General features: G+C 43.6%; 2 protein-coding genes across 7 annotated transcripts; both read right to left on the reverse strand.

The window, feature by feature from the left end:
• Positions 1-1,220: 1,220 nt before the first annotated feature.
• Myh1 (myosin heavy chain 1) lies at positions 1,221-23,943 on the reverse strand. Of its 4 annotated transcripts, none has more exons than XM_038329055.1 (38): positions 23,740-23,943; positions 23,501-23,644; positions 23,235-23,391; positions 22,138-22,165; positions 21,245-21,359; positions 21,060-21,152; positions 20,884-20,947; positions 20,134-20,232; positions 19,942-20,045; positions 19,685-19,823; positions 19,360-19,478; positions 19,120-19,269; positions 18,184-18,354; positions 16,732-17,034; positions 16,552-16,626; positions 15,308-15,395; positions 15,104-15,221; positions 14,744-14,867; positions 14,520-14,656; positions 14,167-14,422; positions 12,263-12,505; positions 11,996-12,172; positions 11,066-11,211; positions 10,897-10,987; positions 10,420-10,809; positions 9,764-9,890; positions 8,082-8,200; positions 7,689-7,885; positions 6,374-6,557; positions 5,962-6,127; positions 5,750-5,874; positions 5,008-5,316; positions 4,721-4,924; positions 4,297-4,422; positions 4,039-4,209; positions 3,451-3,555; positions 3,238-3,333; positions 1,221-1,373 (listed from the first exon to the last, which is right to left on the reverse strand). In XM_038329055.1, the coding sequence occupies exons 1-38, from the start codon at positions 23,941-23,943 to the stop codon at positions 1,221-1,223; spliced, it is 5,817 nt and encodes a 1,938-aa protein (XP_038184983.1). The 4 variants fall into 4 exon arrangements, with proteins under 4 accessions (XP_038184983.1, XP_038184982.1, XP_038184984.1 ...); XM_038329054.1 differs by having other exon boundaries at positions 16,552-16,628; positions 16,722-17,034; XM_038329056.1 differs by having other exon boundaries at positions 16,552-16,601; positions 16,719-17,034.
• A 4,604-nt stretch (positions 23,944-28,547) lies between these two features.
• Positions 28,548-52,732, reverse strand: LOC119813677 (myosin-2). 3 transcript variants are annotated; one of them, XM_038329083.1, is made up of 38 exons: positions 52,529-52,732; positions 52,281-52,424; positions 50,792-50,948; positions 49,695-49,722; positions 49,499-49,613; positions 49,308-49,400; positions 48,895-48,958; positions 48,681-48,779; positions 47,908-48,011; positions 47,307-47,445; positions 46,858-46,976; positions 46,620-46,769; positions 45,376-45,546; positions 44,988-45,287; positions 44,302-44,379; positions 42,920-43,007; positions 42,712-42,829; positions 40,824-40,947; positions 40,600-40,736; positions 39,064-39,319; positions 37,369-37,611; positions 37,102-37,278; positions 36,877-37,022; positions 36,705-36,795; positions 36,228-36,617; positions 35,568-35,694; positions 34,526-34,644; positions 34,193-34,389; positions 33,308-33,491; positions 33,062-33,227; positions 32,836-32,960; positions 32,370-32,678; positions 32,083-32,286; positions 31,403-31,528; positions 31,145-31,315; positions 30,959-31,063; positions 30,757-30,852; positions 28,548-28,700 (listed from the first exon to the last, which is right to left on the reverse strand). In XM_038329083.1, the coding sequence occupies exons 1-38, from the start codon at positions 52,730-52,732 to the stop codon at positions 28,548-28,550; spliced, it is 5,817 nt and encodes a 1,938-aa protein (XP_038185011.1). The 3 variants fall into 3 exon arrangements, with proteins under 3 accessions (XP_038185011.1, XP_038185010.1, XP_038185009.1); XM_038329082.1 differs by having other exon boundaries at positions 44,982-45,287; XM_038329081.1 differs by having other exon boundaries at positions 44,302-44,381; positions 44,978-45,287.
• Positions 52,733-70,331: the final 17,599 nt, after the last annotated feature.

Below are 70,331 nucleotides of genomic sequence, written 5' to 3' on the forward strand. Positions count from 1 at the left end.
TTATTTATTGTGATTTTGTTTGTTGCAGTACAGTAAATGTCAGAGGTGCTTTGGGCCTCAACATCTAGGATTTCTAAGTCACTATGTGCACATCACATAATGAGCTGTTAATGATCAGTGAAGGGCTATGTGCTGACCAGATTTCCCACATCTGTACAGCATATTATATGTATTTTGTGGTGCTGAGGTTCTAGAAAGTTTAGAGTGTCCAACATGCATTTAAGGTGTATTTTAAAACAAACTTATGGCAATTAAAATATTTAGAGTCAAAGGTTGATACCTTCAAATTGTACAATGCTTTTCAACCATGCTATCATGGGCTTTGTACAATGCCAGACCACAGCTGGAGAAACTAATGACAGATATGTTTCCCATTAAAGAAGCGTGTGTGTGAGTGTGTGTGAGAGAGAGTGTGTGTGTGTGTGTGTGTTAGTGAGAGCAGAAAAGTGACATGCAGTGTATATGTAGCTGTTAAAAATACAGCATATATATGCTAATTGACTCAGTGCTATCAAAGACCAGAGAAGGTCTAATATACCTAAGTTTCCAAAGGATGGAAGAAAATGAGAACCATTCATTCATAATCCCTCCTTGCTATTCTAAAGTGTCGCACTGGGAGCAGGTGCAATAAACGAGTGTCTGAACACCTGTAGATAACAAAGGCCTCACCTCCCTAAATAAAGATGACCATGAAGTGGAGAATCTGTCCTGTCCAGGAATCCTAACCCCAGCTTACTGATCCATGCCATTATTGTGAAGGATTTTCATTTTAACTATTTTTGACAGTAATTAAAGGCATTTTTAAATATTTTTTATCTGATTGTATGTGTGTAATTGCCATTTTAATCTGTTTTTACTCCATCTTTTGAAGCCAGCAGAAGGGCCAAGCAGGGCTCCTGGGCGTGCCATGGCATACCTCTAGGCTCCACCCCCTTCCCGCAGGCACTGGCAGTACATACAGGGCTTTTCCTGGCTGCCCTCTGTCGTGTTTAACCTCAGTGTCTGTGCAGTTTCACTTAAATGTAAGCAAATGGTTTCTCTCTCTTTTTGTCTTCTTCATGTACAGAAAAGACCAACTGACATGCAGACAGAGAACAAAGAGACTCACGAGCTCTTGGCAGATAAATTTTTTATCTCCCAAAATCATCAGTACAAAATAGAGTGACAAAGATCTTCACATTTTGCTCATCTCTTTGGTCACTTTCCTGCATTTGGATGCATTACTCTTCACTTATGACTTTGGTGTGGACCTCTCGGCTCTTCACCCGCAGCTTGTTGACCTGGGACTCGGCAATGTCGGCCCGCTCCTCAGCCTCCTCCAGCTCATGCTGGAGCTTGCGGAACTTGGCCAGGTTGACGTTGGATTGTTCCTCCTGTGAATGGGAGCGCATTTATGAGGGAAGGAAGAGGTTTGCATTTCTAGTCTCTTGTGTCAGTGTGTCTTGGGTTTATTTTTGCTTAAAACCAATTTTCAAAGAAGGCTAAAGAAGTGTGTATTTTTTTTTTCTTCTGTCGACTCCCCTTGTGCTTCTTGAACTTACTGATAAACACAGGTAACGCTGTCTTTGAACTTCTGGAAAAGCTGAAGCTATCATAACTATGCCAGGCTCCCAGGCTTTGTTGTCATTGCTGTTAAGGCTTCTGAGGATGGACCAGAGCCAAACAAGCAATCTCTATGACACCAAACTGAATATAAATTACTGCCACTTGGGTTTTAAATTATCCCTCACTTAATAAAGTTCAGAAATTAAACATGTTTATTATTCTCTAAAATAGTCTGAGTGGTCTCTGATTATGCTTGTAGATACAGCAATGAATTTGGAAAGGCTAGTTTTAATTTAGTCTCCAGTACCCATTCTCTTTTTAAACATCTCATTAAGAACCCTCGCAAAATGTGACATTCAAATTTAGAACATTTATGGAGCTTAGAATCACTTTAAATAGGGAGCTTGGAAAAGCCCCCGCATCTCCCTCTCCCAAAAGAAGAAAGTAAGAGCTGGAGTGAGGGAGAAGCTAAATGGTTTGCTAAGGGGGGGGGGGGGAGTGCGTGTGTGCCAAGCGCACACGTGGGCATATCTGTTCCTTCTTCCTTTGCTGTTCCCCTCCCCCGCCTTTCTCTTCCTCTCAGAGCTAAGAGATCAAGGGGGTAAACAAAAGCCACCAGTGGACAGAGGGCCTCAGGCGCAATGTGTGGGTTCATAGAGCCACAGAGAAGCAAGGGACCCTTGACTCCTTCGGATGCGTCAGAGAAGGGTAAATGCCATGACCAGAGCTGCCATCACCTATTGGCTGAAACAACACTGAGACCCGTGGCCTCCGTTACTAGGAGACGTTTGCTGCCTACTGCATCTCTTCACTGCATGTACAGCAACATCTTGCATTTAATGTAACTGATGTAGAATTCCTGTTTTGTTCTCACCTGGATCATCTGGTCCCCTTAGGTTCCCATTTCAGTAATGCTCCCACCACCCACCTGGCCGCCCACATCACAACTTGATGGACCTCTTATTCCTGCTTTGCTCCCTTATATGTCCGGGAGAAGCCTGCTGGCAAATCCTGCTCTGTCTCCAGAACCAGCTCTGAATCTCATCGCTTCTCTTTGTTGCATTCTTGCCATAATGCAAGTCACTGACCCACCTGAAAACGTTCCCAATGTGTTCCTATACTGACTTGGGTTTCCCATCCATCTTTTCTCTACATTGTAGCAAGGGCAGTCTTTTAAAAAAAATAAAGCAGAGCACATTAAGTTGGATGGGAACACCCCACCCCCGCCTTGTTTCCATGGCCTGGTTGTATTTAAGATGCAGGATTCTTACTAAGGCCCGGAAGACCTTGTGACCTGCCTTCTACCTGGTTCTGTAGACCCAGGTGCCCCATTCTCTTCCTCAATCTTTCTGTTCCTTGGACCAGACTCTTTACATTGCTCCTCCTCGTCTCTAGTATACTACGGGGGACTGCACTTTGGTTGGTTGAGTTTGATGTTCGCAACTGGACTCAGGGCTTTGGAGGTGCCGAGTCCATAGTTTACCAAGGAGCCACACCCCCCTCCTCATTCTCCCTAGGACGTTTTTTCTTTGGCTTATAAAGTGGCATCACCTCCTTAGACCCTTGCTAGGTCATTTCCTTTGGATCCTTCCTTGTTTTTCTCATCTTTCCATTTCATTCATTTAACTGCTTTGGCCTCCTGGTGTCTGTGAGCGAGAGGCTACGCACTCGTGTCAGGGGTTCGGAACTCACCGCTTCCTCGGCTTGTCTCTTGTAGGCTTTCACCTTTGATTGCAGTTTGTCCACAAGGTCCTGGAGCCTGAGAACATTCTTGCGGTCTTCCTCAGTCTAAAAGATGTTAAAGTGTTAAGGTTCTTGAGAGCATCACCTTATTTTCCTGTACCTGCGGGTTTTAATGTTTTGAAGACAGGGGTAGGAACCCAGAGAGGCCCCTCCTTCCCTTACCTGGTAAGTGAGCTCCTTCACTCTTCTCTCGTGTTTGCGCAGACCCTTGATTGCTTCAACATTGCGCTTCTGTTCGTTTTCAACTTCTCCCTCAAGTTCACGGACCTGCACAGAAAAGTGGATTTAAATAACATTTTTTTTTAGATGTGTTGTCTTATTTTGTATGTGAGTGTTGTTTGCCTGTATGTGCAAGTACACCACAGAGGTCAGAAGTGGGCATCAGCAGCCCTGGAATTGGAGTTATAGACAGTTGTAGTCACTATGTGGGTGCTGGGAACTGATCCTGAGCCCTAGGCAGGAGCAGCAAGTGTTCTTGACCACTGAGCCATCTCTCCAGCCCCCAAAGGCAGATTTAAAAAAAAATGTTTCCTATTATCTAAGCAGTCAATGGGTGTCTATTTCTTCAAGTAGCCCAACTGTTTTATTTGCAGTTGTTGATGTCTTAGTCAAAGTGCCCCAACCTAAACTAAAGCAAGGGGATTGTCTGCCCTTCACCTCAGGATGTCCTGCAATGTCTAACAGTCTTAGGTATTGAAAGTCACATTTTGGAGTAGAAAGAGAAGAATACATGTTGACCAGGAAACTCACCCTGGCCTCCAGTTTCTGGATCTGCTTCTTGCCACCCTTCAGCGCCAGCTGCTCAGCCTCGTCTAGACGGTGCTGCAGGTCCTTCACCGTCTGCTCCATGTTCTTCTTCATCCGCTCCAGGTGGGCGCTGGTGTCCTGCTCCTTCTTCAGCTCCTCCGCCATCATGGCGGCCTGGTGAGTGATAAAACGGAGTTAGGTAAGGGCTGACAAGGCCCAGCGGGATTCGGGTTCATCACCTCCGTCTTGCCCTCTGCTCACATCAGTGATGGCTTTCTTGGCCTTCTCTTCTGCGTTGCGGGCTTCCTGGACGATGTCCTCCATCTCTCCCTGGATTTGGGAAATGTCTGTCTCCAGCTTCTTCTTGGTGTTGATGAGGCTGGTGTTCTGGTTAAAATACCAAATGCAGAAATGTTAAATATTGAAGGACAAAGTTAGACTACCTGATGTCCAAATGAACTTATAAACTAATTTTTCAATAGCATCCCTCAGAGGTTTTGTAAATTAACTGAGTTAATAACATATTTTTAAAAGACAGTCAAGGATATCAGATCAGATATATGAAAATGTTACTCCTTTCCAGTTAAACATGTTAAACCTAATTCTTCATAAAACATTTTTAAATAAATTCCTGAATAGTGCTAAGATATGAGCAAGAATTTCCCCTTCATACTAGTATACCCACCTGGGTGTGGAGGAGCTGCACGCGCTCACTGGCATCCAGCAGTTCCTGCTCTGCAATCTTCCTGCTCCTCTCTGTCTGCTCCAGCGTGGCCCGCAGCTCCTCGATCTCAGCCTGCAGCAGGTTGGCTCTGCGCTCAACCATGGCTAGCTGCTCCTTCAGGTCCTCCTGGCCCCGGAGAGCATCATCCAGGTGCAGCTGGGTGTCCTGTGCAATAAACAATCAATGAGACACCGCGTCCTCAGGTCAAGTCACCCCCTTGTCTGGCACCATCTCTCGGTGCCACCAACCTTGAGGATGCCTTGTGTGTTCCTGTAGTTTCTCAGGGCCTCGGCAGCCATGCGGTTGGAGTGGTTCAGCTGGATTTCCATCTCATTGAGGTCTCCCTCCATCTTCTTCTTGATCCTGATGGCATCATTCCTGCTCCTGATCTCCGCGTCCAGCGTGCTCTGCATGGACTCCACGACTCTAATGTGGTTTCTCTTCAGCTGGTCGATCTCCTCGTCCTTCTCGGCAATCTTCCTGTCGATCTCAGACTTGACTTGGTTCAGCTCCAGCTGGATGCGCAGGATCTTTCCCTCCTCATGCTCCAGAGATGCCTTAAGGACAGTGAGAGGCGACATCAGCAGGAGAATGGAAGTGTGCAGTGTCCCAGGAAAGTTAAACTAAGCTTCCTCACTAGTTCCTGTCTGTGTGCTACCATCATAATCCTTACATACATCTTACATAGCTTTGCTTTGTTGCTATGGAAACGTCTGATGTATGGAATTGTTGTTTTTATAGACTTCTATCTCCCTAGGCAGATGATTCCCTTTAAGGGAGGACCCATCACTTATTCATCTTTGTTTGTTGTCTGTTTCTACCACAGGTCTTAATGTGCACTCATGGTGCTTGTATTCATGTTCATTCTTTATCTTCATCCTCAGTGGAGAGAACAAAGAATAATCTTTCCTTTCTTGATTCACCAGTTCTTGCAACCATAGAGCCTAACCCCTCTTATAATTTTTGTAAAATGTACAATAGAATGTCTACCTCTGCTTCCTCTAAAGCGGCCTGAAGCTCAGATTTTTCCTGCTCAATTTGCTTCTTGATTTTTTCCAGTTCATGGATGCGTTTCCCCCCTTCTGCAATCTGTTCAGTGAGATCCGAAATCTCCTCTGTCAGGGAAAAAGCATATAGAAATATATAGAGACGGGAAGCATTCCTTCAAGCCTCTTGTTAAAGAAAACGAGAGATGCACTCACGCTGCAAATTCTTATTTTCCCGTTTCAAGGTTTCGAGATGGTCTAAAGATTCCTCATAAGCGTTCTTCACCTTGAACAGCTCTGTGCTGAGAGAGCGGGACTCCTTTTGGGAGGCTTCAAGCTCAGCGTGGGTTTCCTCGTACTTCTGTTTCCATTCTGCCAGAATCTGAAGAGCAAGGGATGAGAAAACACGCAGCAGATAAAGTTTGAAGGCATGCGTTCTAGAAACATAGTTTGATCCAAGTGATCCTAGATTGAAAAATAATTATGAAGGAGAAGAGCTAGCAAAGCTCACGGGTATTTTCTCACACAATCTCTGCCAATGGACAAGGACAAACCGAGCTGAAGACAGCGCTCAAGTGTCTTGGAAGGCTGATCACATTAAAGACTGTAGAAGGAACGGGAAGCAGACCTTGTCAAAATTTCGCTGCTTCTTGTCCAGGGCAGCGCAGGCCGCGTTGGTCCTCTCCACATCAATCATGAGGTCCTCCACCTCGTTCTGCAGCCTCTGCTTTGTCTTCTCCAGGGAAGCACACTTGGCGTTCACGGCTTCCACATGCTCCTCAGCATCCTGAAGACGCTGAGCCAGCTTCTTCCTGAGAAGTGAAGATGGATAATAGATGGGAATGGTTATCAGTAGAACGATTTCAAAACAGCAGCAAGTAAGTGTTTCCATGGCCAGACGTCCTCAGTCAGTGAAGCTTGCCCTGTCCAGCAGGGTCTATGGGAACTCACTGCTGCTCTCCTGCCACCAGCTGCTAAGGACAACCAAATTTCATCAGCGTTACACTTTGTGGAGCCTGAGCCAAGACTTCACACATCTTCCTTCCTTTGGAGAACTTAGAATCTACCTGGGATTGCTGTTGGCTATGTCTGTATCTCCATTCAGTTTTAATGCTCAGAGGGTAGAGCCTGCATCTTGCTAGTCTTTGTATTCTCCTAGGCAGGCATACATGTTAAGTACTCAACTGTTGGCTATGTTGAATTCAAATGAAACATCCTTGATTTTGGTCTGCATAATTGTATCTCTTCTTTTTTGTCAGCTTTTTGCTGATCCATCACTTAAAAATCTTTCCCCAAATCAATATCAATGTAGCTGTGAGAGTTTATTTCAAAGTCACCGTTAAGCATCCACCAAAACATTAATTTCATCAGTATATAGATTTATACTATTCAGAGAATGGACATCTGACAGCGTCTTAAACTGACTGTTGGGTAAGGTTCTTTCCTAACTAGGTTCTTTCTCATGGAAATTTAGCCTTGAATGTTTGAATTGCATTGACTGTTTATTCCTTTATAAAACAATGCACTTTTTCCCTTATTGCAGCATCTCTGTGCCCCACATTTGGTCTTAACAACAGATTTCTACTTCCTTCTACATCGTATTTTTGCATGTAGAGAGAAAGAGCTACTATCAATCTGGATTATTTTTCTCTTTGCACACATACCTCTAGGTGAATTATTCCATCAGTGGTTGAGAGAGAGAGGAGAAGCACACTGGGGTATATAATTACCTGAATATGTTATTATAATAATTCTATCTGCACCAGTGTAGACAGAATGAGGTCAAAAGTTCCCCCTTTGCAAAATTACTGTTCAGCTTCCTCTTGCCTTGCACCTTTTCTCCTTCTGCCATTCTTTCCATGGACTCCCTAAGCATTTGTATTTCTTGTTTGGATTGTTGTTCATAGGTAAATGCGGCCATGTTAGCCAAGTGAAGCACGTACTTGGCCTCTTCCAGCTCCTCCGTGCGCTGGATGGCGTCAGTCTCATATTTTGTCCTCCACTGGGCCACCTCGCTGTTGGCCTTAGACATGGCCCTCTGCAGCTCAGCCTTGGCCTCCTGTTCCTCCTCATACTGTTCCCGCAGCAGGTCACAGTCATGGCGGGAAGACTGAAGAGCGTGAGCCAGGGCACTCTTGGCCTGAAAAGTAAGAGGTCAGTGATTTCATTTTTTTGAGCTCAAACTAGTGTTTATTCTCTAAGCTCTTAAAGGCCTTCAGCAAGAAGGAAAACACGTGCACGCACACACAAACTGTAAAAGCACATATAAAAGCACAAACAACCAAAGAACTACAAGAACAATGATAGCCATGACAACGAGGATCCATCTGGCTCACCTTTATCTCCTCTTCCAGTTGCCTCTTCAGCTCCTCAATCTGTTGTGTGAACGCCTGTTTGCCCCTGGAGAGCTGGGACACTAGTGAGTCCTTTTCATCTAGCTGGCGTGAATATTCACCTGGAAAGACCAAGGTCCGGAAAACTCAGCCTGACTCTAGATATTAGACTCTTAAAAAAAAAAAAAAAAAACTGGAACAGAGAAAGGGCGTCGAGTCTCGAACAAGGTGAGAAGTGTAATTTTTCTGAAAGCCCGGACATCCACGTCACTACTGATGAGCGAGTCTATGTCAAATGAGAATATGGGAAATTTTGAGCCAAACTCTCAGTTTATGACAATCAACCAAGAAGGTTTTAGGAGATGTTTAAGATCTGATCACAGTTGAAAGAGGTGAAGGCGCATGTAGGAAAAAATGCACAGTGAATATTCACGGCCCCCAGATGGTTTCTGGCTAAGGAGACACAGTGTTTGAAAGTCACCTGAAACAATTGAGTGTGTGCTGGTGGGGAGGGGTGGGTCTGAGGAATGGGAATCTTCATATAGTTGACCCTGTAAGCAGAACGGATGTGTAGAAGAAACTCTGAGAAGTATGTTCAAGTTACAAAAAAGCAAGCGTCATTCTGTCTCCTGAACAAGTTGGTTCTGAACAATGAACAGCTTCCAAACTGAGCGGGGAGGGAAGCCTGTCAGTGCCCTCTGTGAAAATTAGTCATTTGCAAGTCTTTCCTCTTTTGAAATTTATTAAGTAGCATTCACTCTTGAATGTCATTCTGCTGGTAAGAATGAAAACGTGTGCTGAAGAGGGAAAATCCAGGGAGCATCCTAACCTGAGATTCGCTTTTGTTTTACACCGAACATCCTGCCCCACTTAATAACAATAATAACAATAATAGTCTTTGAGTCTCACAAGAGGTGCAGCGTTAGAATGATGTCACAAGAGTGGTTTCCTGACCCTGTCGGCTGCCTGTTACTTTGACAGCCCATGTGACCCATAAAACAAGTTCCATCCTGTTAGCCCTTATTGAGGGAGATAAAATTCCAGTAGGAAGTTGGTCAAATCTAAGCGGTATACATGCAGAGATTTCTTGATCTGGCTGTTTCTCTTTTGCTCCTGATTGGTTTCCCCAATGAACTATATTCATTCCCAGAAATTCATACTTGGACAAAGTACCCCATCATTTCCATGATGTGTCATCTTCAGATTGGGGATTACACTATGCAGGTGAATGAGAAAAATTAATAACAGTCGGCTTGTGACAGGACTTTTGAAAAGTGAAGTTACTGTGGGCATACACTTTGCATTTGATTAATTCTGTTCATTTTGTTTTGAGATCAGGTTTTGATATGTAGCCTTGTCTAGCCTGGAGCTCACAGTGTATGCCAGATTAGCCTTAAACTTAGTATCTTTCTACTTCAACTCCCTGGGGGCACAACTATGAGTACATGCCAAAATGCCCAACTCATATTTGATAACTTTTTGATTACCACCAGAAGCAAAAGCAACCGTACCAACCAGTCTACCTACCTGCCCACTTATCTACTGAACTACCTTTCTTCTGTAAAAGAGCAAGCTTATGCCACTAATCAATAATGAGACGTAATATATGATCTCAAGTAATTCAGTACAGTGTTCAGCAAATTGAAAATGCAAGGTAAGTTTCTGGTTCCAGGGAAACAGCCTACCTGACTCCGTCTGCAGACGCCCTCTCTGGGCCGTCAGCTCGTTGATCAGCCGCTGCTGTTCTTCCTCCTTGGTCTTCAGCTCACTGACTTGGTCTTCCAGGGTGCGGCACATCTTTTCAAGGTTGCCCTGCGTTCAGAGAGTTGGGGGAGGCACTCAGGCAAGTCCGCACACCAAAGGAAACTTGAGTCATTCAGGCATCGCTGCTGATTTGAGAATAAACTGGCATGCAGTGAAATAATAACGAGCCTCGGGTGCCATGGGAAGGATAACAAGACAATGGCCTGAGCACACGGCTGCTACATTGGTCTGTGAACCCAGTGCCTGCTCTACATTCTTAGCTGTGGTGTAAGATAATGATGCCTGATTGGGCTCATTGCATGATTGTGAGGAGCAAATTTTGTTTGAACCTGAAGTAAAAATGAAAAGCCCCACTACTGACATAAAGCATTTTAAAATCTCAGAATGTATAACTGGATAGGTTTTTTTTTTTTTCTGGAAGAGCTCAGATTTTGCTTTATTTTTTGGGTATGGCTATTTTCATTTAGGGTGAGCATACCAGGCTTACTTCCCAGTTTCCTAGTCCCAACTTGTGATTACCCTCCTTCTGTCAGGTCACACCTACCCTACAGAATGGACGTTTATAGCAGGTTCGTACCTTGGATTTGGAAATAACCTCCATGTTACTAGCGAGGTCGTCGATCTCCATCTTCATCTCGCTCTTCTCCTTCTCCAGCTTCTGCTTGACCCGCTGCAGGTTGTCAATCTGCTCCCCAAGCTCAGCCACGCTGTCTGCGTGCTTCTTCCTCAGGGTGGCTGCTGTGGCTTCATGCTGCAGGGTGGCCTCCTCCAGGTCCCTGCGCATCTTCTGGAACTCAGCCTCTCTCTTCTTGTTCATCTCGATCTGGGCAGAAGTGGCTCCGCCAGCTTCCTCCAGCCTCTCGCTGATCTCCTCCAGTTCCCGGGAGAGGTCAGAGCGCTGCTTCTCTGCTTTGGCCCTGGAGGCCCTCTCTGCCTCGATTTCCTCCTCCAGCTCCTCGATGCGGGCCTGGGGGTGGCAGGAAGTACAGACTCAGCTTCTTGGGTCGGTCATGTTTCTCCTGATGAATTAGACTGATGGAAGCCATTGGCTTACCTGCAGCTCCTTGATCTTCTTCTGCAGCTGCATGCCGAGGGCCTGCTCGTCTTCAATCTTGCTCTGCAGATTGCTCATCTCAAACTCTTTCCTACAGGGAAAGCCCTTGTGTCAGCCACAGAGCCATTAATAGTCATTTCCCCCTGGGACATCTATCTTTCCTGCTTACTTTTTAAGTTTTTCATCAAGCTGCTGCTTGTCGTTTTCTACATCCATTGTGGATTCTTGGGCCAATTTGAGGTCCCCCTCTAGCTTTCTCTTCGCCCTCTCTAGGTCCATCCGGATTTTCTTTTCTTGTTCCAGAGAGCCTTCAAGCTAAAGGTTAACAATTCGTGAACGTGGTTCCGAGAACAGCGCGATGTTTGCCCCCAGGTTAAACTTGGTGACATTAATTCCTAGCCTATCAGATGGTCTCTGGCAGTTTTGGGATTTCGGAAGATCTTCCTCATCAGTACTGGCGTTGTGCTGTGTGCTTAGACTTAAGAGTCGGCGTTTGAAAGGTGAGATGTGCTAGTATGTGCCGTGACTACAAGTGAGAAATCATGGTTCCTGTATCTCCCACCTAATCCACTGTGAGCAGAATTTCCCACACATGGCGGGCAGCCCAGGGATGTTTCCACACCATCACCTTGGCTACTGTGCCCTGCAGCCACACATTTCCAATAGGTTCCCTGTTAAATATCAGATCAACATGTACAATCAGCTTATCATCCATACCCATATGCAGTACTCCCTTGTCCCTCTGAGCATGAGGCCTGTGGACATTTTGCTGTGCTTTCTGTCTGCAATGGACCTTCTCCTTTGTGTTCGTGATGCCACAAGGATTACTAGCTCAGCTAAAGACTGTGGTGCTCATTCATGTCTTGATGAAAAAATCCTCAGTGCCTTTGGTTCTTCTCACTAATAGCATCTGCTATTCCCAGTCACTTGTCTTTATTGATTATCCTGTGTGTGCATCTTGGTCTCTATACCAACAATTATGTTCTGAAGTTCTTGTGTGGTGATGAGCTTTGTTAATGCTCACTACATCACGAGGAGACAAGCTCATGCTTGCTCAATTATAAAAACTCTTAAAATGTGTGTGTGGTATTAGACTCACATCATCCACTTGCTGTTCAAGCTTGATTTTGGCTTTGGTCAGAGTGTTGACTTTGTCCTCCTCTGCCTGCAGGTCATCCAGCGTCTGCTGGTGGGCCTCTTGGAGGGCCTTCTTCTCCTTGGTCAGCTTGGCGATGGTTTCGTCCAGGCCCGCCATCTCCTCTGTGAGGTTTTTCACCTTAGGGAGTTAGAAAGAGGTTGTCTCAACAAAAAGGCAGACCAATTGCTCGGTAGAACCTCCATGTGGTGCAGTCACTAGTGCTCATACCTTGTTCTCTGTGGCGTGCTTCTCCTTCTCCACCTTGGCCAGGGTCAGCTCAAGATCGTCGATGTCTTTCTTCAGCTCTGAGCACTCGTCCTCCAGCTTCCTCTTCTTGGCCGTCAGCTCGGCGTTGATCTCCTCCTCGTCCTCTGCTCTCTCGGTCACCTCTTTGATTTTGGCCTCCAGCTGGATTTTGGTTTTGATCAGCTGGTCGCATCGTTCCTCTGCATCAGCCAAGCTGTCTGCTTCCTAAGGGGAGATAATAGACAGTTTTAAGGCTTAAGTTCCCTGGACCTTTTAGATTTTATTAATGTTTTGAAAGCAAGCAAGAAAATTACGTTAGAAGGCATCAGATTTCTTTAATTAGCTTTCTGCCACTGAGCAAAAGTGACTGAGCACTGACTATGAACTTGAATATTAACAAAGAAGTGTAAATCAGGGCTCCTGGTCCTGGTGAAACTATGACGCCATTGTTTTGCTATAACATATGCTTAATGCGTAAGCACAAAATTTCAAATTGGCTTTCTTTGTTTAATCCACATTAAAAATAAGGAACTGAGTATCAAGATCGTTTTAGGAGGACAGTGGGCATCAAAAAAATGACTTAGAAGGAAAGAGTATCCTCCAATGACAATGGAACTTGTATTTTTTAAAAATGGATGGAAGACACGCCTTTAATTCCAGCACTCAGGAGATAGAGACAGGTGGATCTTTGTGAATTCGAGGCCAGCTTGGTCTACAAAAGCTAGTTCCAGGACAGCCAGGCTGTTACACAGAGAAACCCTGTCTCAAAAAACCAAAAATAAATAAAATAAAATATAAAATAAAATGGCTGGGGGAACCAAGGAGACTGGGTCATTGGGACAGGTGATACTTGGAGAAGTATTAACCCTGTTTTTCATAAGAAAAAATAGGATTTGGAATATAAACTCTGTAACTGAATGGATGTATCTCTAGGCTCTGAAATTCATGCAATGGTTACTAAGTGGCTAGTAGATAGAATACTGCTAACATAAATACATATATATATATATATATATATATATATATAAACATATATTTAGCATAGTACAGTGGGATGAAGCTTAGGCACCCTCTTCAATAATATCTATTCTTGATGGTGTGATGAACAACTCCCCATTTGTCTATACAAATTACAGGAGAGATACAAGCCAACCTTGATGCTTGTGATTCATTTCTGTTATGTATTCAGAATACATAGACCCAGTGGGACTAATTGTTTCCCTTCTGAATTTAGAAAACTAAAAAGTGACTTTTTCATGTTTCTGTGCTTGATTATAACAGTAGTTTGGAGGAAATAGGAATAGATTAGAAGGTAGCCCCTGGTCACATATTATTCTTCAAGTCTCTGGATATTTATTGGGTCATCAGGGGGAGACTATCAACCCAATATCTCATATTGTGCATAGAAATGGACGCTATCTATAGAAAGCCTTGCCAAGCTTCAATTCTTTCAGGTAGTCTAAATTTCTAAAAGAAAACTATATAGAAAGTATTTAGAAGACTGTAGGTTAAAAATTTGGACTATTAGTTTGGGGTTGATACATTACTATTGCAAGGTCTTCTCACTATTCACTAATAATATTGTTCTTTTCACATTTGTCAACAGGTAGAATTGTGGGAAAGCAAATATCCCCTTACTTCCCATCCTCTGCTAGGAAAATCAATTAAAAGAAAGGGAAAAATGTTCTGTTTCTACTTCTGGATAACTGAGAATCCTACTGTACTGATTTGCAGTAATGTTGTATGTGGAATGTTCTACAACACTTTAAGGAGTTGTCAATTTAAAAGACCAACAGCCAGTCACTTCATTATGTGTAATTCTGGGTGTTTTCTTGTTCATCACTGAGCAGAGACTTTAGCATCAGGGCGGGCTTTGGGAGACTCACAGCCTGAACTTGGAGCTGCAGGTCATTTTTCTCTTGCATCAGAGCTACCATCTTCTCTTCCAGTTCTTTCCTTTTGGCCTCTGCCTTGGCAAGGTTTTCCTTAGCTTTTTCAAATTCTTCCTTCATGTTGGCCATCTCCTTCTCGGTCTCTGCGCTCTTCAGGAGAGGTTTGATCTTGAAATACAGCTTCATCCAGGGCCAGTGCTTCACATTCATGAAGGCACGGACATTGTACTGGATGCAGAAGATGGACTCTCTATGATAGGAACAAAAACATTTGAAGTTGAATTCTAATGGGAATCAGAATGAAAAGGACTAGAACAATGAACTTTATATGTTTTCCTTTTCCATACCTCCTCTCCACCATCTTCTGGTACTCCACTCTTGCCAAGAACCCTCTGCACATGGCCTGGGTGCGGGTAATCAGCTGGGCCAACTTGTCATCTCTCATCTCCTCTAGGAGCCCCAGAAGACCAGCTTTGAAGAAGACCTGTGTGCAAGCAATGTTGCAGATCAGAAACTTTACACTGAGTTCAAAGGGACAGGAAGACATGAGGCTGGATTTTGAGAGGATTACCTTGGTGTGACCAAACTTATACTGAGTGTGGTCAATGTCGATGGAGCCAAGGAGCTTCTCAGAAGCCTTCTTGCTATCGATGAATTGTCCCTCGGGGATGGCGCTTGCGTTTAACACCTTGTATCTGTTTAAACCAACCAAATAAATGACATAGTTGTTGACACCAAACAAATCTCCCTACCTTAGAAACACCTAACAGAAAACTAAAGAAACCACATTGCCCTTAATCTATTCTTCGTATAGTCAAAGGACATCACAGTGTGTCCCTAAGTAACTTGAATGTGTTACTTTCCTATTTGTTAAAAGAAAAAAGCAATAGCAAAAACATTTAAAGAATTCACAGTGAAAAAAAAATCCAACCTCTGCTTGAAGTCTGCATAGAGGATCCTGCTGGGGAAGCCCTTCCTACAGATGCGGATGCCTTCCAGCACACCGTTACACCTCAGCTGGTGCAGGACCAGTTCGTGCTCCATGGCACCTGGAAAAAGCCACATGTATTTCATGGTCTAGTCTCTAAAGCAAACACGCTGGGACTTGTCTGGGTAGATACTGGAAGTGTCTTACCAGGAGTCTTAGTTTCATTAGGGATGATGCACCGCACAAAGTGGGGGTGGGTGCTCCTCAGGTTGGTCATCAACTTGTTCAGATTCTCCTGTGGAGTCATAGAATATCTTCTTTACTATGTGCTATTTCAGACCCTCATATTTACAGACATAATGACCATGGGCCACCACTTTGGTTCAAATCTACTGAATAGTATCCAGGTTTGAATTTTCCAGAGCCATGTCTTTGACATGCTCTCCTAGGTTACGTTTCGTACACCATGTTTGTACACCAGGATCCTGTTTCCCTATTAGCCGTTAGCTGGCTGTTCAGTGTTGGTGAATTTCCTGGCATATTGTATATTTTTATCACAGCACTGTGAACATACAAAGGTGCTAGATCCATACGTGGAGCGGTGTTACATCCATGCATGGAAGATGTACAGAGATTTTTGGTCTGGTTTGGCTCCTAATACAATTTGCCTCCAAATTTCTTACTTTACTTTCCTAAGCCACCACACAGCTGTGTCACCCTACCAGCTCCCTGGGAACTCAATGCCTCCTTTTTGGAATTGACAGAAACTGATGGTCATATTACTGAGTATCAAAAGTTCACCAACTTTCAGAGAGAGTCTTTCAGAATAACAAGAAAGTCCATTTTTAAGATGTAATTAAGAGTTGAGATTGCCAACTGAATTTTCCTTGATGACTTTTTTTTAAAGTTGTATCTGGTCTCTTATATTCCCTTATATTTTTATATTCCTTTATATTTCTTATATTCTTTTTTCTTATATTCTGACTTAGATTTCTTATAGTCTGTATTTCTTATATTCTGACTCACTCTCCAATTCCTGCCACTGTTCACCTGTCCCCCACTTCAAATCTACTCATTTGAGGCCTCAGTTAGCATATACTTAGGAACCTAAATCATTTGGAAGCTCCCAGAAGTTCAAGCAAAGCTCATGATATGTGCAGTCCTCATATCATTGACCTCATTGCTGACTTCCCAAATTGAGTTTTTCCATCTGATGTTTCTGTAATCCACTCCTGACCCTTACCTTATTTATGGAGGTATTTCTTCAAAGCTATTCTGATCCTTCCTCAAACTCAGGTATACCACTATCAGCTGAGCCACCCCACCCCACCTACATCAGCCACATCCGGTTCCAGAGCTTTTGAAACAGTATCTACTACCCCACCCCTTCATCTACAGCAGCATAAAATCTAACAGCCTAAACCCATTTAGAGAGAAAATGAAGTTTTTACCCTGAAGAGGGCTGACACAGTCTGGAAAGAAGAACCCTTCTTCTTGGCCCCTTTCTTTCCACCGCCACCACCAGACTCTGAGGGGGCAAGGAGCACAAGTGGTCACTCAGAAGCCAAACTTCTCTGCTTAGCATTTCCACATTAAATGAAGATAGTTGGTTGATGACTACCTGCTTCAGCTGCTGCTGCTGCCCCAGAGAAGAGGTAAGCCAGAGTTTTCATTGAAGACTTCTGGTAGAGCCCCACCACAGTCTCATTCAGGGGGTCCTTGTTCTTGTCCAGCCAGCCGGCAATGTTGTAGTCTACAGTGCCCGCATAGTGCACCAGAGAGAAGTGGGCTTCCACCTTGCCTTTGGCAGGCTTGGGCTTCTGGAAGTTGTTGGACTTTCCAAGATGCTGTTCATACAGCTTGTTCTTGAAGGAGGTGTCTGTTGCCTTGGGGAACATGCACTCCTCTTCCAGGATGGAGAAGATGCCCATCGGCTAGAAGAATAAATACAGAAAAAAATGCCACATGAAATCTGTTCACAAAAGTGACAGATGACTTGAATGGCTGAATTCAGTCTTTAGTTCCACAGAGCTAATGAAAACTCATTTGTTTGGTGGAGGTCACTGACTTAATGAAGCTCTTAGCTGTGACAAATAATGCCTATGCTTTTTTGGATTTTGTGTCTTTACCTCAAAAGTCTTGGAGCATAACTTCTCAAAGTGTGCCTTCCTAACTAGCTGCACAAGAGTTACTTGCTAACAGCGAAGACACCACGGCTCATTCAGCATTTGCTGTAAAGTTCTCATGGGGGTGGGAGCAGAGGACACTGTTTTAAGTGCTTGGGGTGAGTCTGGCATAGCTAGAGTTTGAAAGCCTCAGTCGACAGCATCAGAAATTTGTACTTCAGAGGCTAATAATAGTGAATCTAAGGATGCCAGAGAAGTAAATAAAAATACTTTAATAAGTGCTAAACTTTTATACTTAAGGATAGCTTTTGGTGTTAAGGCTTTGATTGTAAGCTCTGGGTAGACATAAAACCGTGGTCCCAGTAGAATATTCTGTCTCAAAAGATGGGACAGAAAGAATGGGGGAGCCTGAAGCTGGGGGATGGGTGTTGTGGAGCACTGTCTTCTGGAACGGACACAGCTGGCCACTGTCCTCATGAACTAAGCAGCTACCTGCCCAACACCTGCAGGAGGTGGGGACTGCTCATCTTTCACCTAGGAATGGGAGGTCTTCACAGGCCCTACCCTGCCCTAAGGAGCTGCAGTGAGTCAGTGGCAGCTGGAGAAGGAGGGGCTTTCTTCTACAGTGATGCCACTGGTAAGTTGCCCATGATGTGGTAAGCAATCTCCTCCCCCCACGATGCTCAGCAGATCTGGGGGTGGGGGGAAGTAGGAGATTGACTTGTTGAGGAGTCCAGAGTTGTGTGCGTGTTGGGGACGGGGAGCAATATGTATCTGTAAAGTTGTCAGAAAATGGACATTTTTTTAAAGGAAAACATTTTGTCTCATTTTTTTTTTTACCAGCATACGTCCCTCATTTCATTCATAGGTAGTAATCTCTGGCCACCACACATGCTAAGATTTTACTGTTTTTCGTTTCCGCACCACACAGCTGTGGTCTGGAAAGGGCGCACGTACCTTCTCGATGAGCTCGATGCAGGCGGCCAGGTCCATCCCGAAGTCGATGAACTCCCACTCGATGCCTTCCTTCTTGTACTCCTCCTGCTCCAGCACGAACATGTGGTGGTTGAAGAACTGCTGCAGCTTCTCGTTGGTGAAGTTGATGCACAGCTGCTCCAGGCTGTTGAACTAAGCAAGTGGAGAAGCAAATGAGCGGTTGATTTCTAATGAAAGCCTCTTCGGGCTCTCCTCAGCTGGGCAGGCTAACTGCTCTCTGGGAATGGTGGGATTTTTGTGCCACCTGTAGCAAACCCCCTTACTCAAATTTCATAAGCTTATCAATGCACTCATAGAAAAAAGTTCTCAAATACGATTTCAGAAGGAGACCAATTAGAAATACAACTGGTAAGTAGAGAGCCAGTCACTTTGACTGACCGGATTGCAGAGCGGTCTTTCTTAGGTAGAAATATTTGAGTTTATTCTGTTGCTTCCATCCACCCTATCTTGTCATTGCAGAAGTTACCTTAGTGTCAAGACATATTTTGTCTCCCTAATTAAGCGGACAGGAATCTCAAGGCCTGTGTTCATTTGCCATCACCTTTCCCAGTGCCAGTTTGATGCTATTGTTGATTAATCATCTTCTCTATCATTTATTGATTGCTGATTGTAAACTGGGGTTTATACTCAGGGCTTCTAACTGACAGAAAGCTCCGCAAAAGGGCGTTACACAGAGGTCCTCAATGAAACTGTGCAAGGACCAGGCTAGTCCCGCCACCACACAGTGAGGCAACGACTCAGCTGGAGTTTGACTCCAAAGTTCACACCCTTCCCCAGATTTCCAGTCCTCTTGCATAAATCAGTTTATACTGTGGTCCTTTACATAGGCATTCCTTAGGTGACCACAGGACAAGACGTGCAAACTTTTCTGCTGCTACAAGGTTTCTGCCAACTTACATCAAAGATCTCAAAGCCAGCAATGTCCAAGACCCCGATGAAGTACTGCCTGGGCTGCTTAGTGTCCAGCTGCTGGTTGATGCGGGTGACCATCCATAGGAACATCTTCTCGTAGACGGCTTTGGCCAGGGCGCCCACTGAGTTGTACACCTTTAGAGACAGAGTAGTTCTCATTGGCATCATTGATGATATCAAGGAGGTCTCGAAGGTGCATGTGTTTCACATAGGGCACGCATTTACCTGCTGCACCGTCTGGCCTTTGGTGACGTACTCATTGCCGACCTTGACCCTGGGGTAGCACAGGGCTTTGAGCAGGTCAGCAGAGTTCAGATTCTGGAGATAGGCAGCCTTGTCAGCAACTGCAGAAATATAATTCAGGGTCCCAACATTACCTTCTCTGGGCCCCCTAATACACAATGGCGGAGTGTTGAGTAGATTCCTTTGTACACTCTATTTGGGGATAAATTTTTGTGTGCCCACGAGAAGCTCAGTTACAAAGGAGACATGAGTTTGGACTATATTTCCTCTGTAAACCCATAGAGAGAGTTTAGTTTGGTTTTGGTACCTTCAGTGCCATCTGGCTCAGCTTGCTCCTCCCGTTGCTTCTGCTTGAACTTCATGTTCCCATAATGCATCACGGCTCCTGTGAGCTTATAGATGGAGACTCTTTCATCAGAAGTGAAGCCCAGAATATCAATGGCACTCTAAGAGGAGCCAAAAGAGGACAAATGTAAGGGCAGAAGGCACCACTTACTTGGCAGAATTTGTAGTTTACCCTAACTAGGCTATTGCTGCTCTGTTCATACATAATGTGTGACTTACATCTGTGGCCATCAGCTCTTCTTGGTCATCAATGCTGGGCACTGTGATCTCCCCCTGACTGACAAAGGCGTAGTCATATGGGTTGGTGGTGATCAGGAGCATTTCTGGGTACATAGGATTCGGGGTACATGTTTAGTATTAGAAAATCTTAATAAAAGCACTAACTTTCATTTATGAATTTAAGGTTCTTACCAATTAGATCTGGCTTCTTGTTAGACATGATCTGATAGAAGATGTGGTAGCTCCTTTCAGCTTTTAGCTGGAAAGTGACTCTAGACTTCTCCAGAAGATCTGTCATAAAGAATCAACACAGATAAGAAGGGGGTTATCAAGTGTCTTAGGGTGGTTGTAGAACTTGAGGCCATCAGCTAAGTCTTAGGACCCCTGGAGATCATAGCTCGGTGGTCATAAGGTCCCACATGTAACATCTCTACAAACACTGAGTTTTCTCTTAACCCCTCTAGAACGAAGGTAAAATGTACTTGCCGAAAGGAATGCTTACTTCTCATAGAGAAGAACCTTGACATTTGGAATATGGTTTAATACTGGAGCTGCTCCTTCCACAAGTCTCCTGGCATTCTACTATAGGAGCTACTAAGGGAAATAGTCAGTGAGGCTCAGGAATGGAAGAGTCACATACATTGAACCCATGGGCAACTCAGACACCCCCGGGTTACTTTGTTCTTTGAGTATTTTGAAAGTGTTCTGAGCCAGGGTATTTCAAATGAGTCCAAGAAGGCCTGGCCGTTCCTACAGACTTGCTAGCTCATGCCTGGGTGGATAAAAGCGCACTGTGGGCTTTGCCGAAGGCTGGCACTCGCTGCAAGCCTATTTGGCAGTAGAGGTGTTTTCTGGGCTCCTTGCTAAGCAGGAGCTGCAGAGTGTTCCTCCAAACCCTCATTTGTTATTCTTGGATTCTAGTTAGAAGGTCCAGTTACTCACATGTTTCAATATCAGCAGAAGCCAGTTTCCCTGTGGTGCCGAAGTGGATCCTGATGAATTTACCCTTGGAAGGGAAAAAGATGATGTTAGCGTCAAAGACTGATGCACTAGAGAGGACTAGATGCAGTGCTTTCGATACGGTTTCTTCTGAAGTCAGAGGAGACTAAGAGACTCACAAAGCGAGAGGAGTTGTCATTCCTCACGGTCTTGGCGTTGCCAAAAGCCTCTAGCAGGGGGTTGGCGCTGATGATTTGATCTTCCAGAGTCCCCTGCAAGGGAAAAATCAGTTCTCACATCTCAGGGCTTTCTTGCCTGAGATAGAAAACAGAGCCTGGACTCTGATGGTGACAATCAGACCCACCTGCATTTTGCCAGAAGTCGCCTCCTCCTTCTTCTTCTCCCCAGTGACTGCAATTGTTGCAAAGTACTGGATGACACGCTTGGTGTTCACAGTTTTTCCGGCCCCAGATTCTCCACTGTTCAATAAAGACCAAGATGTGGAAAATTAAGCTTTGTGGCCGATGAAACTATGTCTGTCGACAGCATTTGCTCGCTCGTGTGTCTGTCTTTTCATCTCTGTCACAGTCCTCCAGGTTAGGTCTTTTCGCCCTGCAAATAACTCATATTGCTTCCCTTAGTTTACACTGACAAAAAAGGGAAATTCATTTATTATTCACTTATTCGTTTATTCACGCGGCTTGGGCACTTAAAATGTTCCAGGTTCTTTGCGAGGTGCTGAGACCCTGTTCTTGAAGAGTCCACCCAGCAGCCCCTCAACAGCCATGCAGCAAACGGAGGGATGAGTAAGAAGCCCCCAGTGATGTGTGTTTTCCTTGGCTGCCTGAGACTGGAGATTGGGCTCCAGTTAGATCTCACAGGTGTTAGAAGTTCCCTAGGGGGGGCCTCAAATAACATGGCTGGGGCTCACCCCCCTCCCCAAAGCTGTACCTTCTTTAGGCTGTATGCTGCTTGCTCTCTGCACTGGGCTGAGCTCTGGCCAAGCTCCAAGAGGGAATCTGACATTCCCTACTTCTGGGATTGCCGCATGACACAAGGCTACACCGGCCAGCAAGATAAATCACAGCGCTACTGTTTTGCGTCTGGACTCAATCTGCTTTCTAGGGCGACTCTGAAACTTATTGTGTCGGTCTCTGTTAGCATTCACTAATCTTCTCTTTGGGTTTCTCATTTTCCCAGTGAGGACAAAAAAAAAAAAAAAAAAAAACCAGAAAGTTTCAGGATAGAAATACATACGTGATCAAAATAGACTGATTCTCCCGATCTAGAAGAAAAACAGTGTGTAGTCAGCACGTACATTAGTCACATAAATTTTTCGTGAGTCTCAAAGTGTCACATTTTTCGTGGAAGCTTTTTTTTTTTTTTTTTTTTTTTTTTTTTTTTTTTTTTACTGTATTATTGGGATTGACTCTCTGGTCTTTCAAGTCATGAAAGAAACCCATAAGATGCTGTCATAGCTACATCGCGGCAGGAAGAGCTCCCTCTTGGCTTCATATGAAGGATAACATGCTCCAAAGTCAGACACACGCCACCACCACCACCACCACCCCCGTCTGTAGATTTCAGCGGCACAATTCCCACGGATAAACAGCCACTGCCAGAAATGTATAATGTGCCCTGGTTTTACAAGTTAGAAAGGTGCTGATCAGCCAAGGTTAAGATTTCGTTTCTAAATGGGTGAATTAATCTCACAAAGAAAAAATTTCTTGTCCCGTGGGCTCAGACTGCAACCCTCTGATTGGCCTTCCTCAAATTGTTAAGGAACGATCATGTAGACATCTCAAAGTGATTCTCAAAGGGAAATCCTTTGTGGGGTGAAACCCTCTAGTTGTAAAACTTCTAGGTACTCCAAACACCATCTTTACTAAGAAGAAGCCACCAACAAGAACGCACTCAGATGACTTTAAAAATGACAGTTCTTTCGAATGTGTCCAGTACAAGCAGCAAGAAACTGAGGCAGTGAGGGAGTAGGTGACGTGGTTTGCACTTCCCTTCAAGCAACGCTTTCCTTGGGTATCTTTTTCTCATTAGTTGAACACTTAAAGTAGAGCAGACTTTCCCAAGTAAGGAGACTGTAAGACCCTGAGTGGCCTGAGGAAGATGCAAGCTCTGTTGAGGTCGTGGAGAGAAAGGGAGAAGCAACTGACTGAGTTTAGCTCCTGGCTGACAGTGTCTACCCTTCTCTGCTTTCGAGAACCCCTTCCGTGAGCAATGAGAACATCATGAACAGTCACGAACAACTGATTCTTTCCAAAGGTCTTTCGGGCTCTAACATCGTTGGACTATAGGATTTCATATCACAATTGGATATGAAAGCCATGTGAGCCACTCACCCGTCAGCATGAACTGGTAGGCGTTGTCAGAGATGGAGAAGATGTGGGGCGGGGCCTCCTGGCGCTTTTTGCCTCGGTAGGCCGCCACCACCTCTGCGTTGTACACCGGCAGCCACTTGTAGGGGTTGACGGTGACGCAGAACAGGCCCGAGTAGGTCTGCATCAAAAAGAGGGACATATTATTGGATGGAACATTCATTGACTACTATTTTTCTTGAAAACCATACTAATCACTCTCTGGAGCGAAAGGCCATGAGAGAACTCACATAGATCATCCAGGCTGCATAGCGCTCTTTGAGGTTGTACAGCACGGCGGGCTCATGCAGGTGGGTCATCATGGCCATGTCCTCGATCTTGTCGTACTTGGGAGGGTTCATGGGGAAGACTTGATCATCCTTTACTGTTACAGTCTGTCCATAAATAAGAGATTTTAGGTTAGGAACTAAGTGTCAATCAAACTAGCCCAGCGGGGTAGTATATCCCCAGTTCCAGAGGTTTTACTCACAGCTCCTCCTTCGGTCTTGGCTGTCACCTTGCCCCCTTCCCTGCTCTGCACTGTTGCCTTCACAAAAGACTCCTTAGGGTCCACCACGAACACGGATGACTTGGCATCGAAAGGCTTGTTCTGAGCCTCGATTCGCTCCTTTTCAGACTTTCGGAGGTAAGGAGCAGCCTCCCCGAAAACGGCCATCTCGGCGTCGGAACTCATAGCTGCGGGCTATTGGTGGGCAGCCCAGTGAGAGAACCTGCCTGGCAGAGGGACAAATGGTAGAAATTTAAAAACTGGGCTATTAGAATCACATGCAATTTTTTTTTTTTTATTCCCTGACAGTTGGGCGAATGCATTGCCCCAGATCTAACCACCTCTCTGGCTGCCACGTGGTTGAAATGTCAGGCTCCCTGGTCCTTGCCAGTGCTGACAGGTACTTAATCACGCAGTTAGAGATGGTTGTTTGCTGCTCGCCTACTGTGAGAGATGGCAGGTCTGTTTCCTGTGCCTCCTTTGTTATGTATATTAACCTTTAGAAGCTGCCTACCATTGGCTCCTACAAAACACCAAGTAAAGAAGATGCTAAAATGTTCTCTGGAGTCTCAGCACCTGGCAGCAGGGAGTCCTCCTCTTTCTGGCACCCTTCACACCTCTGAGAACACATTCTGGATGCTGAGAAGGGCTCCAAGCTGGCTGCCTTGGCAAAATCAGGATCTGTGGCTAAAGTTTTAGGAACTCCCTTGTATGTGGAGAGCCTTGGTTTTTATTTCCCTTACAGACTCAGCCATGACAAAGATTACACACTAGAAGAGAAAGCAGAAATGTGAAGAGCTTGGTTTGGCATCATTTATGTCAAAAACGACATTTTCTTGCAGGCCTTTAATCCTATCCCTGCATCAGAATTTTGACACACTTCACTAGGTTTTCTTGCTCTTTTATTCATATTCCTTTAGATTTTTTTTTTTATTTTCGAGACAGGGTTTCTTTGTAGTTTTTTTGGTGCCTGTCCTGGAACTAGCTCTTGTAGATCAGGTTGGCCTCGAACTCACAGAGATCTGCCTGCCTCTGCCTCCCCAGTGCTGGGATTAAAGGCGTGCACCACCACCGCCCGGCTAGATGTTTCCCCCAACTTTTTCCTTTCAAACCTCCTTCTTGCCATTCATGGACCCTGCCAATAGTCTTCATATAGAATCTGTATTCTAATTTCAAAAGATACCTTTCCTGGGAAAGCGCCTTTGGGTAAACTTTTCCCCATTTCTCCATTCAAACCACAATAACTGGTATATCAAAATTAAAGTGCTTTGTCTCGCTGAAGCCTTTTCCTCACCACTTGAATTTTACTTGACAGGTCACGAGGCATTACGCAGGCTTATGCTTTGGTAAGGCAAGGGTTGAGATGTTCTACCTACCCATGTAGACACCAGCTCACCGTTCTTATTAATTAGTGCTAAAAGCTGGAACGTAGGATGCTTACGCTTCTCCTCTGAAATGAGTAGACTGTGTGGCACTGCATGCTGTCATCACTTACAAGACAAACTACAGAACTGGACAGAGAAAAACCTCACGCACGAACCCCCAAGACTCTGAGGAAGCCACGCAGACACTGCAAAGGGTCTGGATTAATGAGATCTAGTTTCCTAAACCCCCTGGGAGATTTTCAGTAGAAAGCAGGGTCAGCCAAGACATTGAAATGCTTTTCATTCTTCAACCCCAAGAGACACTTTACAAATGCTAAAGAAGATTCCTTGCACTCCAAAAGGAATTAAAAGAAAAATAAATAAATAAAAAGGCCTTACCTTGAGTGCTGCAACCTGGAGAGTGGGTCAGGACTGTAAATAAAAAAAAAAGCAAATGTCTTCTGAGTAAGTGCTAGTGACTCCCAATCAGAGCACAGTTCTTATGTGAGGAACCCAGGAAATGACTGGGAAGACCACAACATCTAATTACAATTGCAACGGAGTAAGTTGGTGCTTCTCTGGAAGGCCTGCCAGGGGCAGCGGGAGCCAGGATGTGTGGCATGCACGCTAGCAGCCAGGCATCCCTTCCCGTCCACACAGAGCCCTGTCCTCACAGACTCTTACCTTGAGGCTTTATGAGGAAAGACAAGTCATTCTCATACCAAGGGTACTTTTATAGGATCAAATATGGAAAACACGTAACCTCCTCCTCTTTCTTAAAACATATTTGGCAAAACGTGTTTTTGGCAATGAAGGTCTCCAAGCCTAATTCCCTTCATATTAAAGATGTTTGGATATAATTAGAAAGATTTCCTCTCACATTGGGTTAAGTATATGAACCAATCTCCTATAAATAATTTGAGTTGTTGGTGGTAGGAAAATGATCCGTCCTTGGAATAATGTAAGGTGTTGTTTTAAAGACTGCTGAGTTCTGGAATCCCTGGACTTTGTTGCCTGGAGCTCTTGTGTTTCACCGAGTGCCCTGTGGGAAGGCTCTCAGCTGCCCACACAATTGCAATACTACACCACAGAGGAAACTTTCCGCGGCTTACCGAGTGTCGCTGAAACACCGCTGCTTCCTTTCAAGAAGACAGGATTGTTTGTTTGTTGTTTGTTTGTTTGTTTGTTTGTTTGTTTGTTTTTACAATCCATTGTCCTTTTTGAAGGATGCTTCAAAGCTTAATTTCAAAATCTGGTTGAGGAAGAACAGCCAAAGAGACAGCTGCTTTTGTTTCCCTGTGGTCAGCTACCTCTGACTCATTGTCAGGTCATCCCCCTTCCCACTAGAGAGAGACCCATCCCCAACCGGCTGCCTAGCCACACAGCCATTCTCTCATTAAGAAAAGAGAAATCAAGTTGCCTGTGAAGCCCTGCTTCCTCTATGAAGTACGTGATGTACATGAGGAAATATTATAAACCAGAAATGTTTGACCACACATGCCAATGAGTTTGCCTTCCCCAGCAGCTACCTTGGTGCATATTTACAAACAACACCTGAACATTGTTCCCTGTTTTAATGCTTGTTTGCTTTGCTGTCTGAGTAGCCTTGCACCTCTCTCATAGCTAACATTGCGTGACTGAGACCGAGCCCCCAGGGTCTTGTTTGGCACTCAGCTCTATTCCACTAATGAGGTAAAACAAGCTGCCACGTGAAAGTAGATACCTAGAGATGCAGGTTGTGGTGGTCATATGATTTTATTACTGCAAGGGACTGTGCGATCCGCATTTCTCATTTTTCGAACAAAGCAACCAAGTTCAAAGAATAGAGGAGAGTCCCACAAGTCACCCAGCAGTTTAGACTTGGGCAATTGATGTGAGCTCAGCACACCCGCTGGTGACACTTCTCTGTCTAGAGTGGATTCATTGAAGGCACCAAGAAGGGGTTTGAAGGGCAGCGCAACCATCCAGCAGGAACGTTCCCAGCCTACTATTAGCTGCTTTGCTCCGTCAGGTACATCACTTTGCTTCTTATCTGTCTCTTTATTGGGTACCCGTGAAAGGCAACTAACAGTTCTCAGAGCGAATGTTGTCATAATTCTACGAATAGGATTTGATGGGAATTTTAAGATGGACTTTGGATCTACTCTGAAAAATCTTTCCAGGGAGGAGAAAGCAAGGCCTTTTGTTGTTGTTGTTGTTATTGTTGTTGTTGTTATTGTTGTTACTACCAAGTTATAAAATACTGAAACAATTATGGGTAAAGTGGAGGAGGGGAGGATGAAAGAGAGGCCAAAACAGCCAGGAGAGCAATCCTATGCTCTTCCTAAGACCAGTGCAAACCGGTTTCCCTGATAAGCTACCTCCACGTGCCTGATTGAAATCAGCCTCAGACTTGCCACTGAAGCCAAGACACTTCTGCTTTCGGCTCAGATGGGAGGTTAGCATTTAGCTTTTACCGGATGCTGTCTAGGAATGCTGTGTTTTTGGCCATGCATCAAAGCTGCCTCCAGTTCTAAAACTTTAATCTTCTAGGAAAATGCCTCAATAATCTAGATAGCTGTCACGTCTGTTTTTATATGCATTTGAGTAAACTGCTTTGAGACTTTTGGTCTGGTCTCTTAGCCTTTGATTTTAGGCTCTTCATATGATTACAGAGGAGGCTCTAAAGAATGCAAAGCATAGGCACATAGCTTATCGATACCAAATTATAACTTAAAGAATAATGTTTTCTATGTACCCAGATTTAATAGGCACCTACAGCTTTTATAAGAAAGAGTTATTTCCAACTGATATCATCATACAGAAGACCCATACATATACTGTAGTATTAATTATATATTCGTGGTATTAATAGTAATGTTGGAAGAGTTTTCATGTGATAGTGAAGAACATTTGGTGTTTGTTTTCTGTATGCAGTTATTAAACAAGGAGAACCAGTGGCATGGTTAGTGTGAATTATCTCTCTAGAAATAGCCTTAGCACCATTATTTGCCTAGATCTGAAAAACTGGGTTTGTGTTCAGGGATGTAGAGGCTACCTGGGATGTGACAATACCAAGATACCAGGGACAACTAAGAAGAAATAGGGATGACTTCTAGAGTTCTACTCACTGGGACAGGCTTTCTTGAAAGGTGACACCTTTATCAACTTAAAATGCCTCGATAAACCAAAGACACATGTGAATGTGTGCATATTTCTTAATAGCAGCTTGACTGTGACTATTAAACAGCCTAAGAGTTTTCAAACTCTGACACTGCTTTAGGAAGGTGACAAAAGACAGGGCCAGCCTAAGGATGCTGTTTGCAAAAGAACTTGGGTTCTTTATTTCCTTTCAATAGGATGGGACAGAATCCTATGTGGACATGACCAAAGGCTCCACATTTTGTGCCTCTCTTCAGCCATCCCACAGCATTGGGACGGACTCGCTCACTCTTCACTTATGACTTTCGTGTGAACTTCGCGGCTCTTCACCCGCAGCTTGTTGACCTGGGACTCTGCGATGTCAGCCCGCTCCTCGGCTTCTTCCAGTTCATGCTGGAGCTTGCGGAATTTGGATAGATTTGTGTTGGACTGCTCCTCCTGAGAATAGAAACAGAATCATAATAAACCCATGCTGTAATCTTTCTAAGCCCTGTAGACTGGCAGAAACAGGAGTTGGCATCATACCCTTTGCAAGATCGAGATCCTGCTTACCAATGAAAGTAATTTTATGATTCAAGATTGGGGTCCCAAAATCATCTCATTTCCATTTTTCAACCAAAATATCTTTTTGTAAGGATCTTATTTGCGTGTGTGTCTGTCAGTCTGTTTGTTTTCGTGTGTGTATGTAAACACTCTTGACCAGAAAAGGGTTTGGATCTCCTGGAGCTGGAGTTATGGGTTGTTTGTTGTTAACTGCCTGACATGGGTGCTGGGAACCAAACTCAGATCCTCTGGGAGAGCAGCTAGTGCTCTTAGTGACTGAAGCATCTCTCTAGCCCTCACAACCAAAATATCTGAATTGACATATGCCATAAAGGAGGGGGGAAAGGACATCAGAGAAGTCAAGAACATGAAAAGGCCAGCTGATTAATGCTAGCTGTTAGGTGGTAATTGTTAACTGAAATTAGTTATTCCTTATCATATTAAGGATGATTTAATAGTCATTCAAAACACTGAAAATGTCCGTTGATGTTTACTGCAATCATTTTGGCACAAAGTGGTTGTTTCCTTCTGATTTTGATTGTATGGCCAGATTCCTGATGAAAACATTGTTACATTGTAGGACTTACGCCTATTTATCCACTGATAGACAATTCCTTCAGTTAAGTACGGCTTTTAGTGCTGAGGGGGTTTTAGTATTTGGTAATGCGCCTGTGCTGTGATGGCAGTCAGGAGTAAAGCTGCCTTCATTTCTTTCCCCGTCCTCCCTTGGACGGGCTTTGGTATGAGGGTTATGCGAGCTTTGTAATGTGAATTGGAAAGCTTCGCCTCTTTTTCTCATTGCTCTTGAACAGCTCGCATAGCTGAGGATTATCTGTCCCTTGAAATTTTGAAAGACCTATCCGGACCTGGGTCCTTTTCAACAGTAGCAGGGTAACACATGTTCTTCAGAAAAAAAAAAAAAATGGTCAGTTTCTTTCTGATCTCCACTCACTAAAACTAAAGACACTACACTAAAAACACTCCTCTATGGACAAGGCATGTTTCCCTTCTTATTACTGATGTTCTATTTGCATTTCCTCTAATTTTCTTCATTAAGCAAGCTATAAATGTATTTGTTTTATTAATTCTCCAAAGCTATTAGGTACTATTAAAATGTCAAATTAGGAAATAGCACACTCAAATCAGTTAATTCCTACCTTTATTTTATCAGAACTTTTTGCTTCCATTTGTGTTATTAGTATTAATTTCTAGATTGGATATGAATTTATTTGCTTATTTTTATTTTTGATTAATGCTAAAAACTCAGAAAGCAATGGATTAGCCCTCTAAGTAATTTTAGTATTCCAATATATATTTTTAAAAGTTGCACCTTATTTGTAATTTTATTTACAATAAATAATTATCTGGCAATCATGCTTTTCTAATGTATATTTCATCCTGAGTTATTTTTTTACTTTTTTTTTATGTGTGAGGATATTTTTCCTGCATGCAAATCTGTGAACGACTTGTTTGCCTGGGACCTACAGAGGCCAGAAGAGGGTGTCAAGTCCCCTGGAACTAGAGTTCCAGATGGCTATGGGTGCTGGGAACTGAGCACAGGTCCCTGGAAGAGCAACCAGGCTTCTTAACTGCTAAGCCATCTCTCCAGTCTCCAAGAATTATTTTTCAGTTTGCTCGTTAGTGGTTAGGAGTCTGGGCAGTTCTGGTATATTTCTTATCTCTGTATTGTTTTGTCCCTCAGAGAACAACCTGTATTGTTTCTGCTTTTAATTTTTTTGCGGGTTTCCTTTGGAAGCTGGGGTTTTCCCTTAAAATCAAGCTATTATTACTAGAAGCAATAAGGAAAAAGTACAAAGATGTGCACAGTCCTGAAGTACAGATTCTGTATGTAGAAAATGACGTATAATACTAAATGAGGCAGCAAATCAAATTATTTGGTAACTTTTCTCAATCCAAGGACTTCGCTCTTCCCTCCCCTAAAGATACTCACAGCCTCCTCCGCTTGTCTCTTGTAAGATTTCACTTTTGCCTGGAGTTTATCCACCAAATCCTGAAGCCTGAGAATATTTTTCCTGTCTTCTTCTGTCTGCAAGATTGTAAGAACCACAGGGCATTACTCCCAAAGCACGTGCTACCACTGTGAGTATCTCACACATCTGGAGGGGCAGTAGTTGCTAAGGACCACTGCCTACCTGGTAAGTGAGCTCCTTCACTCGCCTCTCGTGTTTGCGCAGACCTTTGACGGCCTCCACATTCCGCTTCTGCTCACTCTCAACCTCGCCCTCCAGTTCACGCACCTACAAAAGGGAAAGCTCTGAAGAATTTTGTTCCAGTGAGGCACTGGGAACATGTGGGAAAGAACAAACACAGGGACCCACCCTGGCCTCCAGTTTCTGGATCTGCTTCTTGCCACCCTTCAGCGCCAGCTGCTCAGCCTCATCTAGACGCAGCTGCAGGTCCTTCACTGTCTGCTCCATGTTCTTCTTCATCCGCTCCAGGTGGGCGCTGGTGTCCTGCTCCTTCTTCAGCTCCTCTGCCATCATGGCGGCCTAGTGAATGATAAAACGGAGTTAGGTAAGGGCTGACAAGGCCCAGCGGGATTCGGGTTCATCACCTCCGTCTTGCCCTCTGCTCACATCAGTGATGGCTTTCTTGGCCTTCTCTTCTGCGTTGCGGGCTTCCTGGACGATGTCCTCCATCTCTCCTTGCATTTGGGAAATGTCTGTCTCCAGCTTCTTCTTGGTGTTGATGAGGCTGGTGTTCTGGTTAAAAAGAAGAGTTACACTTTCTGATGTTACCAAAGCACTTAGTGGCAGTTACTTCTTGAAAAAATGTAACATTAAAAAATTGTAAGTAAAAGAAATGCCCTTCAACACTAAAGAATTCTGTTCTAGACCACGGTTGTCCATAGAGAAAGATAGAAAGGCTGCAGAATAGTCAGCATCTTCGTGTGCATTAGAGGCAGATGAGACAGCTTTATGATTTTATAGTTGTCATTTACCAATCAGACCATCCTTGCGCATAACTAACGTTACAACAGATGCTTGGAAGATGCCATTCCTTCACAATAAAAATACCAATGTGGCTAGTAAGCATGAATAGGTATGCTGATATAGTAGAGTGCAGGCACCCTTAAAATGTTCTAGAGAGAGAATCAATAACGATTGCTAACATAAAACAGTGTGAAACTTCTCAGTAACAGTGAAATTTGGCAGAAGTTAAAACCTGGTTTTCTTATGAAAAGTTCGGGCTTTTACGTTCTGAGATGCTTAAGCATAAGCATTTACTGCTGGGAAGTCTTTGCACAAAACCCCACCTGGGTGTGGAGGAGCTGCACGCGCTCACTGGCATCCAGCAGTTCCTGCTCTGCAATCTTCCTGCTCCTCTCTGTCTGCTCCAGCGTGGCCCGCAGCTCCTCGATCTCAGCCTGCAGCAGGTTGGCTCTGCGCTCAACCATGGCTAGCTGCTCCTTCAGGTCCTCCTGGCCCCGGAGAGCATCATCCAGGTGCAGCTGGGTGTCCTGTGCAATAAACAATCAATGAGACACCGCGTCCTCAGGTCAAGTCACCCCCTTGTCTGGCACCATCTCTTGGTGCCACCAACCTTGAGGATGCCTTGTGTGTTCCTGTAGTTTCTCAGGGCCTCGGCAGCCATGCGGTTGGAGTGGTTCAGCTGGATTTCCATCTCATTGAGGTCTCCCTCCATCTTCTTCTTGATCCTGATGGCATCATTCCTGCTCCTGATCTCCGCATCCAGCGTGCTCTGCATGGACTCCACGACTCTAATGTGGTTTCTCTTCAGCTGGTCGATCTCCTCGTCCTTCTCGGCAATCTTCCTGTCGATCTCAGACTTGACTTGGTTCAGCTCCAGCTGGATGCGCAGGATCTTTCCCTCCTCATGCTCCAGAGATGCCTTAAGGACAGTGAGAGGCGACATCAGCAGACAACAAAGAAGCATACTGGAGTTTTGCCACACAGAGATAACCGTGTCTCCTGCATCTATTTCCTCACCCTGTGGGTGAACTCAATTCTCCCTGAAAATGTTGATTAACCAAGAATGCAGCCTGTACCTCTGCTTCTTCTAAAGCAGCCTGAAGTTCGCATTTCTCTTGCTCTACTTGTTTCTTTATTTTCTCCAGTTCATGGATACGCTTCCCTCCTTCTGCAATCTGCTCCGTGAGGTCAGAAATCTCCTCTGTTAATGGGAGGGGGGATATGTAAGGACGTGGTCAAGGCATGACATAGAGGAGCGACCCCTCCAAGCCATGGGTACTGTTGGGAGAGAAAGGGCCTCACGCTGTAAGTTCTTATTCTCTCGCTTCAGGGTTTCTAGCTGATCCAGAGACTCCTCGTAGGCGTTCTTCATCTTGAAGAGCTCGGTGCCGAGGGAGCGGGCCTCCTTCTGGGACGCCTCCAGCTCGGCATGGGTTTCCTCATATTTCTGCTTCCACTCTGCCAGGATCTGGAAAACCAAGAGCAGTGAGCTGGTGCGATGGAGAGGGAAAGGTTAGGAGAGCAGAGAGAGGATGCTTTGGGAATCACCTTGTCGAAGTTCCTCTGCTTCTTGTCCAGGGCGGCGCAGGCCGCATTGGTCCTCTCCACGTCCAGCATGAGGTCCTCCACCTCGTTCTGCAGCCTTTGCTTGGTCTTCTCCAGGGAAGCACACTTGGCGTTCACGGCTTCCACGTGCTCCTCAGCCGCCTGCAGACGTTGAGCCAGCTTCTTCCTTGAAGATTACATAAATTTTAGGGAGAAGAAACCATATTAAAAATATGAACTATCACCACATTGAAGAATATTGAAAATGAAATATTAATAATTATTAATTTTATTATATATTATACAATTAATGTGTAGTATATATTAAGTAGATTATATATTAATTGAATTATATTGATATAATATATTAATTAAAGATTAATAGTTCAATAAAACTCACTGTGGTGCTCTTAAGAACCAGACATGACTATACAGCAGTAAACAAATGTCACCTGTTTTAGGAAGCTCACAAACAAGTGGGAGCAATCAACAGCAGTCAAGTCTGAAGTTTCTTAGTAACAGCTTTAGGATGGAAGTGCCATGAAGAGAAATAAAACATGGTACTCCTTCGGCAAGAACGCTAGGTATCTAGGGACGGTCTTGCTAAGAACCCAGAGTGAACTAGTGGGAGACCTACAAAGACTGTGGCTTACAGAGGAACCAGTTGGAAAAGTAGCAGCAATGAGCCCCGGGGCACTCGACAAAGAACAGCAAGCTCTGTAGTTAGCAATTATTTATTACCTCCACTGGATTTTAAGTCAGTGGGGCAGGGATGTGCTCATTCTATTCAGGGATTATTGTGACAGTCCGGCAAACAGAAGCTGGTCTGCAATGTTGCAGCATGGATGTGTAGTTTCCTGTACCATCCTCTCCCAAACAGGCACATACTTGGCCTCCTCCAGCTCCTCTGTGCGCTGGATGGCATCCGTCTCATATTTGGTCCTCCACTGGGCCACCTCACTGTTGGCCTTGGACAGCGCCCTCTGCAGCTCAGCCTTAGATTCCTGCTCCTCCTCGTACTGTTCCCGCAGCAGGTCACAGTCGTGGCGGGAAGACTGCAGGGCATGGGCCAGCGCGTTCTTGGCCTATGGAGATGGTCACACCTTCACTGTACTAGATATTTAAGTATTCCCTCTCCTCAGAGCTGATGGAACTGGCTCCTTTTAGGGTCAATACTTAGAACAAAATGCTTTCGATCCCCAGCTTTAGATCAATAATCACCTTTACTTCCTCTTCAAGCTGCCTCTTTAACTCCTCAATCTGTTGAGTAAAGGCTTGCTTCCCTCTTGATAACTGAGACACCAGGGCTTCCTTCTCATCAAGCTGCCGCGAAAACTCACCTGGGAAACAGAAGAACCAGTACGGCTGTTCTCTAAGGGAGGAACACATTCCGAAGCCCATTTGAGAAGTAAATTTAATGCTCAGCACCCCAGATTGAGAGTTCGGATGATTAAATTATCTGCTGACCTTTCCAGGCTCTGTGCAAAATCTCTAGGTGCTCTAATGAAACGTTCATAGCGATCCAGATGAGTAAATACAGTTTAAATTCCTTTTCCTGCTCATTATGACATCTTTCTTATACAGTGTTACGCAAAATTTGGTACTGGCTGTCCAAAAAGTATCCAAAATCTACTGATAGAGACTTGCACATGCATGCACATATGCACGTGTGTGTGTGTGTGTGTGTGTGTGTGTGTGTGTGTGTGTGTGTGTGTGATTGCTACAATAGACATGTGAAAGTCAGGGGACAACTTGGTGGAGTCAGTTCTCTCCTCCCATCTTTATCTGGGATCTGGAGATTGAACTCCAGGCTGGTGAGGCATTACCCACTGAGAACTTCCAGAGGTGATTTAGAGATGGGCATGTATGTGTATTGCCGCATTCAGAGATTGTGTTCATGCTGACATAAACAAAGGATAAGTAGGGCTGGGGACATGACTTCATGGCAGACTACTTGCTTAGTCTGTGTCAGGCCCTGGGTTTGATTCCCTGAACTGCAAACAGGAATAGCAACAACAAACAACACGAGCTGAGACAGAAGCCCTGCTTTCCGCTGGAGTGACTCCTGATCACAGCAACTGCTCTGGAGCTAAGTCCTCGTGACCTTTGTGGATCAGAGCTTGAACTAGTCATGACCTTGGATGCAGGCGGAGACCGAGCCTTCTGGTGAATCACCCACGTTCTCAGCTGCTCATATCACCAAGTCATTTATTCTTAACTACCTCATCTCTATGCTCAGACACCGTCGAAGACGGAGAATTACCAGATTCGGTCTGCAAGCGTCCCCTCTGGCTCGTCAGGTCGTTGATCAGCCGCTGCTGTTCCTCCTCCTTTGATTTGAGCTCGCTCACCTGGTCCTCCAGGGTGCGGCACATCTTCTCTAGGTTTCCCTGAAAGAGGGAGTGAAAGAAAGAATGATGAGGCTCGGGGAGAATAACCATCTTTGTATCTAATTCTTCTACAAAGGGAAAAACATTGGCTTGAACAAATAAATCAAATTATCTTATAAATTATGTAATCTAGACAATGTCTTTCCCTTAAAATAAAGTAAAATTATAAAGCTATGTGCAATAGCATTAGAAAATTTTGAAGATTAGATTCTGATTTTATGATTCTGTAAGAATTATATGGTCTGATCTGTAAGAGGATATTAAAAAAATACTTCACCACTTTTATATGTACTAGAACATTGTCATATAATAAAAAATATGAGCAACCTGTCCTATGCAGCTGGAAACCTGGAGAACACAGATGACCTATGCTCAAGTCCCTGCGAACAGTGGGATGGTGTGACGTGCTTGCCTTTTCTCGCATTCCTGTATTACTGCAAATAATGAGTGACTTTAATGTATATAAAGTGTCCTAGGCAAACTGATGTGTCCACATGGATTAGAGTCATTAGTATCAATTTCCAACCATGTACCTTGGCCTTAGACACTGTCTCTACATTACTAGCGAGGTCGTCGATCTCCATCTTCATCTCGCTCTTCTCCTTCTCCAGCTTCTGCTTGACCCGCTGCAGGTTGTCGATCTGCTCCCCAAGCTCCGCCACGCTGTCCGCGTGCTTCTTCCTCAGGGTGGCCGCTGTGGCTTCATGCTGCAGGGTGGCCTCCTCCAGGTCCCTGCGCATCTTCTGGAACTCAGCCTCTCTCTTCTTGTTCATCTCGATCTGGGCAGAAGTGGCTCCGCCAGCTTCCTCCAGCCTCTCGCTGATCTCCTCCAGTTCCCGGGAGAGGTCAGAGCGCTGCTTCTCTGCTTTGGCTCTGGAGGCCCTCTCTGCCTCGATTTCCTCCTCCAGCTCCTCGATGCGGGCCTGGGGGCGGCAGGAAGTACAGACTCAGCTTCTTGGGTCGGTCATGTTTCTCCTGATGAGTTAGACTGATGGAAGCCTTTGGCTTACCTGCAGCTCCTTGATCTTCTTCTGCAGTTGAATGCCAACAGCCTGCTCGTCTTCGATCTTGCTCTGCAGATTGCTCATCTCAAACTCTTTCCTTAAAGAAGAAACACAAGATAGAAATTCTGTTCATCGCCAACACTGGAAGCAAAGCGCTAAGCAGTTTTTTCATGCTTACTTTTTGAGCCTTTCATCAAGTTGCTGTTTCTCGTTTTCAATGTCCATGATGGATTCCTGGGCCAGCTTCAAGTCACCCTCAAGTTTTCTCTTGGCTCTTTCCAGGTCCATGCGAAGTTTCTTTTCTTGCTCCAAGGACCCCTCAAGCTAAATGAATATAGTGTCGCATCAAAAGGAATGTATAGTTCCTTTAGATGGAAATTATTCTTGTTAATACACGACTTACATCATCCACTTGCTGTTCAAGCTTGATTTTGGCTTTGGTCAGAGTGTTGACTTTGTCCTCCTCTGCCTGCAGGTCATCCAGCGTCTGCTGGTGGGCCTCTTGGAGGGCCTTCTTCTCCTTGGTCAGCTTGGCGATGGTTTCGTCCAGGCCCGCCATCTCCTCTGTGAGGTTTTTCACCTTAGGGAGTTAGAAAGAGGTTGTCTCAACAAAAAGGCAGCCCAATTGCTCGGTAGAACCTCCATGTGGTGCAGTCACTAGTGCTCATACCTTGTTCTCTGTGGCGTGCTTCTCCTTCTCCACCTTGGCCAGGGTCAGCTCAAGGTCGTCGATGTCTTTCTTCAGCTCCGAGCACTCGTCCTCCAGCTTCCTCTTCTTGGCCGTCAGCTCGGCGTTGATCTCTTCCTCGTCCTCTGCTCTCTCGGTCACCTCTTTGATTTTGGCCTCCAGCTGGATTTTGGTTTTGATCAGCTGGTCGCATCGTTCCTCGGCATCGGCCAAGCCTTCAGCTTCCTGGAATCGGCAATACAATCAGCATTAGAAAGAAAGAATCAAGTATATTTCTATAATAAGACTTTAACTTCCTTGAGTTGATCTATTGGGTTTCTTATGTTCATTTATTTGGTTTTCAAGGACTCTTGTTTCATAAACCACCCACTGTGTGCAACGCATTCTGCATATGTGGGGAAAAAACGAACTGTGTTGTTTTCTTTTCCTTGTGACATTATGCTTTATAATAGACGAGAACACCCATTTCTCATAGGCTGTCCCTAATCTAAAACATAATTCATAATATTAGACATCTAACACATTGGCTCCATGAAGCTTTCATGAAATTAGTTTCAGATTGGCCCTTGAGAGATGGGTGGCTGTGGAATGTGTAGAAATCAGCTTATGGCAGAAGCAGCAGGAGGCAGGTGGGGAAACTTTTGTGCAGGGAAAGTGCAAGATGCTGAAAGTGCAGATATATTTTCTATGTGGTACTAGAGAATGGTCCTATTTAAGATGCCCCGAATCCAAACCGAGGCATAAAGTCTTAAAACAAAATTTCTTACAAACTTCTTTTTTCAATTAAGGAGAGTTGGAAGGGCAGAAAATGAGAAATACACACACACACGTGTGTGTGTGTGTGTGTATATATATATATATATATATATATATACATATATATGTGCTAATGGGCCTCTGCCATCATCCTTTGAGTGCCTAAAAGACTGTGATGTGCTCCATGCCATGAACTCAGCTGTGTGGGCAGGATCTGAGTAACTCCCTAGGGAGAATGGGAAGGAGTTGAAGGAAGCAGATTTGAAGGAAGCAGAAAGAAGGGCCTTCTGTAAGCCTGGGGGAATTATTACACTGCCCCAACTTGACAAAAGAGACCTACAATAGCTGATTCAGAAGTGAGCAGTTAATAAATTTGGTGGGATAAAGGTGAGGAGAAAGGCACAACAGATTAGGTAAGGTAAAATTGTAGGTGTGGCTCAATAGGCCTCGGCCCATGGAGATGGAAGAAATAACAGGCATGAGGTTTTTAGATCAGTAGCAAGCGGTAATTCAGTCTGGTGCGGTAATGTGAGGCCAATGTATGTCAAGATGTTCTTCAAGGCAGCTATAAAGAAAAAAAAATCTCTCTCCATGTTGTCTTCCCTTTATTCTTTGGGCTTGGTTTGCGTTAATCACCTTTGAGAACTCTCTTCAAACTGAAAAGAAGCCACAAATCCTGTAGATTGATGAAATGGTGTAGGCTGGAAGAAGACAGACAGTTCTACCTCATTGTCACGGAACTGGTTTGGGTGTATTTATTGGGCAGCGAGAGAAATGTGGCCATTTGAAGTCTCTAGCCATCTCTGATAGCCATCTCCCTACAATGAGTGATTCCCTGCCAATTATACATCTCCCTTGTTGTGGTCAGAGCATCAGCACGTCATCCTAATTAGGGATACCCAGGATAGAGCCCCAACTTACAGCCTGCACTTGGAGTTGCAGGTCATTTTTTTCTTTCAACAGTGACACCATCTTTTCTTCCAGTTCCTTCCTCTTTGCCTCCGACTTGGAGAGCTCGTCTTTGGTTTTCTGGAACTCCTCCTTCATGGTGGCCATCTCCTTCTCCGTCTCTGCGCTCTTCAGCAGGGGTTTGATCTTGAAGAAGAGCTTCATCCAGGGCCAGTGCTTCACATTCATGAAGGCGCGGATGTTGTACTGGATGCAGAAGATGGACTCCCTGAAATGCAGTGTTTACTAATTAGATACTCTGCAGACTATAAAGCAAGAGTAAATCTCGGGAGTGAGTGTTGGAGGTTCCTTCCCCCTTCATCCTACCCCATTCCTCACTTGCATTCAACCTTGAAGATGAGAAAAGTTATATTTCATGGTGATGGTCAAGAACTTGTAACCATCCATTTCTCTACATCATTGCACAACTTGGACATGGTTAAGATTTAAAGAGATTATCAAAAAAAAAAAAAACCTGACTCTTGAATTCCACTCCCAGAATTCAGACTTATAGTATTTAACATGGACATGAAATCTCACATTTTTAATAAGGCACAACAGATACCAATGTCACAAATTAAGGACTTCCCTTTGGGAGGCATTGCTATTCATCAGTACTTCAAAGACTCTCACTCAGATAGCAGAGGACAGTGAAAATGGCAAAATGCCATAGTCCTTGATAGAGGTGACTTTAAAAGTCAGATTTCTTTGATAGTCTCTAGTTTTACATTTCAATGTTGTGTGAATTTTGCATTCTATGCTATGAAGCTACCTTAATCTAGACCATTTAGAAATTGTTAACCATCATATATAGGTAGTTAGCTCCCCAAGTACATCGCAGTGTGGTCAGAAAAATTATCCTAACTGCAAGTGATAAAGGTTGTCTCATGTAACTTGTTTATGTGTGTATACATATTTGTTCATATGTGTGGATGTATATGTGGCCACATGAAATGTTTTTCATTACTGGTCCTGAGACATCAGATTCTGTCATCTTTTAGCTCTTTCCCTTCATCAATTAGACTACCAGGAAGTCAACTCCTTTAATGACACTGTAGTAACTTTCTGTGAAAAGTTCTTCACAAATACCCTCTTTTAAATTATGATATTTCAATAATAGAAATGGTTCAACTGAAGAAATAGTTTTAGATATTATATAAAACCATTTTTGATACTACTGTACATTTCAAGGCTCCCTATTTAATGATGTTTAATAAAACCATGTCATAGCTAGCAAAAGAAGGGCAAAAGTTCATCTCTACCTACTCATTGGTATATTTTCTCCTGTTTGATCAAGAAATATCTACGCTTGATACTCCTCAACTCCTCACCCAGACACTCAGGAGATGTTCAGTGCTGATGGACCTTAAGTTCTCTGCCCCTTTCTCATGGAAGTTTCATTTATTCCTTCTTACTTTGGTCTTCTTACCACAGCTAAGTCCTAACTGTCAGCCACCTTGAGTGTATTTCTGAAAACACAAGAGGTGAATAAGCCACACATTTTTATACCTCCTCTCCACCATCTTCTGGTACTCCACTCTTGCCAAGAACCCTCTGCACATGGCCTGGGTGCGGGTAATCAGCTGGGCCAACTTGTCATCTCTCATTTCCTCTAGGAGCCCCAGAAGACCAGCTTTGAAGAAGACCTGTGTGCAAGCAATGTTGCAAATCAGAAACTTCACACTGAGTTCAAAAGGACAGGAAGACATGAGGCTGGATTTTGAGAGGATTACCTTGGTGTGACCAAACTTATACTGAGTGTGGTCAATGTCGATGGAGCCAAGGAGCTTCTCAGAAGCCTTCTTGCTATCGATGAATTGTCCCTCGGGGATGGCGCTTGCGTTTAACACCTTGTATCTGTTAAAGTAAGTGTAGTTTGTAAAGATCTCTTTTACAAACAATAGCCAAATTCTAAATGATTTATTTAAAATTCAAAGCTTTTTCTAATTGTTGTTTTGTTTACTGACAGACATTACCTGCATGTTTTTTCAACCTATTGGTTATATATTTTTAATCTATTGTGCTTTCCTTCCTTTATAGTTTCAATGTTCCTCTCTCTCTGTCTCTGTCTCTGTCTCTGTCTCTGTCTGTCTCTCTCTCTCTCATTTTAGCCAGTCTCTCTACATATAGCCATGGCTGTCCTGGAACTCACTATGTAGACTAGACTGGCTTCAAAGTCACAGAAATACACCCACTTCTGCCTCCTGGGTGCTGGGAAAAAGTGTGTACCACCATACCCATCCAGTTCCTACCTTTTTTAAAAAAAAATTAGACTCTGTCCTCAAGGACTATATCATTTTGTTAACATTTAAGAGTATATAGCCTATGCAATATAATGTATTATTTTTGTTTGATAAATTTGTTTCAATGGAAGATCATAAGTCCAAGAAATCTGGTTATTTTGAGTAGTGAATATAGTAACACTATTAATTAAAGAAAAAAATCTATGAATTTGAGAAGAAAAAGGGGAGGGGAAACATGGGAGGAGTTGGAGGAAGGAAAGGGAAAGGGGATGTATGTAATTATATTTTAATAATAAAAGTAATAAGGAATATAGTAGATGAGATTTGGGGTTTGAGAAATGATCCTATAAGTCTAATAACAAACCTTGGATGCCCTTCATCTTGAGCACTGTTTTTCTTTATCAACCAGCTCTAGACTCAAAGACCAGTGCCCTGCACCCAGAACTTTTTCTTGATTCTCAAGATCAGCATATCAGGGAGGAGAAAAGGGATTTAACTAAGAGCTGTCACCATGACATGCCCCCTTTTATTCTAGGGAATCCTGGGAAGTTCGTCTGTGAGAGAGAACTGAAATCAAACAAATCAAGAAGGTAACCTATTTGAAGCTAGCTCTATGTGCGACATCCCAACCTGGTGACTTATTAGTTTTGACTTTAAACACTTAATTTGATCTCTTTGAACCCTACTCATTTGGTCAGAAAATGCGGTCATAGTAGCTCTTATCTGGGCTGAGCGGTGGTGAGGGTTAAGTGGGTCAGAGCAGTGGAAGGGCAGCTCTCCTAACTCCTGAATCTGGACTATGTATCTATGAGCCTTAAAAAAATCTAGTGAACATTTTTCACAGAGCTTAACATATAGTATTCTTTTCTTCTTTTTTATTTTATTTTTTCGAGGTAGAGTTTCTCTGTGTAGCCCTGGCTGTTCTGGAGCTAACCCTGTAGAACAAAATGGCCTCAAACTCAGAGATTTTCCTGCCTCTGCCTCCAAGTGCTAGGATTAAAGGCATGAACTACTATTGCCCAGTTCAAAGAGTATCTTTTTCTTCTTCTTTTTTTTGTTGTTCTTGTTTTTTGAGACAGGGTTTCTACGTGTAACTTTGAGGCCTGTCCTGGAACTTGCTCTGTAGACCAGGCTGGCCCCTAACTCACTAACTCACAGAGATCCACCTGCCTCTACCTCCTGAGTGCTGGGAGTAAAGGCATGCACCACTACCACCTAGCAAATAGTATCTTTTCAAAGAGTTGTAAGACTCAGAATCTTTAGTTCTTTTGTGGCAAATTAAAAACATTAGAGGTATACTTTTCACTAAATTGCTCTGCTTACGTCAAACTTGCTTATACTAAGCATCAAAGACACATCATAATTTGGAGAGCCTGACCTCTGCTTGAAGTCTGCGTAGAGGATCCTGCTGGGGAAGCCCTTCCGGCAGATGCGGATGCCTTCCAGCACACCGTTACACCTCAGCTGGTGCAGGACCAGTTCGTGCTCCATGGCCCCTGGAAATGCATGTTTATTTCACAGCAGAGCATAACAACAAAGGAGATGTGGCAGCCATGCTTTGTGCCCTCACTCGGGAGGTTTCTTACCCGGGGTCTTGGTTTCGTTGGGAATGATGCACCTCACGAAGTGGGGGTGGGTGCTCCTCAGGTTGGTCATCAGCTTGTTCAGATTCTCCTGTAAGACCAGAAAACCATTGTCAGACTATCAGCAGAGGGATGAGCAGTCAGTGATGTCTGTAACATCAACCCGTGGCTTCGCTTGACTGACGGCATCACCGGTATTCTTTCTTGCTGTTACTGAATATGTGTATGTGTGTATTAGATGTGTGAATGCGTGCGCGTATACTACTCTTGTGGAGCTTTAGGCTAACGCTGGGTGTCAGCCCATAGGTGTCTTCTACCTAGTGGCTGAGACAGGGGTCTCTCATTGGACTAGAACTTTGCCACATTGGCCAGAGCTTGTTGGCCTGGCATCTTCTAAGGATCCATCTGCTTCTGCCTCTCACATTGGTAGGATTGTAGGTGCACACCACCATACTGATGTTTTTAATGTGCCTTTTGAGACTCTGAACTCAGACCTCCACACCTACAAGACAAATACTTCACCACCTAAGCTCCCTGCCATTGGCACAGGAGGACGAGCTTTCACCCAAAGAAGACCCTATTGCTTCTGCTGAGATGTTGGTCCTCAGTCCATCCTGCTGCATTCTTGTTGGCAGGAGGGATGTGTGTCAAAAATGCCAGGGGTGTGCTTCCTTTCCCTTTAGACCAGCATTGTCCTGCTTTCCTCCCTGACCTTCAGCCACCCAAACATCTATCTACCTATTAAATGGTGCCTCTATCTTTTACTAAACTCGATGATTCTTCATTAAGGAAATACAATCCTGCACCATATTTGGACCTTGAACATTTTGTAGAGCTCCACGGATAAGGTAATAACTTTAAAACTTGGTATTGACCACTGATTAGATCAGCAGCAACAATGCATTAGCTGGGTTGGCTGCTAGGTTGCATTGATCTTACTTGTTTTGATGTTGGTTTAGTTCGGTTTAGTTTTGGCCTTGCTGTTGTTATTATATTTTCACAGTGTACCTCAGACTGTTTGCGAATTTTCAGTCCTCCTGGTTCTGCCTCCCATGTCCAGGATTACAGGACTACACCATCACAATGGACGGTTTCCTTAGTTTTACTGATATATTCTTATTCTTTCTGTACTTGGCTTTGGTACTTGTCACCCAATTAGATTATGAATAATGAATCATTAAGTTCTACTAGAGTTCCTAAGAGGTACCCCTCATTCTGTGATGGCTCAGAAAGGTGAGATAAGATATGTCTAACTGATCTCTCCCATTTCATATTAACGGAAGCCATAAATATCAGTGCTTTTCTAGAGTCTCCTGGAAAATGTGATCTCATACTTCTAAAGGCAAACTCCTAAGGTAATTGGAGGTGCTAGAGTTTGCTCTTACTCTGAACAGAGCGGACACGGTCTGGAAAGAAGACCCCTTCTTCTTAGAGCCTTTCTTGGCGGCCCCACCGCTGCTGGCCTCTAAGGAAGGAAAAGGAGAGCGTCATTCAAATACACTCTTGAGTCAGGGGGCTCCATCCTGCAGATTTCTGTGTTTTCCATGCTCAAGTGGAACCCTCTCACCCCAGGAACATCCTCCCACCATATGGACCCCCTTAAAATCTTGTTTTATCAACTAAGTTCACACCCTCTTTCTGTAATTCGCTATCTGTTTGGAGATGATGTGAACAGCAGTCACCTACCCATGAAGAGGTGAACTTTCTGACATTAATACTTAGCACACAGTGACTTAAAAATCTTCAGTAGAAGATAGCACTGAAAGGCAGGATTTGGTCACTATGTTTTCTTTAATATCCCCAGATGCTTCACATTTAGTATAGTGGGAGAAAAAAAAAAAGGAAAGAATTACAGAAACCAAAGCTTTTCCTTGGTTGAGAACCTGATAGTTCTTTTCTTGCCATTGTGATAAGGTCCCTGTCAGTAGGGAGGTGACCGCAAATATATAAGCTCCAGTGTAGCCTACTACTCAAGGAATGAGGGGTTTGGCACGCTACCTTCTGCTGGGGCTCTCTCACCAGCCTCAAACTTTACAGAAAGTTAAGGCTTGAAGGCCTCACCTGCTTCAGCAGTTTGAGCTCCAGAGAAGAGGTAAGCCAGAGTTTTCACTGAGGACTTCTGGTAGAGCCCCACCACAGTCTCATTCAGGGGATCCTTGTTCTTGTCCAGCCAGCCGGTGATGTTGTAGTCCACGGTGCCCGCATAGTGAATCAGGGAGAAGTGGGCCTCGGCTTTGCCTTTGACCACCTTAGGCTTCTGGAAGTTGGCAGACTTTCCAAGATGCTGCTCATACAGCTTGTTCTTGAAGGAGGTGTCTGTCGCCTTGGGGAACATGCACTCCTCTTCCAGGATGGAGAAGATGCCCATCGGCTGGATTGAAGGTGAGGCAAAAGTATCTGAGTATGTATGAGCAGCAGGATACATGGGAAGGGGGCTCAGAGCAGACGATGGGGGATACCTTCTCGATGAGCTCGATGCAGGCAGCCAGGTCCATCCCGAAGTCGATGAACGTCCACTCGATGCCTTCCTTCTTGTACTCCTCCTGCTCCAGCACGAACATGTGGTGGTTGAAGAACTGCTGCAGCTTCTCGTTGGTGAAGTTGATGCACAGCTGCTCCAGGCTGTTGAACTAAATAAATAGATATGCGTATTTGTCTCTGAAGTTAAGTAGGCATTTTAGAATGTAGTACCCACATCATTGGTCAGGAGAGTCTCTTTTACAATGGAAAATAAGCATGGAAGGTTTGGGGCACATGGAAGTCACTGTTCATTGCTGTTTTATAGAAAATCTTAAGTCGGCATTAATTCTATTTTTTTCTTTTCTTTTTTTTATTTTCTTAAACTTTACACAGTTTTCCTGAGTTTCTACTTAATCTCCCTAGGTTTATTCCAGTTACCCCCTGACTTCCAGAGGCCTCATCTAAGAGCAAACTCTCAATCCCTAAAAAAAAAAAGAAAAAAAAAAACAAGCTGGTTCATAGCCTATATTGCAGGAACATCACTATGGTCAGAGTTTTAAGTGATTAGCAACTGTTATTTAGTGTGAAACAAAAACAATAAACAAGACACAAGAGACCACGTATAATATAACATCATGCTTTTTTATCTTTAAAAACCCTACCAAATAGCAAATGAACTAGATCTATTTAGATTAGACCCCTTTTCCTTGCTTTTCTATATTTTCTGTAAAAGCCAAGTTTTATTATAATAATTAGACAAGAGATAAACTTTTAAAAAGCTATGAGCAGGGAAATGTATTTCATGATCAAATAGAAATTTTTATTTCGTGATATTACATTAACAAGCATTAAATTTTAATTGCATTTAATTAATGATGATTCTAAATTATCAAGCCTTTCTCAGCCTTTATTATCTCCCTAAGTGTCTCTCGGTGATTTCTGCACTGTATACTCAGAGCGTATTATGCGTTACTAAGTTTCACTCTGCTATTTAATGTCAGCTTCCTTTACATCTTGGGAGTTTTAGAGCCGCTCCTCTTCCACATTCAAGCTCTTTCCATCCTGCAGGGTCCTCATCACATGTGTTGTTTGTCGTTTACTACAGGAAATGATTAGTAGGCGACAAGCAAATCTCCTTTAAGTCTTCATATCACAGACAAAGGCAAGAAAGGGTCCTGATACTCAGAAAATCTTAGTAATATATTCATTGCTATAAAGCTGCTCCATCAATCAAGCAACTCACATCAAAGATCTCAAAGCCAGCGATGTCCAAGACGCCAATGAAGTACTGCCTGGGCTGCTTGGTGTCCAGCTGCTGGTTGATGCGGGTGACCATCCATAGGAACATCTTCTCATACATGGCCTTGGCCAGGGCGCCCACTGCGTTGGTCACCTTGAAAGATGAAGATAGAACTCTTAAAATTACATGAGGAATGTACAGTGCTCTCATCCAGTGTGGTGGTTTTTAATTAGGCATTTACCTGCTCTACAGTCTGGCCCTTGGTGACGTACTCATTGCCGACCTTGACCCTGGGGTAGCACAGGGCTTTGAGCAGGTCAGCAGAGTTCAGACCCTGAAGATAGGCAGCCTTGTCAGCCACTAAAAGAAAGGGTGGATACAATGGTATTAGGGCCCAAAGAAGTCCGTTTTCTTAAAATAATAATAATAATAATAATCTTCATGCATGTTGTACAGTGTTTTCAGTATATTTTTGATAGTCTTTTTAAAAATCTCACTGAGTTCAAGACCTTGACTGCCCCAAATCGTGTTTCTGCTTTAGTGTTTCTGTTTTACAAAGCGTATCATTTAAGTGCTCTGTGAAGCTCAGATCTAAAATGCGAGTGTGCCTTCCTAGGAAAACTCAGGGTAACGTGTTCAGGGTGTGAGTTTCAGAAGAAGCGTGACGTCAGGTGGAAGACGCAGCTGTACCTTCAGTGCCATCTGGCTCAGCTTGCTCCTCACGTTGCTTCTGCTTGAACTTCATGTTCCCATAATGCATCACAGCTCCCGTGAGCTTGTAGATGGAGACCTTTTCTTCATTAGTGAAGCCCAAAATGTCAATAGCACTCTGCCAATGAAATCAAGATGATAACTGTTAGGTTATGATCTGCTATTTATGGTTCGCGTTCCCATCGCTCACGACGAACTGGTTACCCTGAGGAAACCACACCAGCACTTCTGGAGAGAAGGGCATGGAGAGGATGCTCCCTGGAGCAATGAGGTTATAGGTGTGTGTCACCACATGAGTCAAAAAGAAGCTTAGGCGAAAACATGGTCAACCTCAGACTCTTATTATTTTGAGAAGTCGCGCTTCAAAGTCAGCAAGGACTTTGGCAAACTCTGGAGTGATGAATCATAAAAGCCTGGTGAGGGAAAGCATCTAACCCCAGGGGTCCGGGGGTCCAGTGTTTGTTTAGCACCCTCAACTCTTTCTTGGCTGTTTCTTCTAGAGACTCTGAATAGTTATCAGAGTGAACCACATCACTGACCCTGCACAGTGATCCCAAGCATTGTTTTGGGTTCTACTTACATCTGTGGCCATCAGTTCTTCCTGGTCATCAATGCTGGCCACACTGATCTCCCCTTGGCTGACAAATGGGTAATCGTATGGGTTCGTGGTAATCAGCAGCATTTCTATGCACATGGAAAAGAGCAGAGATGAGCACAGCCACTGTCTTCATCAAAGCAGAAGATTTTCAGATTCATAATAAGAGAGTGAAGGATGATTGACATGTACTAAGTACCTTGAAGATGATGTCATAATATTCCCTGTCAATGACTAGTTTTTAAACATTGCTACAATATAACAAATGGTATGCACATATGAAATTTTCAAAGAATAAAGATTACATTAAACTAGTATAGTCTTTGTCATGGTATTTAAAAATCAGAAATGGAAGCAAACTAAAGCCTTAAAAGTTACCATAACTTCAACTGTGTAAATTTTATGCATTTATCCATACATAATGATATAAGTATAGAAAGTGAATAGGATGATGTTTATCTGGGTGTTCATATGGTTATTTCACAGAAATTGGAGATAGTTTTTCGCTTCTCCTTTGCTTCCTTAAGAATTTTTATGATAAGCAAATACAAATTTTAACAAACTTACATAGCTTCCTCTTTTTTAATACTGGAGACTGAACTTGAGCTCAGATCTGAGTTATATAATCAACCTTATAAAGTTATTTTTTAATGAAAATTTAAAAAAAAACTCAGTAAAATTTAAGCACAGAGTTTTAGGTTGAGTGCTGACAAGTGTGGTGTGGTGTGGTGACTTCAGAAAGGAATGGCATTCCTTACCAATCAGCTCTGGCTTCTTGTTGGATGTGATCTGATAGAAAATATGGTAGCTCCTTTCCGCCTTGAGCTGGAAAGTGACCCGGGACTTCTCTAGCAGATCTAGAAGAAAGCAGATAGCCAGCAGGAAACTGTAAAAGCTGACCTGGTGTGCGGGTTTGGCTGTCAGCGATGTTAGCAGACCTCAGAACAGAATGGCGCTGCAGACAACACTCACATGTCTCAATGTCAGCAGATGCCAGTTTCCCCGTGGTGCCAAAGTGGATTCTGATGAATTTACCCTTGAAAGGAAAACTAATATGTCTACTTTGTTTACAATAACATCAAATGGTTGAAAATGTTCAAAACACTTGGGACAATACTGTTTTAATTTTAAACCTTGCCGGAGACTACTTGCAACAGGAATAAAATGCCTATCTTCTATTTTACAAGTAGAAGGGTTTTTATCTTTGAGTTTAGAATTTATGAAGATAATATAGGAGGCAATACTGTGTTAATTAGCTTGGATTAATTAGCTCATGATCTATAAAATATATTAAAACATTCCATTGTTTCCCATAAATATATGCAGTTATTGTCAAAATTGAAAATAAAATATTTAACAGTATCAATAGTGGACAAGAGACTCACAAAGCGAGAGGAGTTGTCATTCCTCACAGTCTTGGCGTTGCCAAAGGCCTCCAGCAGGGGGTTGGCGCTGATGATCTGATCTTCCAGGGTTCCCTGCAAGGAAAAGATCAGTCCTTACATCTCAGGTTCAGGAACTTCTAGCCTGAGATCCCCCCCCAAAAGAGCCTGGACTCTGGGACAATCAGACCCACCTGCATTTTGCCAGTGGGAGCCTCCTCCTTCTTCTTGTCCCCAGTGACTGCAATTGTTGCAAAGTACTGGATGACACGCTTGGTGTTCACAGTCTTCCCGGCCCCGGATTCTCCACTGTCAAATCAAAACAATCAGAGGAGTCGCCTCATCTAGCAACTTCCACAACCATGAAAAGAAGCATGGAAACCTACTTACGTGATCAGGATTGACTGATTCTCCCGGTCTACAAGAGAAAATGCGGGCACTTAATGTCATTTCGAACCCAATTGTAAATGGCTAGAAATAGTCTAAGGGCGTGAAATTTTTATTTCTCAGTTGAGCTGCCTTAGGGCCTGGTACACACTGGCCTAACATCTTCCAGTTTCTCTCTCTTCTGCTCCCCTACTTATCACACGTGAACCCATTTACACCAACAACCACCACTCTTACATCTTCCCAGATGTTTCATTCAAGGAGGAAAAAAGTTCTCTGATGAAGAAAAAGGCTGAGAAACCTTGGTCAAAGGGGTGGCGACAGGGCTGCGTTTTACTGAGGCACAAAGCTTTCTTCCTAATATTCTACCACAAAATTCATATTTAAACTAGACCTGGCCTTCCCATCCCCTTTAAATGACACATTAAGTTAGAGACTCATTCATGGTGGGCCAAAGGCCTGATGAGGCTCCGACACTGGCAATGTTTTGATGTGTGAGGAGTAACAGGAGGCAAAGGCAGGAGCCTTGACAGTATTGTGGTTTCAGAATAGTTTTAAGTGGAAGCAAGAATTTATTGGATGTTTTAATCTGCCTAATGAATTCTCCAGGCCATTCCCAATGGGGCCACAAGTACTTGAGGTCAACCTAGCTGAGCCAATCGCCAGAGAAGTAGTCACAATGGAAAGTCATAATGCCAGATACTCCTTAAAATCTGACTGGTTGGTTCTGGCAAAGGCAGTACCCTTTGTACTGTTGGTCACAATCCATGATATTAAGGAGAAAACCACAGAAGCAAAGCTTGTTCTCCTGCTTCTTGCCTTCTGATAACAGAGAATGGGTTTGTATGCATTGCTGCGTATTTGTGTGCATGTGTGTGCATCTGCACAGGGATGCTTGTATTTTTGTGTTCCTAAGTCTCCCAGCAGGTAACCTCTATTGACCTTTACACATCAAAGAGCTCAGAAGCTGTTCTATGCTATGTCACACAAGCCTCTGTGAGAAGGGATCATCTCAAGTGGTTTGATATAATTGATTTGAGACTCTCTTTAGGGGTCTGCGGGAAAAGATTAGGCACATACAAAATAGCCAAGTTACTCACCTGTCAACATGAACTGGTAGGCATTATCAGAGATGGAGAAGATGTGGGGTGGGGCCTCCTGGCGCTTTTTGCCTCGGTAGGCCGCCACCACCTCGGGGTTGTACACCGGCAGCCACTTGTAGGGGTTAACGGTGACGCAAAAGAGGCCAGAGTAGGTCTGTGTAAGCAAAGAGGAAATGACTACCCAAGGGCCCTTCTTGTCTGTTCTGCTCACTTAGTGGGGTTTTAAGAAAAAGAAGTACTTTCCATGAGTACATTTCTTTTTCTGGAATTAGTGTGGAAACTGAAGACTGGCAGATAGCAACATCTTTGAGGGAATGACCAATTCAGAGTTCCTACTGCTTCCCCTGGGACTTGAAGTTTTCACACAGCAGGGACACTAAAGTCATGTCTATCCATTTGATTTAAAGTGTGGACTTCTAAAAATGAGACATTTTTGGTGTTTGAAAGAGATGGGACTACATTTCCTCTGCAGAATTGAGACAATTTGAATGTATAAGACTATAAATTTGAACATAAATGTATTCAGCAATAAGGGGTGATTGGGGACTTTGGAACATCTTAAGACAACATGATAAAAGCCCTTCAAAAATAAATGGGACCGTATGTAGATGTAGCACCATGGGGAAGCACTGTAAAATATTTTGAGTTACAGAGTGACAGAGAGCAAATAAATGCATCATGATTACAATGCAGGGATTTAAAAGATATCTGTCAACTGGTTAAGGACTGGCACCAACCAGGAGTGTAAGCATTTGACCTGTGTGGATGCCATCCAGCCTGAATACCAGTGCCAGCTAAACTATGTAAAAATAAGAATATGTAATATATGCCATTCAAAATGTTTATTAGATATATATATATATGCATATATATATTTGTGTGTGTGTGTGTGTGTGTGTGTGTGTGTGTGTGTGTGTGTGGTGCCAGGACCCTGCAAGGCAGTCAAAGTAAAACATAAATGAATGAGACAGTGTTCCTTGAGACATTCACAGGCAATGCAAGAGATGGAGAAGTTAATGAATGACTAGGAAAAACACAGTCAACGTAAAGCAGGGATAGGAACAGCAGGGCAGAGGACTCAAGGCTGCCTGGGGACACTGGAAGGAGCTCAAGGATGAAAGGACCAGAAACAAATTACTGTTACGTGGGGAGAAAGTAAAAATGAATGGAAATTGATCCCTAAGAATTCCATTTTGAAAGATTACAATGTGTTTATCTTTTCCTAGGTTTGAGATGATTAGGCAATGGCAATGGAGAGGGAAGGGAAGGCGTGAGAGTGTTTGATCAACAGGGCTGTGGTCAAGTCAGACAGCCAAGGCTGTCTCCTGGGGAGAAGATCAAGCATTGCTTTCAGGATGTGCCTTACGTTCTCAATAATAACTAGTAATTCTACTGGTGACTTCAAGTGACTAGTAGATACTTGTGACACAATTGTACATCAGTGTGAGTGTTAGGCTTTTACCCCACCCCATGGAGGGACACTCACGTAGATCATCCAGGCCGCATAGCGCTCTTTGAGGTTGTACAGCACGGCGGGCTCGTGCAGGTGGGTCATCATGGCCATGTCCTCGATCTTGTCGTACTTGGGCGGGTTCATGGGGAAGACTTGGTCTTCCTTCACCGTCAGGGTCTGGTAAATAGGAAATAGAACAATCAGTGTCAAGTGACTGACTGACCAAACCTTCAAAGTGCAGCGCAATGTCACACGTGCGGCATGGCAGGCTCTCTACTTACCGCTCCCGCTTCGGTTTTCACGGTCACTTTCCCTGCGTCTTTGCTCTGAATCGTTCCTTTGACGAAGGATTCCTTGGGCTCCGCCACAAAGACAGATGTTTTGGCGTCAAAGGGCCTATTCTGGGCCTCGATTCGCTCCTTTTCAGACTTTCGGAGGTAAGGAGCAGCCTCCCCAAAAACGGCCATCTCCGCGTCCGAACTCATGGCTGCTGAACTCACAGACCCTAAAGGAGATTATTTTAAAAATCATACTCTGCACTGTCCAGTATACCAGAAGATTTTTTAAAATTATTATTATTTGAGCTGTATGACCATTTTTTCCTGTACGTGTGTATGTACATATGCATGCATGCATGTAATTGTAACATGCACTATGTGCATGGTACCTGCAGAAGCCAGAAGAGAGAAGAGAATGACAGATCCCTCCTGGCACTGGAGTTACAGATGGCTGGGAGGGACCATATGGGTGCTGGGAACTGAACTCGGGTCCTCAACAAGAGCAACAAACGTTCTTAACCACTGAATCTTTCTCCAACCCAAGCCACACATCTTCACAGAGTCTGTCTCAGGGGTCCAGTTGTAAATTACACTAAGGCGTTCTACTGCTACCAGGCTGCAGTTACTGAAGCAAGCCTCACAAGAACAAAAATACATGAGGTTGCAGGGATGCATGCTCAGGGCTTGACATCCAGCATCTCCCATCTTGAGACAGGCATCCTAGTTGAGAAACCAGATTACAGGTAGAGTGATGTTGCCCAGGACTGTGTGACCAGGGGTAAGTCCCTTGATCATTTTGAGCCTCAGCGATTCCCTCTTTAGGGCAGGGATTATAATCCCAGCTTCTTTTCACTCTGAAGCCCCGAGGATAGGGTGAGAACGTGGGAAAACCATGTTAAAAGGACAACTAAGTAATTGGAAAGGATTCAGGCTACTAGTTGCATATAAAATGTCATTTACTCTAAAGTCACACATCTTTCTGGCCATGTAAGGTAAGGCAACTTTATTTCTTCTTGTAGATATTCAGCCAAATTTTTCCAAAGTAGTTTTGGAAGAATTTTAATTTTGTTTCCTCCCTACTCCACCTGCTCCCCTGGCTCTTTTGGTTGACTGCTGGGTAGACCTATCCCAGCATGATGCTTTTGCACACTAAACCAAGTCAAACTCACAAAGGCGGCAACCCACACCCACCCCATCCTTGTGCTCTCACGTGGCAAGGCTCCCCGTGCTCTAAGTTTCCTTGTACAGAACATGAGACCTGGCAGCTTGTCCTTTGCTACTTCTAGGTACAGGTAGCAGAACAACACGAGGTGGGGATGGAATCCTGCTGCCATACTGCAGGCTCAAATGCTCGTCACTCATTTAAACCCACTCCCCCAGTCTCCCTCTTCAGAGAAGCAGCATGCAGTACTAACAGAGCTACTGAATGCCTTGTTCCCATAATAAAATATCTACGTTCTGGTTTCATACAGTAACTTTCTGCAGGTCCATAAAAAGTTTAAAAGAGCCATGGTTCTAAGTACTTCCTTTCTTCCTCTCTAGAGATCATGTTTATTGAATGAATTCTAATAGCAAGACATACTTTTACAAAAAAATCTGAGCTTCTCTACCAAGGGTATTTTAGTAGTTTTTTTGATTGTTTGTTGTGTTTCTTGTGGAGACTAAATATATATAAGAAATATATTAGTATTTCTTTTTGTTTCCTTGTCCTTTGCCACAATTACTCGAGTCACCAGTGCAGGGACGAAAGTCCTCCCTCCCTTCCCAGTCCCTCTCCTTAGATGCAGTTGTTAGTGTTTCCTGCGACAAGCGCTTTCTCAAAGGATGCTAAGTGACAGGAAACCAGAGACTCCCCATCACACCTCCAGGGACCCGTTAGTCCAAGCCTTCCTTACCTTACTGGTAAATGAGAAGATGTGACTGGGAAATTAGAGGGTCCTGTATGAGAAAAAAAGGAAGGCACTTTATAAGTTGAGCAATCAAATCCCACTGGCTATGGGAAGCCGAAGGCACCAGAATTCGCAGATGTGAAAACACCGGGAGCTGCAGCCCAGGCGGTGGCCAGTGTCCTTCTCCCACCTACCTTGGAGCTTTTTAAAGCAGGACGAGTCAGCCTTGTGCGGGACTCTTTTATATGGATAGCTATGGAAACAATGCAGCTGCCTCTTCTTTCTTAAGTCAAAAGGAATTGTCTGGCAAAAACTCTCTTGGCAATCCAGCGTCTGTGCATGATTCTCATTCATATTAAGAATGGTTGGATATAATTAGAAATATTTTTCTTATTGAGTATGTGGATAAATCTCCTATGGATAATTTGAGAAGATTCAGGCTGAGGGATAAAGGCGGTGGCCAGCAGGGTACCTGGCTGTCCTCACGACTTCTTTTTGGCCTCGCCAGACATGCCATTCATAACCTTGCATCACTTTTGCATATTTCACATAATTAAATGATATAAATAAAATACATTTATTTTAAATTTACAAGGCTTAATTTTCACCTGTTAATCCTTCCTCTCCAGCCCAAGAAAAATTAAGTTGCATGCCTACAACAATTGAAACAGAGAGAAAAGTCTTCTCTTTGTTTTCCCAACATTCTGGAAATTTCCTGACTCTTGTTAAAAATAAATAAGTAAAAATAACAATAGTTTCAGCCAAGCTGCTTCTCCATATAGCAGCATGCCATTCCCTGCCTTCTCCTCACTGTCATGCATGCAAGAAAGAAAGTTGAGAATTTCCTAGTAGCAAAGGGTGGTTTTGCGAGCACTTCCTAATGGTTTTTTCTATCATCACACATCAAGGGAAAATGACAATCTGAGTACAATGCCCTAGAGAAGCATGGGAAAGATTTGGCTGGATCTATATAGATGACTTTAAAAGACTATTTATTCATATCTTTTTACCTTCTTTTCTTAATAAAATAAAGCAAATGTAATGTCTACCATATTAAGGAAAATATTGAATACTGAATGTGTCTTGATTCTAAATAATGTATTTTTAAAACTTTTAAAGAAAAGGGAGCTAGATCTCTCTCTCTCTCTCTCTCTCTCACACACACACACACACACACACCACGCGTGCACATGCACGCACATGCAAACATCCATACCTTGCTTTGTGCTCAAAATATGACACTTTTCTAATCAAAAGCTTTTTATTGGAGCAGTAGTGGCACACACCTGTAGCCCCAGCACCCAGGAGGGAAGCAGAGGCAGGTAAATCTCTGAGTCCGAGGCCAGCCTGGTCTACAGAGTAAGTTCCAGAGCAGACAAGACTACACAGAGAAACCCTGTCTCGAAAACAACATAAAGAAGATTTAAATGATGCAGTTTCTGCATTCTTAATAATTAGCACCATGGCAACCTTTGCACAAGAAAGGAAGGAAGTCCTGACCACATCTTTTTTAAATATCTGTTAAAATGGTGTATGAAGACTTGGCCCAGGCTCCTTGTCTTCCTTCACTAACAAAATAGAATGTTGAATTTTCTGGGATAATGGAAGTAGAATATTAACCAATTTGAACTCTTTTACACATCATATACTTCAAAAGTTGATGAAGCCATGAATTTTAAAATATCTGCATGCTAAGTTGTTAAGTTGGTCAAAGGGCACATTAGTCACAGACCGAGAGGAGGGCCTGATGCAGTCAATGCTCAAGCTTTGAAGCTGTCACGCTGAGCTATCACCCAGGATCACAATTCTCCCTTCCAGCACCTTGTCTTCAGCTGGCTGCCTTCTGGGCATGGTGCCCTGCCCCAGGCATCCTGGAACATCAGCTTTCCAACAATGACAGGGGTCTCTTGACAACAGCAGAGCCCATCACGCTTTCAGTTGGCTGCTAAAGTCCTTCCTGGTTCCGCTGGGCACAAGGACAGAGACACTATTGTGCTTGCCTCTAGTGGGGATAGAGGGAAGACAGCCAAACTCTAGCACAGTCCAGGCTACTCTCAAGGGACCCTTGTCCATTTATCTCACAGCTAAAGGCGGTCCCAAGGTCACATCCCAACTGCTACTTTAAGGCCGAGTGGATCAACATTCCATGGTGCATCCGTAACTTTTTTGAGGCTGGGACACACTGACTGGGCAGTTCTGTTTTAGTGAGCTATGCTGCTGGTTTCCATTAAACAGCCATCATTAGTGTCCGCTCTGATATTTTGATATTCTTTGATTCCACTTCTGCTCCCCACAAACAACTTCCTTAAGCATTATTTCTTGCTTTGTGTTGTTCTGAACTGATCTTCACTTTCAAATCATTTTATACTGACTCTATCATCTCATAACATATAAATTGTTTCCTCCATCTGTGAGCTCCCCTCAAACATTGTGCAATGCTGTGTTACACAGGCAGAAACCACCTGATGTAGCACCTTTTAGTGTAAAGAAGAAATGCAAAGCCTCATTTCTCAGGGACAAGCCTTAGTTATTCCCTATGCTTTTGGTCCGTGACTTGTGACTGGTAAATATTCTCCCATATTCCCTGACCTGCACCTTAGATACAGCTCAGTCAGTCAGGGTAGCGTACTTCCCTCTCTGTAAACAAGTTAAGATAAACACCCCCTCTGAGCCTCCCGGGTTTCAACACTGCTCAGATGAGTCAGGGTCTTATGCTTTTCATGGCTTACGCCCCTGGGCTATGTGTTATGCTCAAGTCTCATTGGCGACTTCAGAAATAGGGGAGATTCAAGAGTGAGCATTGGTCTGTGCTGTTCAGGGAGGTTCCAAGGGAACCCTTTTTACCCTTGCTAAAAACAAGGGTGGAGGCCGGGCGGTGGTGGCGCACGCCTTTAATCCCAGCACTCGGGAGGCAGAGGCAGGCGGATCTCTGAGTTCGAGGCCAGCCTGGTCTACAAGAGCTAGTTCCAGGACAGGCTCTAGAAACTACAGGGAAACCCTGTCTCAAAAAACCAAAATAAATAAATAAATAAATAAATAAATAAAAACAAGGGTGGAGCTAACATTTAGAAAGTACCCCCCAAACCCTAGAGGACACATTCAAGATACTCCACATGTCTTTGTCTTAACATTCTTGTCCTTCACAGTTGACCTGGATTACTTTTTGACTACATGTAAGCTGCACACCCTTGGAAACTTAGAATGCCTTCCCAAGACTCCAATTCCTGCTATATAAAAAGACAAGGAAGTGCTACCACATAGCAGGATTTGAGGATGAAGTAAGAAAATGTCTAGAGGCTCAGAACAGTGTGTGGCACCCCCTTGCTCATTCAGCTGATATCAACCATTGTGATTACATGGCCCCGGTGAACTTTCTGCCACAGTAAGACTTGTTTCTGTGTCATCTTAGTTACCCAGCATGCACCAGGCCCCTTATAAGCCCCTACTGCCCTCGTGGAATGTATTCCACTCTTCCTTATCTCTCCCCACGTTCATCACAGTCAAGCTCAGATCTCGCCCACATATTCTTCTTGGTTTTTTCACTTAACTAAGAAACTGTAGTTTGGTTCATAAAGAGACAAGATCTGTCACATTATGATACATATGAAGGAATGGTAGCTTAGGCTAGATACTTGGTGGGAGAGGATGGAGAAATGAGCTAACTGCTGGTCCCTGGGGAGGAGCTGGATGCTGGGTGACAGTGAAAGCCTAGGCCTTTTTGTACCTTTTGAGTTTTGTGGAACCAAAAAGAACAAAAACGAGCGGAAGAAAGACTTCAAGTCCTCATAGGAAGAAGAACTAGTTTCTACTATTGCTTTTAAAATAAAAGTTGATTATATCTCAAAAGACTATCTCATTTATGAATAGAAAAGAACCAATTGCAATTGAAAAAAAAAGGAAGAACAAAGAATTGGAGACAGTAGACAAGGGCCTGGAGGACACAGGACAGAAGCTGTGGGTTTTCAGAAGGTCAGTTCTCTCTTTCTCTTCGGTTGGCCAAACTCCCGGTCTATGGCTCTTCCAAGCAATAGCTGTTGATATTGTTTTCCAGGAATTGGCTGTTTGGCTGGTCCAAACTTGGTAATTATGCACCAGCAATCCACCTGTACAAAATATATCTGAATATCCAGATATAGCATTTTCTAAGGAATTACTTTATAAAGAAAAGGAAAATGAAGCCATTGAGATGGCTCAGCAGGTAAAGGATCATGTCTCCAGGCCCGATGACCTGAGTTCAATCCTAAGACCCACATGATGAAAGGAGAGAACCAACTCCCACAACTGAGAGACAAAGAAAGAGAAAGAGGAGAGAGACAGAATATAAATAAATATAACAACAACAAAAAGAATAAAATGACAGTCAGTAAAAGGCCTGAGGATTTTCATGACTTAAGATTTTTGAAACAGTTGATGTGATCATTCAAAAACCATTTTAAACTTGATTTTCTGTATATGAAGTAACTTTGCAGTTTTCCAGATTTATCCTTAAAAGACTGTGACATTATTTAGTGTTCTATTAAAATACATACAGAAGATGGAAGTTTGTATCTGTCTTTACTCATAGATGGAATTGTCTAGGAAATGACTGAGAGTGTACTATATTAAAATCCAACCAAACACACAAGGTTTGTATGTAAAGAATTCTATGAGGTGGTGGGCCACACCTCGCCTCCTTCACCCAGAAGTCCCCCAGCAAAAAGCACAGCATCTGACTGGGAGGGAGCTAGTTGACTACGGAAAACCCTGGGAGAAGAGACCAATTCCCTTGACACTAAAACATTACTTTGTTTCTCCTGATTAAAAAAGTATGTAAGCATATGAACATGCCAGAAATTTGAGGTAAGGACAACAAAAGAATGAAAAGAAGAAATCATTTTGTTTGCTTGTTTTGAGATAGAATCTCATTATATGCAGAGCCCAGGCTAGCCCCAAACACACACTTCTCCTTCTCAAGTGCTAGGATGACAGGCATGTGTCACAACACCCATCTTAAAAATGATTTGATGGACGTAAAAAAGCCTGCGTTTACTTGTGCACACGCCAGTATCTGGTTATCAGCTTGTGTCAAGTTGATACCATTGTGCAGTTGAACAGTATGATCGGATGTGCATGTCTGGCCTCTGTGGTCCCCAGCCCTATAGTGACAGGCGCCGATGCACTCTGCTTGACTGACTAAGGAGGAAGCACCCATTATTTCAGTCATCCTACACTTTACGTGGTGTTCTTAACCTGTGAACACCTTCTGAGGGTCACTTTTCTCTTTAATCCAGGGCGTGAATGGGACCTTTTTCTCTGAGAAACCAGGATCCAGAAGGGAGTGAAGTGTCTCGTGCGATCACGCTAGAATTCAGATCAAGATGTCCTGCCCTACTCACTGCTTCTGATGCCCAATGCACACACCTCTGAGTGTTAATTCCCTCCAGGCTGTTCTAACTCCCTTGGGCTGCTGACCGGTGTGTAAATTACTGAACAGCTAGCCTTGCTCAGGCATCATCCGGCATTGTGAGGAAGTTGGCGTCTAAGTCAGTAAACTGGCAGCCTTATTCAGGCACCGTATACTATTGTGAGGAAGCTAAAGTAATAAATGCAACAATAGTTATTTGAGAATGCAGGATATTTAAATATAGAGGCCAGAGAAGAGGGGACGAAAGAGTCACCCACACCCAATCTTTGCTCTCCTATTCCTTCAGTCTCTTCAAACTCAGCGGGCTGACAGTAAAAACAGAATTCTTTTATTATGGTTTTATGCAAGCTTGTTAGCATATATTGTTGTTGTTGCTGCTGCTGCTGTTGTTATTGTTATATAATGAGTTTCATTATGGCATTTCCACATGTAAGGAATCTTGACCATATCCCTCTGAGAGTCTATGAAGGAATGTATAGGACTTGACAGGTACAAGTCCAGGGGGAAAAATTCCTGATGCAAAAATGGAAGCAGAAAGAGTGAAGTTATGAAGAGGGAAAATTCTAAGTCGGTCTGGGGAAGTCTTGTGTGAGGGAGGAGTCTAGGGGCGCAGGCTCAGGTGGGATGAGTCAGAAGCCGCTGCTCTGACTGACTCATTAAGAGAGCAATTGTCCTGTTCCAGAATTCCACAAGGCTGACCAGAACATCTCCTTTTTGCCTTTGTCCTCAGACCATTGACCTCCCTTCCCTGACCACAAACCTGCTTGTTTCATAATTGGTTGCTTCACTTGCTGTTTTGAGACTGAGTCTTGGTATGGGCCTGACCTTGAGCTCACGGTCTCCTTCCCTCAGACTCCACTGCCTCCCTCTACCATATTGTTTTTGTTTTCCTCGTTTTTCATACAGTTCTGTGCTAACGTCTTGGTTTTCTGTCCTTTCCGTATGTACCAGCAACACTGACCTCCCCTTATCTGACTCCTCCCCTTGTTCTCTCCCCAAGCCCAGAATTCATTCACGGATTCTGTCAGGGCTCCTAACCTTTCACCTTCCCTCCCTAGCCCATGTGGATCCTTCTTGAAACTGAAAACAGCTATGCTTTCCCTCTGCCCAGTGCCTATGCTATCCCATCAGCCCTACTTCCAGTCTGTGACAACAGTTGGTTTTTATGGGGCTGTTAGCCAAACAATACTGTCAAGGCCTGAGGGTGTAGTTAAGAGACAGCGGCCTTGCTCAGCATGTGTAAGACACACACACACATACACACACACACACACACACACGTGCGCACGCACACAGCATTGACATAAATCTAAAATAGTCCTCCAGTGAGTTCTTGAATGGTCTCATACAGGACTTAAAGTCTACCCAACATTTCTTTGGGAAATTTTATTTTGTTTGACCACAATGAGATTTCTAAAGCTAAATTCTAGAGCTGGGGAAAAGATGCCATGTAGCCTAACTCTTCTTCCTATCAGTTGCAAGAAGGAAAAGTGAAGATGTTTTGGATCTTGTTTTGCCAAATTTTTTCCCACCGGGAAACAAAAATCTAAAATACCACATCCATGCCCTCGCCTCCCCCCCCCCCCAAAAAAAAAAAAGAAAAGAAAGAGTGTGATCAGGGCTGAGCTGAAATCTCATGGCAGAGAAAGGGAAGATTTTTGTTCTTTCTGTGAACTGGACATTTCAAGGAGACCCACATGTGGGCTGGCTTCCACCAAACCGCTTCTTTTTCTTCCGGGTTTTGGCTTGCTCCAGGTCCAGCAACTGCTCTGGTGAGGAGCTGCTGAAAAGGAGGCTGTGTTCCAAGGCCGAGCGGTATTTTTAGGGCTTGAGGAGGAAGGGTTTTTTTTTATGTGAAGGGAAGGATGAGGATGTCATCCAAAGCTCTGGTCCTGTGAAGAAGCTGAAATTTGGCACAGTCCAGGAAGCTGACCATGAGAGAAACAAAGCCAGAGGCCTCGCTTCCAGAAGCCAACTGCTGAAGACCCGCTTGTTCGGGTCCAGCTGCAAAACCAAACACAGACGTTTTCTCGGATTTTCTCATGTTTTGCCCCTTTTTATTATAAATCACCAGCAACCACGTGTTTGTTTCAACTTATTTGTTGAAAGACCACCGCTTTATAGCGTGTATTCTTTCTCCTTTGAGGAAATAAGAAAAACAAACTGAAAATTATTGAAATACCCATGATATAGCATAGCCTGTGAGAAAATGTTAGTTAATTCTGAAGAATCCTCAATGTCAACAACCTGTGAGGATTTGATGGACTGAATTCCAGCAACCCCTGTGCACTTGGGTAAGGCATGTGCCTCTTAGTATTGCTACTGCAGCTTGTATCTGAAATGTTCCCCAACCACCATGACCTAGGTCCCAGCTTTGTGGTGGAATCTTTAGTTAGAAGTCTTTCGGGCACTGTGAATGTGTTCTTGGCCTTTGGGGCTAGTAACACTCTGACTTTTCCTACTCTTTCTTCTGTTACCTTTCCACGATGCAAATGGCTTGATGAGCTGTCTCTCTATGGATCCAAACCAACGAGGCCAATCAGTCCAAGACCATCCAAAACTGAGCCAAAGTAAACCTTGCTCTATACAAGTTGACCTTCTTGGGTGTTTGTTACAGTAACAGGGAGCCGACTCATGAATATGCTCAACACTCACGCACAAAAGACTTAACAAAAATTACATTGCAAGTTGGAAAAAAGAGAAGGTAGAAATAGCAGAGTTCCATCCTCCTGCATGATTCAGACTCATTATGGGGTGGCTGACTTTTAGATAGATACTCTCTACTGGGATCATCCTAAAGGAAATAATTTTAAATTGGCATTAAGAAAAGTAAGTAGGATGGACGTGGTGGTACACACCTTGAATCCCAGCATCTAGGAGGCAGATGTCTATGAGTTCAAGGTCAGCCTGATCTATACAGTGAGCTTAACACCATTCAGGGGTACACAGTGAAATGTTGTCTCCAAAAAAAAAAAGAAGAGGGTCAATAATCAATAATTTTTAGTAAACACAGGATTTTCTGGGAACTGTCTTCTTCAATCTTGTGTTCTCTGTTTTATAGCTCAGAAAGTCTTCATCTCTCCAAAGACTGATCTGTCTGTCCATCTATCAATTCCTCATACAGTTTCTGTTCTCTGGAGTCCCGCGACTGACGTGGGGACAAGCACTGCCACTAACACTTCAATTCTACCTGTAACACACTGGAAGGAAATGGACCTCGAGTTTGTTTTCCCTGGCTAACTTCCTGGGGTTTTTTTTATTCTATGAATTCAAAGATTACTCATTTCCAAAATGTGCAGTTTTATCTAGCCATTCCCATTCCTGCTGAGACCCCAACCACACAACACCCATTCAGCAAGGTAACTGAGCTGTCTATAAACGCTTACTGTATTATGCATCTCCCATCACAATGTAGGTTTCTTGAACATAGGGGTAACATTTGTGCTTATTTCAATATTCTCTACCCCCCCCCCGTTGCAATCTCTACGCTAATGAGTATGTTGTTCTTTAGTGATATTTAGCCTCGGGCACACACAACACTGCCTGCAGATTCTTGAATCCTGTATCCTGGATACCAGCTCTCAAAGTATATCCTCACCAACAGCTTCAGCTTCACTTAGGATTTAGTCACTGTACACATTATCAAGTTCCACTCCTGACCTACTGTATCAGAAACCCAGAGTTGTGGTCAAGACTCTATGACTTGGGGGTGCACTGAAGTTTGAGTCGGAAGATATAGAGAATTCAGGAAATCTTGGGGAAAGTGCTACTATTTGACAAATATCACAAGGTCAAAGGTGGGGCCGCTTTAGCTTGCCATCTCATCTCCATCTCCAGGGCCTATCTTGTTACCAGACACATAATCTGGACACCCCCAAATTATCTAATAAAAGAAAGAAATGGAGTTTTTTTTTTTGAGGCTCATAAATTGCGTAATGAGTAACCCTACTTCTCATGCCTGCTGGTTTTTTACAAAAAGTTAACTGCAACGGATGCTTGAATGATGAGTATTCCCTCTGACCTTGAGTGAAATGCTGATGAAGAAACACAAACCTAAGGTGCACGTTGCTTTTCGAAACATGGACTTCACCTCGGGTGTCCATCATCTCCTGTTCTCTGATGATGAGTCATGCCCAGGATCCTGTGGATTGACACAGTTTACCATGATGATGAAGTTTACTACTGGGTGGCCTGAACCATACTGCTTTTCTTTTCTTTTCTTTTCTTTTCTTTTCTTTTCTTTTCTTTTCCTTTCTTTTCTTTTCTTTGTTTTTTTTAACTCTTTTAAGTTAATTTATTCTTGGCAGCTCTTGACTGCTATTATCTTTCCTGGGTGAGGCAGGGCCCCATAAGCCCTCCCAGAAACATAACCGAATATTTGCTGATTAAGTATCACGTGGAATATTCCTTTACACTGTGTGAAGATGTGTCACTGTGATTGGTTTGATAAAGAGCTGAATGAACATTAGCAAGGCAAAAAGAGGACACGAGGGACTTCTGGGGACAGAGGGCTCGGGGAAGAAAAAGGAGTCGCCGCCAGCCACATGTGGAATAACCAGGATGGTAAAAATGGGGATAAGGTAACGAGCATGTGGAAGAATGTAGATTTAAAAGTGTGGGTTAATTAAAGTTAAGAGCTAGATAGAAACAAGCCGAAGCTAAGGCCAAGCTTTCACAGTTAATAGCAAGTCTCGGTGTCATTAGCTATGAACTGGCAGCCCGAAGAAAATGCTTGCTACAAGGTCTGTGCAAGCAACCGTGCTACTGTGAATTCATGAGATTCACCGTATTTCCAAGCCCTCCTTCCTATGGCTCTTACATTCACCTCGTCTTCAAAGCTCATCCCATTAAATCACTTGTTCTCAACATCTTGACAAGCCATGAGTCCCTGCATTAACAACTTTCTGCTGCAAAAGAGAAACTTTTGACAGCTTCTGCTCCCTCCTGATCATACTAGTGTGGTGGCCCGAAGACATGGTGGACAGGAAGCACTTGACACCCTGTGCTAGCATTAGCTGTTGTGGGGCTAGAACATTTTAGCCTTATCTTCTTCAACCCCTCGTCCCCATCACTCCAGCTAGAAATAATCCTTCACAATGGAAGCTTCAGGCTGTCCTGGAAGCTTGGGTAGATGTTAGATTTCCTTGGGCACATTGAGAGATGGAGAGGTCTTCATCTGGCCCTCGTTTCTCCTGGAAGGCAAGAGAAAAATTAGTGGTATTGACATAAGCTAGAATAATCAACAGTTGCCCTGCAGCGTCCCACATGGTACCCTCAGCAGCGGCTCTCAACCTTCCTGAGGCTGGGATTCTCTATTACAGTTTCTTGTGCTGTGCTGACCCCTCAACCATAAAGTTCTTTAGTTGTGTAAGGTCCAAAAGTTAACCTGTAAGCCCCATCTGCCCAAGGACCAGGTAACTTCCTGGAATGCTGGGAGTTGTAGTTCTTGGAAAATAACAGCCAAGCCACATGGGAAAATATGGTGGCTTATGAATTTGTCCATAAAAGTCCCTACGACACCTGTCTCATTGTCACTAAGCTAGGAATTCCAGGGAGTGGTCCTGACCAAAGCCCATCCCGGTCAGTATTTAATCAAAGCTTGTTTCAATTTGGCTCAAAATTGTGTAACTTGTTCTTCTTTTATGAATCTCAGTATTGACAGTCGCTTCTTCATAACGGCACTTTTGCTACTGTTTTTAATATCTTATATGCAGGGTATCTGTTATGGGACCTCCAAAGGGGTTGTGACCCACAGATTGAGAACCACTGTCTTAAAGTTTTTGTTACATAAGCAAATAAATTTCCTACAATGTTGAAAAATGGCTTTCAATAGTTCCAAGAACTGTTGACTTATAACTGAATTTATAAATGTCTCTATGAACAAGGCTATATATTATTGTATGTTACATTCTAAAACGCTATTCTTGTTGGTGGCAAGTTGTGTCTACCTAAAGTAGCGAGGCCTTGTTTGTCCTAAGAACAATTTTAGAAGCAACCTTGTGGTAATTGACTCAGCAGAACTCCTCGGTAGAGCTCCAATTAACCCAAGTGGTATTAAAGGACTTTTCAAATTAGGAGTGCAACTCAAGGAATTTCTTCCCTGCGTCAGTATATTTCACAAATAAAATTATAAACTCAGAAAATAACTTTAAAACATGACGCAGGACTTGATTTATCCTGACAGAATTGCTGTTTGTTCTGTTAAAGTAATTTTAAATTCCGCTCTTCTTGTTAGAGGCATCAGTAAATTTAACAAAAGGAGTTTTATATATGGAAATAAATACGCCTGATATATTCATAGACTCACTAAACATTTTTCAGAACTGTGTATCAAACTCTTCCTCTGCTGAAATGAGATGGACTTTTCTATGTATCTTGTCTTTTGTGTCTTCCATGAGGAGTACTGTTTGGTGGGGGTGACCTAAGCAATCATGACACCTGGTAAAACAGCTATGGTAAGATCATGTGACTATCCAAGCCTCTAGCATCCTAAGGCCAAGCGGGGAATACTCGGTCCTGGTTTTTGCGTATAGATGGCTTCTCTAAAGGAAACAGTCTCCATTTCCTCCCCTTCCCTTCTCCCTCCGTCATCCCTCTCTTTCTTATCCAACTCCATCTCTTGGCAGTGTTCATAAATGACTTGCTTCTCTAAGCCCCACAGGGACTGGTTACTTGGTGGAGTCAGGCATTGGATTTCATCAGAGTTTAAAGTCTCGGGACAGCAGTCTTTGTTTTAAGATTGGTTTACTTTATGTGTGTAACTGTTTTCACCTGTCTGTGTGTATGTGCACCACACGCATATGTGGTATCCATGGAGATCAGAAGAGGGCATTGGATGCCTGGAACAGAAGTGGTGGGTGGTTGTGAGTCACCATGTAGGTGCTGGGAACTGAACCCAGGTCCAGAGCAAGAACAGGCAGCGTTCTTAACCACTGAGCCATATCTCCAGCCCCAGGATATAATATTCTTCTCACATTTTAACTCTTGCTTTGGTTTTGCTTTACACACACACACGTGCGCGCGCGCGCACACACACACACACAAATACACTGCAAATGTGTGAACAAAAACTAGGACTGGAGCACAGTCAGGTCTCTCTTTTCCTCAACAACTGCTTCTTGATGGTGAAGTGGGCTTAGGGTGACAAAGCAACAGGCCTGGCCTGAATGGAAAGCCCTTCTAGCCAAGAAAGATCTGATGGCTGGGCATAGATCCCTTCTCTTATGACAGGTTCTCCTGGACTTCCTTGATGACATGTTTCTCCAGACCCTCGCGACTCTTCTTCCATATCCCTTTCCTTTCCAGTCAGGCTGATTGAGTGGTGGTGATGCTAGTTCACGTTTTACAACCAATAATGCACTGCTGTATACATCAGAGATCTTTTAAACGTTACACAGATGAAGGGAGACATGAATGCTCGCCAAGCTCCCTTCTCGCTTCCACCTCGCTGTAAGCAGTGTAGCGCACGGCCCTCTAGACTAATTCGTGTGCATTTTTAATGAGTACACATGAAGTTTTTCAGTTAAAAAAATAATACTGACTGGGCATGGTGGTGCATGCTTGTCATCCGGCAGAGGCAGAAGGATCAGGAGTTCGAGGTCACCCTCAGTTAAATAGCAAATTCAAGGCCAGTCTGAGCTACATAAGGCCCTGTCTTAAAACAAGTAAAGGAAAAAGCAAGAAATATAAGAAAAAAGAAAGAAGAAATAAAGGAAAAAAAGGAAGAGGGAGGGAGGGAGGAAGGAAGGAAGGAAGGAAGGAAGGAAGGAAGGAAAAAAGAAAAGAAGAAAAAAAGAAAAGAAGGAAGGAAGAAAGAAATTGTGCTCTACATTAAAAAGACCTTTTCATGTGGGCAAATATATTAGCATAGCCACTGTGTAGTGTGAATATATTCTACTTTGTTTCTGATGAAATGGCCATCAGAATAGTCAAGCCCGCTACATAAGATGTCATGGTGTTTTCCTGGGCTTTCTACCTTTCTCTCTCTCCATTAGAAACTACACCACCGAGAACTCGCTCATCCTATCTGAAGGAGGTCTTTATAATCTTCCTTTCTACAATTAGTTCTGTTTTGGTTTGTTGTTGTTTGTTTGTTTGTTTGTCTGTTTGTTTGTTTGAGACAGCATTTCTCTATATAGCTTTGGAGCTTGTCCTGGAACTCGCTCTATAGACCAGGCTGGCCTCGAACTCACAGAGATCTGCCTGCTTCTGTCTCCCAAGTGTTGGGATTAAATGCATGCACCACCACCGCCCAGCTGATGCTTTTTATTGCAGCTAAAGTTTAGTTTTGTGTAATGTGAAAATTATTGTATGTATCTATGTAGCAGTAGGGAGGGGAGCATGTGCATCATATACATGCACAGCAGCTAGGGGACAACTTACAGGAAACAATTGCCCTGCTCTGCAGTGTGTGACTTGGGGATTGAATTTGGGTCATTAGTCTTGGCAGCAAGTACCTTTATCTGCTGAGCCATTAAACTTAACTTTTAAAGGATAGCTATATATTAGTTTCCAATTATTTAATGAATCTAATTATTCCTTGGTATCCAAGGGGGACTAGATCTAAAAGCCCTACTGATTACAACCAATGGTCAAGTCTCCTATATCCGATGGCATGGTGTTTTCCTGGTTCCTTCTCACATTCTCTCATGTATTTTAAATCACCTCCAACCTGATATAATATTTAATGCAATATAAAGGCCATAAAATATTTGCTTAATTCTATTTGGGAAATAACAAGGAGCAAGTGTCTGTACATCACCAGTATAGACACAATGCAAATATTTTCCCCCCTCTCAGTGACTGAATCTGCCTCTAAGGAACTTTCTAGATAGAATGAGTTAATTGCAGCTCACCTGTAAATGGTTGAAAGTACTAAGTTTATCATGAACTAAGTTTATCAAAGCTGTCTACTCTGGCTTCACCTGCTCCCATCCATTTGGGTTCTCCACCCACGGCTCTGGGTTTGTACCAGTCCCACACTCCAGCCAGGGTAATTTCATAAATGGTTGCAACTGGAAGAACGGGTCTTCAGACACGCTCACCTATTGGCTCGTTTAAGCATCTTTATTCTTTTTATGTGCTTTCTCTTCTAGCTGAATTTTAGTATGTCCTTCCCCTCCCAACTTCAACTTCAAATTTATGCGAGCAACTTGAGCGAACTTAGAACTAACTTTGGATGGAGATGCTCAGGTCTGTGAGTGTGCATAAATTCATGTGGACACAGCCACAGCCAAGACACAGAATAACTTCATCAATCGAGACAATAATACTCTCTCCCTGTCCGCCACATCCTCACCCTCATACTTTCCTCCAGCCGTGAAACTTGACCCTGAGGATCCCTATGTGCTTCCTGCCATGGCATCCCTAGTCTTCTTGAGAACAGTATATAAATGGAACCATATAGTTACATAACCCCTGAGGCTGCTGCTTCACTCGACACTCCTGAGATTCCCCACGTTCCCTACCAAGTCATCCATCTGATGGGTCTTCATTGCTGAGAGGCACTATTGCATAACTGTACCATGATTTACTCATCCTCCCCTACCAAGCAGGATTTCAGTGTTTGCAGTTTGGGACTTTTATGATTAGCACTGCCTTAGGTACACATGTACAGGAATGTGTGCACATTGTGTTTTTTTCCTGGAATTAAAATCAAGGGTTGACAAGCAAGTGTAGGTTTCACGTTGCAAGAAACTGCCTATGCGGTATGAGCTTTAGCTTCTCCATATTATTTTTGGTAGTTGGAATTGTAATTTTGTTTGATGGAGACAGGGTTTCTCTTTGTAGCTCTGTGTAGCTGTGGTGGTTTGAATAAGAATGGCCCCCAGAGGCTCATAGATCTGAACGCTTGGTCACCAGGAGTGGCACTATTAGGAGGTGTGACCTTGTTGGAGGAAGTGTGTCACTGAGGGTGGACTTTGGGGCTTCAAATGCTCAAGCCAGGCCCAGTGTCTCTCTCTCTTTCTACTTCCAGTGGCCTACGGATCTGCATGCAGAGTTCTCAGTGCCTCCAGATCTGCATGCAGAGTTCTCAGTGCCTCCAGCACCACGTCTCTCCGCATGCTGCCATGCTTCCTGCCATGCTCATAATGGACTAAACCTCTGAAACCGTAAACAAGCTCCAACAAAATGCTTTCATTTGTAAGAGTTGCTGTGGTCATGGTGTCTCTTCACAGGACTAGAGCACTGACTAAAGCAATAGTCAAAGCTGGCCTGGAACTCAGAGATTCAGCTGCCTCTGTCTCCTGAGTGCTGGGATTAAAGGTGTGTGCTACCTAGCCTTGCTGGTATTGTATGCAGTATTTTTAAAGAATTATTTGTTTAACATACATTGTGGGTTTTGCCTGCATGTATGTCTGTATGAGTTTCAGATCCCCTGGAACTGGAGTTACAGGCAGTTGTGAGCTACTGTGTGAGTGCTGAGAATTGAACCTGGTCATTTGGAAGAAGAAGCAGTTCTCTTAACCTCTTGTGCCATCTCTCCAGCACCTTGTATGCGGATTTTAATAGA

This window comes from Arvicola amphibius, chromosome 4 (genome assembly GCF_903992535.2).
Source record: "Arvicola amphibius chromosome 4, mArvAmp1.2, whole genome shotgun sequence".
Lineage (NCBI taxonomy): Eukaryota > Metazoa > Chordata > Mammalia > Rodentia > Cricetidae > Arvicola > Arvicola amphibius.

Coding starts and splice junctions, on each gene's coding strand:
- Myh1 (XM_038329053.1), bottom strand. CDS start 23,943: ATGAGTTCCGACGCCGAGATGGCCGTTTTCGGGGAGGCTGCTCCTTAC. Junction 5,875..5,961: donor GGAAAATAAGAATTTGCAGC/GTGAGTGCATCT, acceptor TTTCCCTGACAG/AGGAGATTTCGGATCTCACT. Junction 5,317..5,749: donor CCGCTTTAGAGGAAGCAGAG/GTAGACATTCTA, acceptor ACTGTCCTTAAG/GCATCTCTGGAGCATGAGGA.
- LOC119813677 (XM_038329081.1), bottom strand. CDS start 52,732: ATGAGTTCGGACGCGGAGATGGCCGTTTTTGGGGAGGCTGCTCCTTAC. Junction 33,492..34,192: donor GAGGAGCTGGAGGAGGCCAA/GTATGTGCCTGT, acceptor GTAATCTTCAAG/GAAGAAGCTGGCTCAACGTC. Junction 28,701..30,756: donor AGAGACAAGCGGAGGAGGCT/GTGAGTATCTTT, acceptor TTCTATTCTCAG/GAGGAGCAGTCCAACACAAA.